Raw genomic sequence first — 57,259 nt, 5'->3', positions numbered from 1 at the left:
TCTGGATTTGACAAGCACCTTGAGTGAATCCAGATTCACTTCTGATACTCTCTGGTACTGGCAATTATTTGGTACAGATCACCAGAAATAGTTTAACAGTTTTAACATTTAATAGTTTTAACATTTCTGTTAGCAGGTAGCTGCATATCAGACTATTACAATAATAATAATAATAATAATAATAATAAGCAGTACAAAATTAGTCCCTGCACTGTTACAATTGTTCTTGTTTGTGTCAGCCAGCGGAGGACCTGCCATTCAGGCAGGGAATTTTCTCTAAAAAGGCTAAGTGTGATGCTCTTGGGCTGGCTGAGCTGTTTCTTGGAGATAAGGCTCTGAAAGAGTAGCTACAGCCTTCAGCATAACACAGAATATGGTGACACTTTGATGCTCAAAACATTTTGTTTTGCTCCAGGGCCACTTCTTAATGAAGCTCCAATTTCTGGTCCAAAGTTGTCCCAAAGTCTCTGCTCAAAGAAACTGCTGTCCTAAAAGCCCTGCCACATTAAATTGCTCCAAAACATGCATTTATCCCACGCTGAAAGCAGAAGCAGCTGACCTAAACCCTACTTTTTAATTATCCAGTCATAGCTCATTAAGAGTCTTGATAAGGGGTTTGGAACCATGGAGATGCCACTGAAAATAAACAACTTGTACTCTTCCTCCCCAGCTGAAGTGCTTTGAAAAGTTTCTGCTTCTGGTATGGAAAAATACAAGTAAGGTCATAATCTTCTCATACAGCTCCAGATAAACAAACTCCCACTACAACCAAATTTGACTTCTGATTTTTAAACTGCAAACCATAATGTCCTGAAAAATCCAAGTCACCATATGCAGCCTTTGGACATCTTACACAACAAGACAGGACTTCATACACATTAAACAAAAGTGTCAGGCATTACTCAGATCGTGAATGGGAAAAAAAATATGAATAGAAATCACACTTTCATAAGAAAAAGGAAGTGAAACCATCATTTGATGGAAAATAGGATGTGTTTAGCCTAGCATCAGAGTTAGCTCTAGATCCATGAAGGGTACCAGTCATGACCACTGAGTCAGCTGCAATTGCTCGGGGCAGGACTGAGGTTCAAGGCAGTCAATCCAATGCACAATTCTGTTTACAGCAAGTGCAATACATAATATGCACTAAATGAAGACACATTTTTGTCTGCAAGAGCAGTGGAAAGCTCCTCCTGGTGCTGTGGAAAGAGACAAGGAATAAATCCATATTGATTTCAGTGTAGCTTATTTTAAACCACTGAGAAATGATGCTGCTTGTTTTACTTGCTGTAATAGCACTTCAAGGAACATAAGTCACACTAAAACTGTCTTGCTCAGGATTAGTTTTCTTTCATGGAAGAAATACCCTGTGCAGTGCCAGACAGCCCTGATGGTGTTATGCCAGTGCTGCTGGAAGAATTAGCCCCATTACAATTGTCAGCTGTCTTCTGGAGAGCAGATATTTATAAACAGGTCTGTGCTGAGTGGTGACAGCTCCTTCCCCTGGCCAGGTGTGCTCCAAAGCTCAGGCTTCCAAATCCCTTCCTGACTGGGTTGAAAGATGCTGAGGGTGATGGTACCCTCCCTGTGTTTAATAACTGAATGTCTGAGGTTTTGAGGATATGATGAGCAATAAAAGAGATGGAAATGATGAGTTTCATCACCTTTTAAATGAAAGATAATCTTTTGCAGCAGTAGTTCAAACCACAAACTGATCAGAGGGAGTGCAGCACAGGGCAGAGGTGAGCAGAAACACCAGGGATAAACTCCCAAGCACCCAAAGAACCAAGGGCTTTTTAGCTCTTTTTCAGCCAAGGCTGCATTGTTGGGTGGTTTTGTGTACAAACACATTTGTACCCCATGAGTTCTAGGAATTCTTGTATAGGTTTCAGGGAGCTAAGGTCTAGCCCTGCATTTTTGTCTCAGTGGATGTTTGTTTATCACCCCAAGTCTTTTGTGGCTCATAAAGCTTTTTGCAGTGATCAGAAGGGAATTATTAATACTTCAGAGAAACCAGAGGCAAAGAGGGTTTAAGCAATATCTCACACAAACTGAGCAGAAGAACCCAGTGCAGAACACAGATGATGTCATTCTCCTAATTTCTCCACTCTTTAAAGATAAATAACTTCAATGATTCCTCTTAAAGGTGCTCAATTGATTTATTTCTCAATTTTTGCCCTTTTCTTCCCAGCAGATTTTGATTCCCCATCTCAAAAGGGAATTAATTTTTCCTATTTCAGGAACATTTTTGAAGTTACAGATTTAAAATATAGAAGAACAAGAAAACCCTACTTCATTCTCTAAATCTAGAATCCTATCATAAAGAATTTCAATGCCTGCAACCAAATTATGGTACTTAGCAATTCTTTAAATCACTTGGTTTTTTCCAGTTTCATCTGTGGGGAGAGCTGCTGGTTTTATTTCTCCGTCTCTGTAGATGGAGGGGAAAAATACTGATAATTTGCCTTAGGGAAAAAAAAAACCTATTTAGAATTCCAAATAAGTTTTGACATGGAACATCTTCACTTGAAAGAAGCAACTTAGTGCTTTACATTTCAGGAGAGCAGGCTATAAAAAAGCCAATCAGTCTGAAAATCCAAGCATAAACCAGCACCAAATGCATGAAAGATTCTCCATACAGAAGGAAGGCCAGCTGTGTACAAAAATACATATCTCTTACATTTCCTCAGCTCTCAGTCTTCCTCCTGTACTGCAACATTTTTTTTTTCACTTTTAATTTCAATGAACATCTAAGAAGCACAACAGATAGGTGCCTTTCAAAACCAGCCCCTAACTTCTCTCACAAACTTTCACCCTTTTGGGAGGTTCACAACCACACAGCAGCAATGATGAGACAGCAACAAAATCTGGCTCCTGTTTTATTTAGGAGCATCTTATGGCATACCATACACTGGACTTCTAGAATTCTATCTTCAACATCACTTTTGAGAAAAGTGCTTTCATTCATTATTAACCAGCACTTAGTTAACCACTGAGTCTGGGAGCAGATACAAAAATTTCCCTCTCTCCTTCTTGGCTATTTACAGCCCTGCCTATTTCCACTTGAAGTTGTATTGGCTGCAGCTGAGAGGCTCCATTCTAACCCAAAGGATGTGGGACACAGAGCAAATGCCAAGAACCAAAAAATTATAGGGAAGAACGTTCCATTATAATGGCTCAATCTTCAGTCTCTCCACTTTTAGTTGTTTCCTTTCTGTTTTTATCCTTCAGACAGCTGTCCTCAGAAAGAAAAAAAACCAACTTCTGTACTTCTGAAATATCTGGAGCAGGCACTTGCAGCTGTTACAGACAGGTGACAAGCAGAATCCTTCAAGAAGTCTTGTCTAGATGTGACAGACAAGGAATTTATGAGACCACTTTCAGATAAGACATGTGACCCTGGCCATCATTTGGAATTAAATGTGTGCATTCCCTTATATTGTTGCAGTTTTGAGACAATAAAGGGTGTCTTTTCTTTGTAGTCAATAGACTTGGGATAAAGCTCCCTTCTCCCCAAATCTTCTGCTTCTCACCTCACTTTTGCTAAAAGCCAGGTGAAAACTCTGTGGTCTGCTGCTTCTGGGATGAAGAAGCAGCAGATTTGAAGCCTTCTCTTCTTGAAGAGAAGGCTTCCAAAAGCAAAAGGCTTCCAAAACACTCATAACCAGATTATCTGTAGAACAGACACAAGAAAGCTTCAGTTGTGCTGCCAGCATGTGTGGGCAAGCAGAGCTGGGAACTGGACCTCTGTAAAAAGACAGAAAGAACATGGCCTACTGCTACACTGGAGCACTTGGAAACTTAGCCAGCACAAAGATCTGCTTTTGGCTCAGGATATGGGAAAAGCCCAGAGGAAAACAAAGCACAAACGTGTGCACCTCATGCAAATGAGAAATTGCAATGATTTGGGTGTTGAGGATGTGTTGTAAGAGGGCTGGAGGTGAGCCAGATGGGCCTGGCACACAGAATCCTGGCACAGAGCTCTATGTATCCAAGCAAGCCAAGGCTTCTGAGCCTCAGCAAACCACGGAGCATTTTCCTCACTCTGGAAGAAATTCATCTGCCCTGAAGCTTTTGCAGAAGTGTACCCTGTGGTACAGTATCAAATGAGCTCCATCCTTCAAAGTGTCAGAGGCTGCCCTGTCAGCTGTGTCACAGAGAATCCCATCACAGCCCAAGCTCTGGGGCTTCCACCTGTGGAGGGAGAGTGTCTGTTTGTCCGGCATTCCTCCTGTGCAGGGAGAGTGTCTGTCCAGGATTCCATCCTGTGGAGGGAGAGTGTCAGTTTGTCCAGGATTCCATCCTGTGGAGGGAGAGTGTCAGCCTGTCCAGGATTCCATCCTATGGAGGGAGAGTGTCAGCCTGTCCAGGATTCCTCCTGTGGACGGAGTGTCAGCCTGTCCAGGATTCCTCCTGTGGAGGGAGAGTGTCAGCCTGTCCAGGATTCCATCCTGTGCAGGGAGAGTGTCAGCCTGTCCAGGATTCCATCCTGTGCAGGGAGAGTGTCAGCCTGTCCAGGATTCCATCCTGTGCAGGGAGAGTGCCAGCCTGTCCAGGATTCCTCCTGTGGAGGGAGTGTCAGCTTGCCCGGGATTCCTGCCCCGGGAGCGTTGCTGGAATGTCGGGAAGGACTCAGCCTCAGCCTCAGCCTCAGCGTGGGGGAGGCGCTGCTCCAACTGAGCAATGCGAGGCGAGCAGCAGGAGCTGGATCCCAACAAATATGGGAGCTTCTGGGAGCCACAGTCAGCAACTCCAGCTGGGCCATTTGCTTAGGCTGCCTGCCAAAAGGTTTATAAAAAGAACAGTAAAGAATGTGCCATGGCTTTAAATACGAATTTCAAATACAGTGCAGCCAATATCCACATTTGTTGAGGCTTCCATCCCTCAGCTTTTCTCTAAGGCTCAGTCAGGAATGCAAGGAGTTTCTCCTGCTGATCTAATTTTATTCCCTTGCAGATATCCACCAGCAAGAAGGAATGAAACAGAGCCAGGGCAGTTTCCTTATTACTTCCAGCTCTCAGAGAGGGACCCAAAAGATAATAGTGAAGCAAGCACAGCACAGCAAAGATGCTAAACCAGCCTATAATTTGTGTGTTGCTGTACACAGCTCTTGTGATAATTTACTAATAGGTGACCCCAGCTTTTTCTCCAACTGGTGCCTGTCCTAATACCATAGACAGTTCTATGAGTTTAACTGCAACAGAACACAGTGGCAAACAGGAATGGCAGCTACACAATAAGTGAAATATGCAGGTGATTTCCCTATCAGAAAATACTACTGCAGTTTTCAAATATTTTCCAAATACTACTGCAGTTTTCACTATGAAAAATGCTGTGTTGTAAAACCTGTAGAAGAAGCTAGGAATCTCTTAGGAACCACTTTTTCCCTGTTCTGTCAGTGACAGACAGAAGAGAAGGGAAGGAGTACCCAGAAAAACTAAGCAGCTGAGAAACTGAAGTCCTAGAGTAGGGGCTGGTTTCTTTCCTTCTCTTCTTCTCAGGCTCTGTAGTCCTTCAACTAGGCACAAACCTCTGATCAACACATCCTCTGCATGGACAGGTTTTTGCAGTGCTTGGGGCTTTGTCTTTTGCATCTCTTTGGAATACTATAAAGTGGGGCTCCAGGTATGGATCTGTCTCAGGAGGAGCACTGTTTTACCACTGTGATAACAAGATAGAACCCTTGACACATGAAATGGTTCCTCAAATGCCACCAACGACTTTTTAGCAAGATGCAACTTTCCATTACCTCAGGGGTTTTCCATATTCTCTATCTGAAGCACCTTAGCATGGCTGGAGGTGGGTTTACTCAAGCTCACAGGAGAGATGGCCCTGCCTGTGCTCAACTTGTGCCAGCCACAAGGAGTGTCACCACCAAGGTTCAGCAACCTCCCAGGCACAAAAAGGAAACCAAATCATTAAAAGAGTTTTTGTCCTCAATATGACACATAGAACCTCACAGTGAGTATCAAAAGTCATCTGTTGAAAAAAGTGAGTTATGTCACAGAGCATAAAACCAGCACAGCACCAGCACAGTAAACAGGTCAAGTGTGGCAGCTGAATGATTTATTTGATTCTTCAATGAGCACACACATAAGCACCCACTGCTGCTGCAGCCACCTGGGTGAGATGGGGTAGTGCAGCTAGAAACAAGTCAGAACAATCACAGGCTTCTGATCTAATTAGCACAACAAGCTGCCTCCTCCCTGTGACCTCACATCTGTATGAGACACTGACAGATGAGTAAAAAATTGGAGTCTGTTGGTTTTTTTTCCTTCTTGATTTGAACACCAACCTGGAATTGCAGTGTGTGCACGAGGTACACACCACCTCATAATGCCATGATTGCTAAAAATCAAAATGCACACACACACACGCACAAACCCCTGACTAAACTGCACCACCGAAGTGAGAGTATAAAACAGTCTGACAAATGCATGCCCCCCTCAGTAGCCAAGGCTCCTCACCTGCTTTTTAAGAACCAGGAGGTGCATTTTCAGCTAACAGGATGGGTTTGTAATCAGAGGGCTCAGAGCTCCACAGGATCCTTCTTGCAGCAGGCAGGTCTCATGCTCAGCACTTGTCTGAGGGCTGTACTTGGGAAGCTGGAGGCAGTCCTGCAAGACACTGAACATCTGCACACATTTATGGCACAAAGTCTCCTTCAATCTCAAGATGTTGCTGCTTTACAGAAATGCTAGAAAAGGTCAAAGTCAGGAAATAACAGTTTAACAACAAGCAAGGAAACAGAGGGCCAAAAGCTTCTCCTACCCATAGGTCACAAAGATTCATCCCCTAGAGAAATCCAAAAAGTATTCAAATTCCTCATGGGACATTCTGTCATCCTAAGGCTTGTGACAGTGCTCCTAAGAAGAGTTCATGACCATGCTGTGAGGCAGCCAGCAAAAGGACTGTTTCAACACACAGAGAAAAGAATAAATAAATCAAGACAGCCTGAATTTTTTCTAAACTCAGTGTTTTATTGCTCTGTGATTATTAGTTATACTTTGACACATTGCACTTCAGAATAGATTAGCACCTACTACATAATTTAAAAACTTAGTATCTTACAACTCATATAATTGGCACGATAGAGAAAACCCAGAGATCTGTCATTTTAACCCAAGACTAAAAGAGATAAAATGTTTACATCCTTTACTGTTGGCAGGTGAGCTTTCATTGTGGAAGGCCCTTAAAAATAGTGAACAGAAACGAAGAACCTAAATGCCCTCCAAAAATATATAAAAACAGTATCAGATAAATCACTCCCTTCTTTACATCAGTCTTTTTGCTTTGGTACTTTTAGTACCCAAGTGCACAGTTATTCCCTCATCTCTTTCAAGGAAAAAAAAAGGCAACATGATCAAAACTATGCTGACTACTTTGGGTGAAAAGAGGAGAGACTCCCACACACCATTCTCAGCACCCACACAAACAGCATTTTCATCAAAAGTGGCATTGTCTCGGGATTTAACACATCCCAAGAGGCTTATAAATAATAAATTTGGGGGTTTTTAAAAAGGGAAGAATTATTTGAATAAATAAATGACAGCTCTAATAGCTGCATTGGCTTTGGTGACCAGTTATCTATATGCAGCATAAGTTATCTTCATAAGGCAAGTGGTGAGCTAACAGAAGTGAAGTCCCTGAGGATCAGCATCTCCACGTTCAACTTATTTGTTTCACAACGTGTGTAGACAGCCTGGAAAACAATCAGTCCCAAGGCATCTGCTTTTTAATCTCCCAGCACAGCTGCAGACTACACAATGAATTATTTCTGTACCTTTTCTGCAGGCAGGAATACATAAATAACGCCGAATACTTAGGAGGAGGAGGAGGAGGCAGGGAATTAGTTCTGCTAAACCTGGGCCAAGTGCTCCACCTTGTGTTCGTGCTCACAACACAGCTCAGAGCGAAGCTCCCGATGCCTGCTCCACCCCTGCAGGTCCTGCGGTGTAGTTTCTGATTCCCTCTGCCCGGGAAGAGGTGTTGTCCATGGTGCCGTAGGACTGCTGCTCCGTGGGGGCCAGCACCGTCCTTTCGGTGGGGTGGGGACGCAGAACCTGGGGCACGTACATCTGAAATCACAAGTGAGGGCTTTTAGTGGTCTCTCAAAGCACAGGGCTTTGAGATGGGACAACTGGAGGCAGTCCTGCAAGACACTGAACATCTGCACACATTTATGGCACAAAATCTCCCCCAATCTCAAGGTGTTGCTGCTTTACAGACGTGCTAGAAAAGGTCAAAGTCAGGAAATAACAGTTTAACAACAAGCAAGGAAACAGAGGACCAAAATCTTCTCCTGCCCAGAAGAATTTCCCCCTTGTCACTCTTCTCTTCATCCTTTTCCCATTCTTCACCTCAACACCTCAGGCCTTTTGCACCCTGCTGGAGGCTTCCTGGTGCAATACTCCCCTGCACCTCTTGACTGTGGCACCAGGGCCTTTCCTCCTACCTCAGTCCTATGTCCTTCTCAGTGACATGGCAAGCAAGACCTGCTACATGTCACAACATTCAGAATCACAGCAGTGGCAACTGACTGCATTTGGCAGCTGTCCAGATGTGAGGCTCTGTCTGGAGCAGGGCACAGAACACAGCACACAGAGCTGCTGGAAGCACTGTGTCTCAGCTGCTCCTAAAACCAAAGGTACTTCTGGAACACCACCTGGGAGCACCATCTCTGGTCTCACATGCATGTGGCAAATCCCACAATCCATGTAGATAACGTGCTACACAAGCTCTTTGGTAAGCAGGGTGAGAAATTAGGTTTTTCTAGGAAAAGTAAGGGAATATTAATAACTCTTAGGTTCTTACTGAAGATGTTGGGACTGTTGGTACATCTGTGTCTTTTCCTCTTTCACCTTGTGTGTCTTCAATCTGTAACCATCAATAGGTGGGGAAAGAGAGAGAGACAACATCAAACTGGTGAGTGAAAACAATACACACAGATCATGAGCACCCAAAACCTGCACAGACAGATCTCAGTGCAGTTCTGGCACTCTCTCCACCCATCCTTCTACACAGACTCATAGAAAGGTTTGACTTAGAAGGGACCTTAAAGATCATCGAGCTCCAAGCCCCTGCCATGGGCAGGGACACCTTCCACTAGACCAGGTTGCTCCAAGTTCCATCCACCCTGGCCTTGAACACTTTCAGGGATGGGCACCCACAATATCCCTGAGCAACCTGTGCTAGTGCTTCAGCAACATCACAGCAAAGAAATTCTTACTATACCTAATCTAAACCTACTGTCAGTTTAAAGCCATTCCCCCTTGTCCTCTCACTACATGTTCTTGTAAAAAGTTTCCCTCCACCTTTTTTTGTAGGCTGCCTGGAAGGGAAGCCTTTTTTTGGAAGGTTGCAATTAGGTCAGCTCAGGCTGAACACCCCCAGTTCTCCCAGCCTGGCCTCATAGCAGAGGTGCTCCATCCCTCTGATCATCTTGGTTGTATTCTCTGGATTTGCTCCAAGAGGTCCCTGTCCTTCCTTGTGCTGGAACCCCAGAGCTGGATGCAGCCCTGCAGAGGGGCAGAATCCCCCCCCTCAACCTGCTGGCCACACTGCTGGGGATGCAGCCCAGGATACTTTTTCCATACTGCTCTTTTCTCTCAAATTCAGTTCCTGCAGACACAGAGACTTTCCACTCTGCCAAGCAGCCCACCTGTACTACAGGCTCTCAGCAGGAAGGAAGGGAAAACCCACCAGGAACAGCTGGTGCTCCATCAAGCACACAGGTAGGTGCTGAAAGGACAGGTATCCATCACTTACCCTATAATTCAGTGGACTCAGGTACTTGAAACAGCCAAAACAAGTGTAAGCCAAGCAAATAACAATGGTGATGTTGACAACCAGCAAGGTAAACATTGTTGTAGGTGCTTTAAAACCTAGAAAAATATCCAAAGAATACAATAAAGAAAACACATAGCAGAAAAATCCAACAAAACCAAAAGAAGCCTTTATTTATCCTCCTCATTTTCAGAAGCTTCATGGATTTTTTTTCTTAGAGGAATGGGCAGCCCACTGCCAGCTACAAACAAGAGAATGTCATTATACACTAAGTTCTCCCACTTTTCCTAGGGGCCAAGAAATGTTGCTGTAATACCTAAATGATAGACAAGACTCAGAGTAATTCTTCTCCTCCCTCCTTCATCCATTCTGGACCCACTTCTTAAGTATTTTCATTAATGATCTGTGAAATAGAATATTAATTGCATAGATTAATTATGATGATGGCACCAAATTGGATGTTTTGCCATCAGCTCAAAGGGATGGAGGTGGGGCAAGAGAAGAATCAAAATGGTCTTGGTACATAAAACCATCCCACTTGCTTTAAAGGATCAAAACAAAGAAAAACAGCAGCAAGATAAAACTGTATGTAGAAAACAGGAAATAAGTACAATTTGGAAGGAAAAATAAATGTAGATATGAGGGATAACAATAGCACGGCAGCATACAACTGCTGGAAAGCAGTCAATAGTGGGATGGTATCAAAGAACATGGGAAGAGAGGAAAATGAAAAAAACCACAAGTGGCACCTATACCAAATAATTCAGTGGTGGATAGCCTTGTCTACGATAAAATATGAGCAGAACTGGAAGAATCCAAGGAAAAAGATCAAGAGAAAGAACAGTAAATATGAACTAGGCTGATAGGTAACTTTTAATTCAGACAAAGTGCAATAAACTATAGGAAAGGACATGGGTGCCTAGCATGGAGAAAGTATTAAAGATTACAGTGACTTCTTATTTTCCAGATCCACTAGGGAAATATTCTAAAGAAATTAATCTCATTTTGCAGTAAAGATGACTTGAATAGAATATTAATAAAAAGTAAACATCACTGCAAGCCCTAACTGTTTCCAAGCTTCTTCAGACAAAAGAGGCAACACTAACTCTCAGACATTTTTGTGGTAACCCCAGCATATGCAGTGGCATAGAACAGACAAGTTTTCCACTTTAGCAGGTTATAGAAGCCCTGCACAGGTCTGTTCACAAGGGGAAAACCACCACACACATGCAAAAAACAGAACCAAAAAAGCCCTACAAACACATCATTGTTCAAACCAAAAAAAGGAAGTGAAAAAACCTCCCTAGGGGTATTGTGGAATGTCCTTCAGGGGAGGTTGTTTTTATAAGCACAGGTTACAGTGTTTATCAGGTGGTGAGGGTGTGTCTACACCAAAGGCAATGTATGGTGCAAACCACAAGGCAAACAGCAGAGATTAAGGAAAGAAAAGTCTCCCACATCAGTTTTCCCTGCACTGTGTCCTCAGAACTCCTGCCTGCCAACAGCTCTGGAGAACATGGGATTCAAGTGACTGTGCCAGGAGATGGGGCTTGAACTGCAGAGATGACCTCACCTCCTCTGTGGTGAGAGGCCCAGTGGTGTAGGATGGGTGGATGAGGATGGATGGATGGATGGATGGATGGATGGATGGATGGATGGATGGATGGATGGATGGTATAAAAGCTGAGAAAGAATAGAGGCACTGAGAAGGAAAAACTGAGTACAGCCTCTCACCTTCTGTGTGCAGTCAGGTGGTTTTTGATCCTGGCTGAGAGCTGGGGGAGAGGTTTTTCCAGCATTACATTAATATATGAGGAGTGAGAAACCAGAGTATTGTCACTGGACTCTGCAACCAGACAAACACCCATACCAAGCCAACCACACAAGTCAATGACCAAGCAAACAAGCTTTACACCATAAACTGATCTATTTTGCAGATAAGGAAGCAGAGCTCTCTTATCCTTCCTTCTTTTTGGCACAAGAAGCAGCAGTGAAATCAATGGCAATGAAATCAAAGTATCTAATTTCTACCTCTCAGACTGCCCTGTGCACTGACAAACCACTGAACAACATCCTGTAAACAGGATCCTCCACATTGACCAAGCCAAACATGGTAATCCAGCCTGTGTTTTCCATTATTAAGGTCCCTGACAAATGATGGTTTTACCATGCAGAACTAGAAAACATTATAATAAAGATTTAATTTTTACTTCACCAGGATTTCCTTCCTAACAATTAAAGAGGTGCATCAGATGCTGAGTGCTTGGAGTTGATTTTTCTAAAGCATGCTCTAGAAATTCTCCTGGTAATTTAGAAGACCAGATTTATTGGTCTTCCTGGTTGCAAAAGCAGCTCTCAAAACAAGGGGAAAAACAAGCTCTCAAACATACAAGTAATGCAGGAACATCTATCAAATCCAAGGACAGCCTGAAGCAATAGTTCCAAGTGCCTCTTGCATGCACAGGGAGCTTTACCTCTCCCTAAAGTTGGATGACAGCCTGCCAACAACACCTTTCTGACTGCTGGTCAGAAACTGCTGCTCAGAAATGCTAAAAAACACAATGCAGATGTAAGCATCTGTCATGAGTCAGCTATCAGGAGCTTCCTTCTAAAGAAGGGGAACCCAAGCCTTCCAGCATCACTGACATTCCCATTCCATGCCAAATGCTTTCTCCTGTGTCATGGATAAAAACCCATAAGATGTTGCCCACCTTTTTCTGACATCAAAGCTGCTGGTACAGCACAGCCAATACAATCAATACCCAGTGTTTCCAAACCCAGAATGTCTGTATTTTAAAGATAAATTACATACAAAACATGTGGTTTTAAACCCTCATGTGGGGAAGAGAGTCACCATCTCACTGCAGTCTTCCATGTAAAATTTGATGGATGATGTAGAACACACAAGGACTAGCATTAGCCAACATTTTAGCATTTTTTCCTAAGAGATGGCTGTACAAGCAAGGCAGCAGCCAATTCAGCCAGGCAAATTAAACTTATGCCCAGGCTGCACAAATGCAGGTAGTGAAGCCAGTGATCATCTCACTATAAAGAGCTAATTCTGAGTAGATTTTTGTTCTATGTAATGATTTTTACTCTGTCACATCACAGCCCAACTGGGCAATTCCAGGTGTACTGATTTAAGGACTACATGAGCTCTTGTGAAATGAAGGAACACAGAGTCTCATGCTAACAGTTTAATATATCAGCCATCTCCATCAAAGGCTCTTGTGCAAATCTTGTGTAGTTCACAGAAAACCATCATGACTCCCCCTTTAGGGAAGGAAATAGAAAAGTCCACAAAGCTTATGAAAGCTTTATGAGAGCTCACATCTAATTCAGGGATGCTGGCAAGATAGCTGGGAGCAGCTTCCAGATGGAAACAGGTCATACTCACCTGTCATAGACATATTTTCAGAAAAAGGATCTTTTCTTCTGAGAAGCTGGGAAGCTTCAGCTTCTCCATGTTTTGCTGCTTTGGAATGTGATTTGGAGAATTGTTTACCCAGCATGTGAATTGTTTTTACTTGATGACCAATGACAGCCAGCTGTGAGCAGTCACAAGATTTTATTATTCATTCCTTTCTTTTCTAGCCTTCTGATGTCTCCTTTCTCTTTCTTTAGTATAGTTTTAGTATATCATTTTCTTTTAATATAATATATATCATAAAATAATAAATCAGCCTTCTGAAACACAGAGTCAAGATTCTCATCTCTTCCCTCATCCTGGGGACCCTCCAACACCACCACACTTACCCAGCCTCACAAATGAGTAAAAATAGAGCCAGAAAAGGCAGAGGATGGGAGCTGCCAGGGCCTGATTGACAGCTGCAAAGTGCATCTTCTTCTCCAGCTTGGCAGGGAGATAGGCATAGTAGAGGTTGTGACGGTCCACCATGTGCTTCAGGAGGATGTAGATCAAACCTGGCAGGGGAAACAGCAGAGCCAAGCAGAGGCTGTTGGAGGTTTGATAAAAAGCAGCAGCTCTGTGAAGGGATCTGCACTAACCAAGGGAGTGGATGCAGCCCAGACACGAGAGGGGTACAACTGTAAGACAGCACCTGCTCCTAAAGCTTAGCAGCTGAGCTTGTTGCATCTCCATCCCTCCCCTCTCCACACACTTCTCTGTCTCTGTGGTGCCTCTTGTGCTCCCAGGGAGAGCCCAGAGCTCCTTCCAGGTGCTGGCACATGAGGCCAAGCCAGTAGGGAAGACTTCCCAGCTCCCCTTGCACTGTTGCTGGTAAGGAAGGCATGACAGTGGCTTAACACCTCCCTCTCAGCCTTCACCACATTGATGACTGGATTTCAAGTCAGCTACTCCTTATCCAAACAAACAGCCAGCAACTGCTGTGGCAGCTATGAATTGCAACAGCTCTGGGATGCAGTGGCACATTCAGATATTTACAACTGCAGACAAAACAGAATGTAAGTAAATATCAATTACATTGTTACAGAAAAATTGGCCACATTCTCCCAATAATAAGGTTGTTGATTAAACCAGTTCTGAACAATATCTAATTTAGATAATTATCTTGTATCTAGCTCTGTAAAGTTTCAGATTAGGAAATGAAAATACCAACTAGATAAAATTATTTAGTACTACTTATGTCTGATCTAAACTCCTAACTACCAAAGCCAGTACACTCAAAATTGAGAAATAAAATAAACATCTAATAGATATCAAATGTACTTTCAACCTCTAAAGGCAGTACAAGAGCTAAGTAATTCATCATCTTTTTCACTGTTCTTCCACAAGAAAGGAAGGAAACTCAGATCCAAGTCCTAAGGATTATCAGCATTTGAATGGGAATAAGAATGCAGAGCTGAGCCTTCCCACATGCCCTATCTCACTCCCACAGTGCCCACTTGAAAACTTACCAAAAGGGACAATGATGGGACATGTGATGCTGTAGGCCATGATGACAGTGAACACACACAGCATCCAGGCATACATTGCTCCAAATTCATATTCAAATGCCTGTTGCTAGGAACAAAAACAAAACACCCAAAACTCTCGAGTCATCCATCAATGTGTCAGGAGTTAAGAATAGATTCCCTAAAGCAACAATTCACCTTATCTTATTCGTTCTGAGAGATCAGTTATTTCCCTAAGAGGCAGAAATGATATAATTAGAGGAAGTATTTTGTGGTTTTATTACCTGGACATACAGAAAAGATGCTGTTTCTTTCTTAACCTTAAAGTAATTTCTCAGAGAATCTGTATCTACAAGAAGCAGCTCCTTAAAATCACAAGGCAGAAAATAATTGTGCCAGACTCAGAACCTTCACCTCACTGTGGTAGCTACATTCAGGCTTAAGTTCCCATTGTAACACCTGGAATTTTAAGCCAAAAGATGACACTTCACCTGGAAGTGAAAGTCCACCTCTTAAAATGGAATATTGGCAAAAAGATATATTTTGCTAGGTGAATGTTCAGTTTAAAGCAAGTTGTACACACCTGATGGCTGACAGAAGAAACTAACTCTAGACAGTTTTAAACAAAAAAAAAACCCTGAAGTTCAGACTATAAGATAAAATCAGAACTATTCTATAAAATCTAAATCATAAAACTGACTTAGAGCTATGAAGAGATTGATACCTGAAACTCAGAGCTTGGATTTTGATTTTTGACCATCTCTGACTGGAATAAATCCCTCCCTGCTATCTGTGCTGTGAATGAAGGGAATATGAACCTGCCGTGGACAAGCGAAACAAAGGCTAAAAACAAAAAAAAAGTCAGGAGATGATAGTTAATGGTATGAAGGATGGGTGCTGCCACTGTTTCTGACAAGGATCAGCCATTGAAATGCCTCCTGCTCAGGTGGGCTCCAGTACCTGTTTGATGTTTTTCCTCTCTGCTGTGGACTTGGCCATGATCATGCGTATGGTGTAGAGGATGAGCCCCGGCAGGCGCAGCAGCTCCATCCCATTGCCCACGAAGGCTGAGGCAATCACATAGTTCACAAAGAAGGCTCCCTGGTCAGGCAGGAAAACACATCTGCCAGGAAAGACACCAGACACTGGCTGGGAGGAAGGCAAGCAAACCCTGGAGGTGTACAGTCTATTCCTATTGCCTTTGGAAATCTCTTCTGGTAAGAATAAGCACTATGTAGGTTAGGAAGTGGCCAGCAGAACTTCTGATAACCTTGCTGTAAAAGAGCACTGCACAATGCACACTACAAACACACTACAAATGCAGCCAGGGTAGTATGCAAGAGCCTGGCTGAGGTGCAGTCCAGATGAGGAATAAACTGCTCACAAAAAGATGCAGCAGCCTGATGGGTGGCTGAGAGCAGACAAGAGCATCCTCTGATGTCTGCAACAGCAACCTGACACAAGATGAGATAAGACTGCAATAGAATAATCATCTCTCCTAACTTAGTAACTCCTAATTGTCTTCCTGTTACCAATTTTGAAATTGCATTTGGAAATCTATGCCCTAATAATTGCATTCTATTCTTTCCCTCCAGTCACAGGAACTTAAAATAACCAATATCTGCAAATTTGCAATGTAATGTGTGTAAAAACACTTATTTTTCAGAAAGAGAACTGGAACTGCTGCAGCTCTTTGGTCTCACTGTAATCCTTGAGAAGATCCCCTGTCAATGATATGCAACAATCCTCATCCAATTCCAATATCTTATCATCCTTTCTGTGAAGAAATTCTTTCTAATGTCCAATCTTATTGTCTCCTCCCCTTATTCAGAAGCTCAACATCATCCCAAAGTAGCAACCCTGAGCAAATTTTAATAAACACTGACCAAGGACATTAAACAGCAAAAAAAAAACAAAACAACAAAACTTAAGTCCTAAGTATTTCTTTACAAAGGAATAGCAAAGAGAAAATATTATTTAGCTGATACTTACTCCAGCCTTACTGCAGAATCAGAGGATTCTCTGTCAAACAGCCAGCGGAAAAAAAAATCCAGACTGAAAGAAAGATGGTGAATGTAATTCAGTCTCCCACACCTTAGTACTGTTTAAAAATGCTTCCCTTTTTAAGCAGCTTGAGTCAAGATAGTATAGAAAGAATTTAGTATAGCACAGAAAGAATTTAAGCAAGTAATCTAAACACTACTTCAGCTTTATCACAGTTAATGATAGCTAGAAATAAGAAAAAAAGGTACAAAATTAAACAGAACAAAAATATCTGCCTCATATTAAAGTTTTATTATTAATTTTTAGCAATTATTATGCAGATAGAATAAATACATGTCATCCAGGGAAACAGTCAAAAACTGTTAAGGTGGGAAAAAAAGGACAACTGAAGTATAAGACACAGTCAGAAAACTTGATTCTCAGCTATAATGGTGAGTATGGGAAACTTTTAATTAGCCATTGATCTTACAAGGTCTTAAATCTCTTTGTTAAAAGAAAACCCAGGCTTTGGAAACTTTTAAGGACTCTGAGGATCCCAGATGTAAGATGAATATTGAAACCTAATGTGCAATGATAACATAACCACACACACTGAAGGGAGTGGGGGTACATTGACTATACCACACAACTAGAAAACACAAGCAAGATGTCTCATTCTAAAAGTACTCAGCCATTATCTCATTAAACTATGATTCTTTACCTGGTCAGACCAAGGGAAGGCAGAATCAATACCATGAAGATCAAAAAAATGTAGACTTTATGCATCATTATTCTGTTCTCTGCAGATCTATCAACATAAAAAGGCACTGAGTGAGAAACTCATACAAAAAGCTGCCACGTATGAATGATCCTTCCTGGACAATGCCAGCACTTGTCAGACTTCCAGCTTCCCCTACCATATCACATTGCTACCAGATAAACATCTCTGAGATATTCACCAATATGGACCAAGCAGAATTTCAGTACCTTCTTGGGCAACAAAAATCTTGCTGAACGTTAATCCAGCAAGATTTTTTTTTGTATAAAGAAGTGTTGCAAGAGGTTTTTTTTTACTTTGTATAAAAACAAACAATGGCTACAATGTATGACAAGCACAGCTCATCTCTCACCCAAAGACACCCAATCTTTCAAGAGCTTGGAAACAAACAACTCTTCAAGTGCCATGCCAGCAGGAATTAAGCAGTCCAGAAAAAGGCACCACTGCCAAGAAACCAGACACTCAGACAAGCTCCCTGTCAGGTGTCAAGTCTTGGGGAACAGCATGACACTACAAATGCTAAACCCCCAGTACAGCAGCAGAACATGGATCCAGTGACAGCCTGTTGCCAGAAAAGGGGAGCTCTGTGAACACTTCAGACTCCTAGAGGTGGTATCTGATAGGGCTTTAAAACCACAGGGGTTTTATTATAGGAACACTTGGGCACTGTGAGACCTGTCAGTGTAACTGCACTGAGGCTTGAAATCAGACCTGTGATCTCTATGATCTCTAGTGACTTCAGAAAATTATTTTAACTGATGGAGAAGGGCTCAAAGTTCATGTGTGCAGCACAGCTACCAAAACAAAGATGATGAAAAGCATACAGCTGTGACAAATAAACAATAGACTCTAGAAATGGTGTCTTAGAAAAGCATTGCATAAAAAATTAAAAGCAAAACCATCAGATTTACCTTAGAACATAAAAACAAACAATGACTGCAAGCTTTATGGGTAAAGACTGAGTGAAGTTGAGATTGAAGTGCCATGCTTTTATCTGTGTGTAGGTAAACAGGCCATCAATTCTGGTACTCCAAACCAAGTTGTGCTGAGTTCTCCAAGTCAGCAGCTCATTAGTGGGCTTGACATCTCTGGGGTGCCCCAGCTCAGTGTGAAAACCTTGCATCAACACATCTGCTGGGCCTTTGGCCCTATAAATCTTCTCAGATCATCACTGATATCCAACAGATCTGAGCTGTGAACCAGGAGTTACATCCAGACCATTTTGTCATGCCAAACAACAAAAAGATGCATGCCCTTTTTATAAGTTGTCAGCCTGGAGGGGATCCAGACCACATGGCCAATCTTCCCAGAGAGCAAGTTAATTATGGGATTAGAGGCCCTTCCCATGCTCCTGTTGAAGCTACACCTCCTGAGCCTGCTCTTACATTTTTTTATTTCTGATTAAACACAAAGAGGAGTGAGGTGGGGAGCAGGGGAAAGCATAAGCAAATCATGTGGTCATATTAGATTTGCTGTGTGGGTTACAAATTACTCAAATGCTGAAGTATGGTTATAACACTAGAAAGAGACAGGAACAGGAAAGGTCTTGCTAGGAGAGCTCTGCAGATTTGAGGGCTCTGGGAAAGATCAGCACTTCATTTATCTCAGTGGTTCAGCTGATGAGGTAAAAACAGAGGAAAAAATTGCTTACTTTGTCCAGTGGGACTCCAGCAAAGTTGAGTAATAGACAATTGTTGGTAACAAAGCTGAGAAGGACCAGAGCAAGAGAGTTGGGAAAAACTGACTGATGACAGGATTCTAGAGGGGGAGGAAATAAGATTTAGTATTAAAAACACTTTAATGCAGTCATGGTAGAACAGAGATGCTAATATTTTGCTTTTTGTAAATTATAACAGGATGAAGTGAAAAAATTATATTCAGATAATCTTAAATTGAGTAATGAGTGCTTAGCACTGGCATGCAAGACAAAAACCCAAGATTGAGTGAGATTTGGAATTAAATTCCATGAGAGTGCAGTCTCACAAGTAGTTTTTGTGTAGTTTACACTAGCTTGGGGAAATATTTAAAAAGAACAAATTGCTTTAGCTGCAGTCAAAGTAGGATCAGATATATATGTCATCTTGCTTTGAATCCTATATGCAAAATTTTTAAAAAAATTACTTCAGAGTTAAAAATCTGAATTTCCTCCTCTTATCATAAAAATCAAAATACAAGTTGGATTTGAAATTCCATTTTTTGATTACAACATTTAGAATTATTTAAGTTTGGACTGCAAATTTTTACCACAAATACATAAACATGTTATAATAATATAAAACCTCAGATAAAACTTACTTCAGACTATTTTCCAGGAACAAAAGAAGGCTAAAGACCTGATTCTGGACTTATGGTTTTAATCAGCAGCTACATAAAACAGTCCTGAGAATTTCAACTGAAGCTATAAGGTAGGAATTTCAATTGAAGGCAAACCAATGAAACCCTATCAATTTACCAACATTTTGGTCTGATCCACAGCTATATCCAAACATGTGGTAATACTCACATTAAGGTAGTGAATAGGTTTAGTGACATTGAACTTGTCCATGGTTGAGATGATTATGGAAGGAGTAGTAAGAAAAAACAGCACAATAAAAAGTAGCAGATTAATGCAAGCCCATCTAAACCACCATTTCAATCCACGCACTGAAAGATTTTTCCTGGAGAAAGAAGTAAAAATAAAAAAGGCATTAAAACAAGCAGCAAGCATTTGCTGTTAAAAAAAGATATCTGTCTATCTGTCAAATAACAGGTGGCACTGCTTTTTCTAAACTGAGCCTTCAAAGTTATATAACAAAGCACTACACAAGTTCCAGTTGCTAATAGAAATAAAGAGAACTGTGCAACCTCTCTTGAATGATACTATAAATTATGCTTGCAGAAGATCATGTCTAATCTTTCATTACACAAACACAATATCTCATCTAGTTAAGGTTTGGGATGAAACACTTCCATTGTTCAATAATACAGAAGTACTAAAAAGAAATGGAACAAGAAGAGACAGAGAACACAGAGAATTTCTTCAAGAATACCTATCAGAGGCAGAATCTACCAAAAAATTGTGATTTGAAAGAAAATTTCAAATAATACATATCAGAGGCAGAATCTACCAAAAAAACTGTGATTTGAAATAAAATTCAAATTTGCAAACACTGCATCCCTTCCTGCCATTTTAAAACAGCAGCTGTAGATTTTAAACAAGTGCACAATTTCTTAATTCTAAATTTCTTAAATGTTATTTGAGACAGTTGCCAAAAGGACTGGAATGATTTGAGCACCAGGCAAAGCCAAATATTCAGAACAAAAAAACAGGGATACAGAAGTTCAGTAACATCCCTGATTATGACAAGTCTTCTTGGCACATCCCTGGGTCCCTCTTCTTCAAGGTGAGGGGAAGAAAAGGAAAAGAACAGGAAGAAGACAGACCAGAGTTTACAGAGTGGACCAAGTTACACTCATCACATAGCAACTCAAAAATATACACATATTCTGAGGATACTCAGCACTAAAACCAAGTTGCTTCACTCAGATCTTAACTGTTGACATGCACTAGCCTCAAAAAAAGGAAATACTGAGGGACAGATATAAACAGGATTGGACTTTTTTAAAATTTTGGGGTGGAAAAACTCTAGCCCATTACCCCAGTAATGCCCACAGACCCCAAGGTCAATGAAGAACATGAGTAACTAAAATAAAGAGGCAGATCAGCCACATTCCAACACCACATAAAGTTTTAGTTTAGGGTTAAAAAAACCCACACTCATCCCTGTTTGTCCTGTGCCCATTCTAATTCCACATTATCACCAACAAATGGGTGTAAGAGAGGAATCTTACCAACAAATATTCTCAGGATAAGGAGCATATGTAACCTCCCAGTTGGATACACACAGTTCCCTGCTGTAGGGTGATGGCTGGGGTTCTCCTTTACACTTAATGCTCTGACATTTACAGGCATTGAAGTCCTTAAGGATGCTGTAAGGAAGAGGAAGATTTTTCCATTTTTTTCCACCTGAAAATGCTAAATATGTAATGAGAAAGTCTGGGAATAGTGATAAAGGATTTTGGGTTTTTTGTTTATTTTAATAACCTGTGATCAAGATAGAGCTTAAACAACACTGTAATATATTATTCATTAATGACCATTATTTAAACAGTTGATACCACAGGCCTGAGATCTGTTTTGTTAGAAATAAAAAGCAGTCTTGGTTTAAAATGTTTACTGCTTCTACCAACATGAACAACAGCAAGGAGTCATTAAAAAAAAAAATATCAAAGTCTGAGAGCATTGGAACAAAATAAAAGACAAACAGTTTCCTAAACACATCTTTACATAATACAGATGTCTTCAAGTCAAAGTAGACTAATGAAATGAGACTGCAGACGAATCTTTTACACTAGTATCAAAACTAGCCCCAATTTTGCCTTGAGTACCAATTCTCAGAAGAATTTTTAGCATGCCAGTATCCTCACAATTCAAAATATTAGCCTCTTTCACCCACTTCTAAAATAATCACAGTGCTTAATTCTATCTTCCAATATTATGAGTTGACTGACACTCAAAATTTCAAGAAAAAATTTAAACATGCCCAGAATAAATGCTATCAAAGATCTTTCAAAGGACAGCAGTAGAAGGGTGAGGAACACATTCAGAAACTATTTTTTACAGTAGCATAGAAACAACATATAATATATTTAGATGGGGTGATTCCAAAATCTGTGAACATGCTTTTTTCTCAGTTGTGGTCTTAACATAAAGAAGACAGAGAACCACACACAAGAACACCAAACTAACAAACACAACCCTCACCCCCCCAGACCTTTTCCTTACCAGAATTCAAGCAGTGATGTCAGATTGCCAGCATCTTGCAGCCACACGTATTTAAGACAGTTGATTATTCTTTGATAGGTTATTTTTAAAAATACATATAGAGCAAGTTTTAGCCATCATTAAAAAGCTTCTGCAACCACCTGAGCCCCCAGAACCTCACTTCTGGTGTCCTGTTTCTCTCATCCTATTTCAGGGCTCTGCAGAGCAGAGCATCCTAAGGGCACCAAGTAACTTTCTAATTTGATGGGAGCCTCAGCTTCACACATAATTCAATCTAATTTCCTAGGGAATGGAGTCCACCACATTAATCCCAAGCTAAACAAACTAAAATGTTTCCAGGTCTTGATGACTGAACTCAGAGAAGCCTGCAGTGCAACTCAGAACACTTGTTCAAAGAGGGACTAGCCCATCAAAATTGTACACAACACATCAGTAGCTAGAGAAGGAACTTCAGTGCTTATTTCTTCTTTCATTTTCACACCTCCAAATGTTATTTCATTACAAATTCAATAGAGGAGGCAGATTTCATCACACAATCACTACTCAATGAAAGAGTAGCAAGCAAAACTTTCTCCAAAATAGCAAATTCTTGCAAGAAATTCTACTTCCTGGACTTCCTTGAAAAATGGCCTCAAAAACTGTTTCTCTAACATGACTTGAAGGCCAAAAGAATGCAGACAATTGAAACTACAGAGGCTAAGAACAGAAAAAGGCATGATGTGTTATGCTGCAATACAAATCTTATTCTGCTTCCTTTTACCCATTTTGTCTTAGCAAAAGATGTTTAAAAAATGCCAACAGAACATGAGAGGCTACACACATTTTTCTCTGCAAATAACTGAATAAAAGCACAAAACAACTTCTGCTATTAGGTCTAAACATATATCTATAACAACAGGTAAGAGATATAGAGAATATGTGTATCTCTCACCTGTGGCCAGGTCCCTCACTGAGCCTACCCTGCTGAGATGACTTAACTGGCTGTGTAATTTGTACCCACTCTGATAGTTTGGTAATTGGACCATTTGCACAGTAAGAAATGGAGTTGTCAGTAACTCATATTCAAGAACCAATTAGTCTGGTCTCCTAAAAACCAACCCAGATGGACTGGATCCCACACAAGAGAAAGGCTCTTTATCCCATTAAATGTCCCAAGCCTTTTAGTCCCTTAGGTAATTTCTTCATTCAAAGCATAGAGGCTAAAACACATTTATGGAAAAACTTACCAGAAAGCAAAGCAGAGCAAATCCAGAATGGTGAAAAAGAAGAAAGGAAGAACCAACATAAGCAAACAAGGGACATAAACAAGAGATCAGTTGTACTATTTTAGTAAAAAGAGAGCAAACAAGACAATGGACAAAACTTACTAGGTTGCCATGGATTTCTCTTGAAATGTTACAAAGGCCATTCCCAGTGGGTTATTATGAACAGCTTGTTCCTCTTTTGAATATTCTTCCTCAAGTTCATTCCTAACTTTGGTATAATAATCTACAGCATCCTCCTGTGGGGAAATTGATGGCTGTTAGGTGCAATGTACCAGATGGCCAATATCCTCATTAACACACAGCTTACATAAACCATGGACACCCTTCCTCATGCCACTCCCACAAATTACAAATCATGCCACAAGGAGGGACAACAGGAAGATTTTCTTCTACTTCAGTTTGTGCACTAAGATTATATTTCAAAAGTTTCAGGGAATTCCTTTTCTGTGCTGTACAAGAACATGGCAGATAAGCTATGAATGAATAAAGAATTTTCTGAAGGTCAATGAAACATGACACAAACCCTATTTTCTACTCCTCTAATAACCCACTTAGCTATAACTAGAGAAGAACAGAATCTCTTACCCTTTCACATCCTCTCATTTCACAGCAGCAGAACTGACCACATGGCTTAGGGTTGATTTGGACCCTCTTGCCATACTTCTGATGCAGGTGTTCATAGTAAATCAGGCTTTTTTCTGCCTGTTTTCTGCACAAAAAAATACATCCAGAACATTTTGCAAGAAAACAGTATCAACATCAACCTTAAAAAGATTATAATCCCTGAGAGGAAAAAATTATGCCAGGGACTGATAGCAAATTAATCAGTCACCAAAGATATTTACATGCAGTTTATTTTGGTTATTTATATAATTTATTTGCAAGTCTGTATAATCATTATACAGCCTACATGTAGTGAAGTTCTAGGACTACTCACTACTTGTAGTGAGGGTCCAGGAAAAAAAACAACCCAATTTTATTCCTGAGAGCCCAGAAGACAACACTTGTCTCTCCTGTGATCAGCACCTCTGGCCAAAGAAGCAGGGTTAACAATTATTAATTCAATAGTTCAGTTCTTCACTTTGCACTGCCTGTCTGTAAATAATTAAGTACAAACATACATAAATAATCAGCAAGTTAAAACTTAATTTAGGCAACACACAACATATCACACCAACAAGAGATGGGCTGAGCCCCATAAACCCCTTCAAAACACAGCTGAATCTAACTGAAGGCCAGAACTTGAAGAGCAGAATCCACCTTTAGGATACACCAGGTTAGTACTGCTGGTGCATGTTGATCAAGGACTAGCAAAACATTCAAAGAATTATGCTAAATTTGTGTAGGTTACAAAAACAAGTACCTTTTTTTGAAAAGGTTAATAAGCCTGGCTACATCATAACACAGCTGGACCTCCAGCACAGTGCAGGTTGGGTAGGCATCCCTGAAAGGAAGCAGCACATGAGAACAGTAAGAACAGAAAGTACAGTGAAGAAACTGTTTCAAGAGCAGCACTGGTATCTAACTGACATCTCATCACTCATTTAATTTCTGAATGAGGTGTCAGAGAGCAGAGACTTCCACAGACAGCCGTTGGAAGTTACTCAATATGAGATGCACAGCTTTATTCCAAGTAAAAGTTGTGTGGGGGCATGACTGGAAAGTGTGGATACACAGACACTTGCTTAAATTCTGATTTAAAGATCAGTTAACTAACTTGATTGAAATATAATATTTTCTGAATTTTAAACAGTGCAAAATTAAAAAAAAAAAATCTGCTTGGGCAGGGAAAACTAGCAGGGCAATTCTACATCTCCTATTCCTAAACAAAGATAGAAAGAAACTTTTTACAAGGGCATGTAGTGACAGCATAAGGGAGAAGGACTTCAAACAAAAAGAAAATAGGTTTAGATCAGATATTAGGAGGAACTTCTTCACTGTGAGGGCAGTAAGGCCCTGGAACAGGTTGCTCAGAGAAGTTGTGGATGCCTCATACCTGGAAGTGTTCAGGGTCATGTTGGATGGGGCTCTGAGCAACCTGGTCTAGTGGAAGGTGTCCCTGCCCATGGCAAGGAATTGGAACTTGATGATTTTTAAGGTCCCTTCCAAGCCAAACCATTCCATGACTCCAATGTTACCACTTACGTGAAATGGTTTTGCACAACCTCTTCACTCGCATTTTTTGGAAGACCAGTTATGAACAACGTGCACTTAACCTGGGAGAGAAAATGTAATTACATTTTTACATACAATCAAAATGACATTTTGATAAAATACATTGCAAAAGAGAAAACAAGAATATAAAGAAGGCCAAGACACAGCACAATTAGCTGTGTACTAGAGCAGGAAAAAAGGTAGGTAATTCTGATTTTGGTGGGAGCTCATCTATCTAAGACAGCACCTTCTGCACTGGTAATAGGTTACAGCAAAATTTCACAAATCCCACCCCAACCCCCTTCTCTCCATTTGTTTTCACAATTCACTCAGTAGAGCATTGCTTTCAGTCAATTCCTCCACTTTTATGTCACATTCTAGCATGCAGGAGGCACCTTAGCAATTTGCTTTTTTAGCATTATCCATTGGCAAATACACGTTTTTCACTCCAATACAGACACTTACTATGTTTTCTTCTTTATATGTGACATACTTCATGTGATGTCTCATGAAGACAACAGTCAGAATCAGGTATACAACAGCAAAAACTGTGTGCAGCCAAAGAAGATTATTGCTGTCAGACAAAACAGAAATATGAGAAACAGGAAGAACCAATGATCCAGCTTATAGAAGCAGCCATCAGAATGACAATCAGATCAAAACCTCTCACTGAACACAAAACAAGGCAAAAAGGCAGCTACTGCTGGTCAGTCACACCTATGCAGGTGCCTTGGACAGTCTACAGGATTATTTGCTTCTCATAAAATTCTATGGGTCATGGAGCAACAAAGAAAACAGATGCTCTATGGCATGGACATATTTAGGCAGTGTTTGGCTTTTACTTTCTCATTCAGATGACATATATGACATATGATGCTATTTGCCAAAATGTTTGTTATCTACTTTATTATTTACTGTGCTGAGTGCATAATTAAACTCTCCTTGAACACAATCCTTACTCAAATTGAAAACAGCCTCATATAGGGAGTAAATTCTGCTCTTCTGATAGCTCCTTCTTCAAAGCTTACAGAAGTTCTGTTTTGTGAACAGCTCTTCAGTTTTGTGAAGAGCATTAATAATTGCAATTAAACCAAAATACAGGAACTTATTTTACAGATTTAAAAAAATCCAACAAAGTAAAAAAATCCCCATTAGTTACTTGGTTTCATAACATGGTTAAACAAAACAGAAATTCTACTGGACATAGTGCCAGGGATGGATGTGGATTGATCAAGAATAAATCAGAAGATTTGTGCAGTTTTGTACTGCAACTATTTTACAGACTTTTAAAAACACATTGAAGTAATTTTAATTGTAATCTCAGATGGGAGAGATATGCACACACATAAATCTAATGTAAGGGAATTTAAATCATCCCAGCTGCAGATTCCAGTAAAGCTATCAGCTTTACATTCCTTCTGAAGCATGGTTTCCTTTAATGGGGAAATTTCTGAAAAGAATATCACTGGGTGTGCAGTCATTAGCCAAGAGAAACATGTGGTGTAAAAATGAGAGATGAGAGACCAGAAGCCCCCCACTCTCAGGATTTCTTATCAGCACTGCAAGTGCACAGCCTGAAGCAGAGCATATCCCAGTTTCAGCTGACAGATAGGGATTAAGTTATTCCAACCCTATAAGACATGCTGCAAGTATCAATTCTTGTGTTTAGACACCATGGAGGAAACAGACATCAGCACAGAGGGACTCTGCAAGACTCACCTGGTTTGTAAATTTACTATAGTTGTTCTTCCAAAACTATAGGGATCTTTATCTAAGAAGAACAAGAACAAGTAGGAAAATTAACTGGTGCAACACTTATTGTCAGAAAGTCATCTTTTATTCTATTTTTTAAAGAAGCTGATATATTTCTTTTTACTGCTGAGCAAGTTTGTTGATAAAAGTATTTAGAATCATAATCAATGCTGGTTTACTCTGCCTGTGTTTTAAAGTTGGAAAAGACACCCCTAGATTATACCACATTCAAGTCATCAAGAAAAACAGTAGAGTGTTTTGAAAATCTATACACTGGATCTTTGAAGCAGTTCTCTTTCTCCCTCCAATCTCCCTTCATGTCCATTTACAATATTGCTTAGGGATTGAACATATTTCCTTCACGTTTTTCTTTCATCTTAACTGATTTCTTATCTCAGGCTTTTAAGCTGCATTAATTCAGTGCTGACAAAACAGTGCTGACAACCTTGGTAAGGTCAAAAATGGGTTTACATGACATTATTTCAATAGACTGCCAAGTATTAAAAAAATTATAATGCAAGTGAGAGAAAATTGAGCAAATGATCACAAAGTAAAAGGAGTTTAGTGTATCTAGAAAGCTAAACAATCCTTCCAGCCCAGACTGTTAAACCACATTGCAAGTTAAGTCATCACAACTGAAAATGCACAAATCAGCTTACAGTGGAAGAGGAGGAAGAAGGGGAGAGATATTAAAGTTTGGTTTCTGCTGTATTTCCTAGACTCACAAAGGTTAATGCAGAAAAACAGAAGCTATATTGTCCTGCTTTAATAAAGCTCATTTTAATATAACAAAAGAATAGCCAAGAAAGAGCTCATAAAAGGGAGGTCAGAGATGGAAGTGCCAAAGGTAAACAATACAAAAAGGAAAAGGTACAATGTAACCTATTACAGACAACAGCTATGTCACAAGGCTCTTAAAAGCCATGAACAACACTTTAAACATGATCTTGAGGAGACTGATGCAAAGCCAGGTATGAAATGGGATTCTAAGGGCTCATAATCAAAAATAGAAGAATGTATAAACTGGGTTTAACAGAGATCTCACTCAAAGAACTCAGGTTTCCCATCAGCAAACTGAATGGCAGACTAGAGGACATTGGAGGTGCCACACTGGAAGACATAATGAGGACTAGACTGCAAGAAATATGAAATGAAATTTATCTAGTCAACACTGACGAAGTCTCTGCAAGATTTGTCCAATTTTGAGACAAAAACCAAGACATAAAGGAACAATGGCAGACAGTGTAGCTGGATTAAAACAAAAATTCAAGGCATGGCTGACGATTTTATGATCAGCCAAATGGAAAACATTTCTCATTAGAGACCAAATTAACTGGTTTGTTTAAGAGAAAGAGGAAAAAGCAGATAAAAAAATGTTTATCATCCTCAAGCAGCTACAAGGATTTTGCAAAGAGGAAAAGAATAATCTGTTACCTCCAGTGACAGATAAAAAAATTGATTTTAAATTAATTGAAGGAAAAGAGCTTCAGACTGGATACTAGAAAAAGATTTCTCAGCTGTGAAGATGTATTCCTTTGACAATCACCACCAATAAAAACCATAATGATCAAGCCCAATTAAGAGGGCATGGGTAAAGTTAATCCCGACTTGAACCTTTTTAAGTCTTGTCATGTAAGTCTTATCTGCAGTCTTGTTTCTGACAAGTGTTTAAAAAGAGTCCCCTACAATCACACAAATTTCACATCAGACTGAGGGGGTGTGTTGTGCTTGTGTGGCCAGGTTTAGGTAACAGGGGAGCAACAGGGGCGGATTCTGTGAGAAGCTGCCAGAAGCTTCCCCCATGTCCAAAAGAGTCAATTCCAGCCAGCTCCAGGACAGACCCACTGCTGGCTGAGGCCAAGCCAATTAGGAATGATAGTAACACCTCCATGATAACATGAAAAATGTTCCTGTGCAGATCTAACTGCAGGCAGAGAGCAGAGTGAGAATATGTGAGAGGAACAACTCTGCAGACACCGAGGTCAGTGCAGAAGGAAGGGCAGGAGGTGCTCCAGGCACCAGAGCTGAGATTTCTCTGCAGCCCATGGTGCAGAACCATGGGGATGCAGAGATCCACCTGCAGCCCATGGAGAAGACCCACACTGGAGAAGGTGGATGCCTGAGGGGAGGCTGCAATCCTGTGGGAGGCCTGTGCTGGAGGAGGGTCTTGACAGACACCTGTGGACCCATGGAGAGAGGAGCCCATGCTGGAGCAGCTTTCCTGGTGGGACTTGTGACCCTGTGGGGTACTCATGTTGTGCATGAAGGACTGCACCCTGTAGAAGAGAGACTTATGGGGCAGCAGTTTGTGAAGATGGCATCCAGCCAGAGTCCACCCACTAGAATGGTTAAAAAACAACCTTATAAACTTAACCAAAATCAAAAATCCTAAAGAGTTTTTGCTATTATATAAAGAACTGTTCTAAGAACACAAAAGAATAAATTCTTACCAAGCAGATCACCTGAGAGATTGACAGGCAGTATCACACACACAGACAAAATGCTGATAGCAATCAGCAGGCAGATGATGTGACGCTGGAAGGCGAGGTAGTGGATGGCATCTTCCCCACACCTCTCGTGAATCTCATCATCACTGCATCAGCCAGAAAAGCACATGGTCAGATTAAGGAATCTTCTTGGGAGGGTTTATGAACACACATTAGATCCTCAGGCTACTCAGTGACATCCCCATTCCCATCAATCCCTACTGGCTTTCAAAATGGCTGTGTCCTTTCATGTGTAAATTCAGGTTCCAAAAGTGCGCTTTTCTTGTGCAATGCCACCATACAAAACTTAACACTAGGGAATTTATGGTTGAAACAATAATTTGAAAAGCAAATATGAATCCAAATTCTTTTGGACTAGAAGAGGACAAAGTCTTTTGCTGTGACCTCCTGCTTTATGCCAGTCACAAGCCTAGCTCTCCAAATTTAAGATTAGTGGCAGTATCCAGTCATCCCCATAAAGGCCCCCTGGGAGGCAAATTACAACAGAACCACCTCACTCTTACAACACTCAGCTAACAGGAGATAGAAAAGGTTTTGGAATGAACTCTCATCATCTCTCCACTGTCAGCAGATAAGATCACTAGAATAGGAGAACTTAAAAAAGGAATGAACTGAACTAGCAAAAATGGAGAAGGACAGGCTTAACCCCCACCCTTTCATATTTCAATGTATCCAAACTAGAAATTGATTTTTGAAGTCATGATCTACTAAGCCCCAAGAGACATAAAGAACACACATCACATGTCTAACATTCAGTTTCTGGGAAGCACTGGGATGGACTTTCCCTGGTTAGTCAATTCCAGCCCCAACCAAACCACCAGTTCTCCACAGAAACCCCTGCAGGGAAATCCCACTGCCTGCCTGGGGCCCTGCTGGCTTCAAACAGGGGAACACCCACGAGGTATTCTTTGGAGAGTAAAATCCTAGAGTGTAATTATTAGCTCTGAATCCATATAAATGCTATAGATTCACTCAGATTCACACACTGTCCCAAGATTGGGAAGTCCCTGGGCTTCTAGCAGGACAATTGTATCCTGAAAAAGTATTCCCATAAGTTGACCTTGTTTTCACATCCTTTTTTCAACCAACCAGAGGCACCTGTATCAGTGCTTGTATTAAAACTCTATCTACTCAAATGGGAAAATAACCCCCAAAACTTTGGAATGAAAACCACCTTTCTAAATTAAAAAAGATCAAAGCAAACCACAGCTCACTATTTCTGTTTCATATACTTACTGCATCCGAAAAGCAGCTGTAATCCAAGAACAAAACCCCTATAAATAAAATAAAATTTTAAAAAAGAAGTTTTTAGAAGCTGACATACAAAAAATAGAGTCTAATCTATCCAATTAAGATAAGTCTTTCTATTAAGACAATATCTTAGCTAAAAAGCTGGTAGCTTGTTGCTCTGAAATACGAGGGACTAACACAAGTTAATCAGTTAAATGCTTGTTAAAAACACTGCTGTGATTACATTCCAGGGAAGGCTTCTTATATAGGTTTACAAATCCCCCAATGAAACTGGATAGCAGAATTCACATCTCACTGAGCATCCCACAATGGTTCAAAAAAACCCCTTCTCTCTCAAAAGGGCTCCTCTTTCAAGTGAACATTATCCAACTAAATAGACACATGCTACTCCACAGCTAAAGTTGCTTGATGGTTTGAAAAAGATGGAATAAAGTACACAAATAGCAGAGCAATCCTGATCAACCACGAGTATGCTTTTGATGCTCATACAAATAATTAATTGCAATTAAGTTGATGCATGTATATATAAAATGTTGAAAACTTTGGATGCCACCACTGGACAACTGTTGCATGGCTCATTCTGAAGTTGCAACACAAAATTATAAGGGTGTACCAATTCAACAACTTCAGAAAGACCATGGAGGGAGCCAGTTATTGGCCAAAATATTACCCTCCACTTCAAACCATTTTGATTATTGAGAGTGCATAACATTATTATTAGCCTCACACTTGCATCCAGTTTCCTCAACACTGTGAGGAAAACAATGTACTGTGAAGAACAATTAGGTATTATTTGCAATGTGAACTCAATGTAAGTTTTTGAACTGTCGTCCCAGTACAAATTATCTACCAGTCTTTTTTTTTACTCTCCCCTCCCCCTTTGAAACACTAACATATAGTCCCTCTCTAAATTAAAAAAAACCAAAACAACAAATCAGACTTAGAAACAATGACACAAGATACTGGTTTTATGATATGGCAATAGTTGGTCAGGAAACAGAGATTATGCATGGTTCTATAAAAGCACAATGTTAACTATAAAAGTTAACAATGCATTATTAATTTTTGCATGGAGATGAACTTCCAGTTTAATGATGGTTCATTGAACTAGATGGAATGGCAGATTCCAGCAGATTCCATTCAGAAAGCATTATCAGAACTCTAGAATATTTACCTTATCATATTCAAGATCTTCAGGCACTGATGATGATGTTGACAACCGGTTATATCTTGATTCACTAAAACACATGAAATGATGCATTTAAGTATCTTTAACAACAGATGGTGGAGTTTTACAGAATTATTTCAACTTTAACAATTCTGACTAAGGGGTGTAGTACAAACACACTGTTTCACTTATGAAAGCTGTGGTTTTCACCCTGTAGCACGTGCCTAATTATAGTAACTTGTGTATGTCCCCTGTTGAACAGAGAGGACACACGAGCTCCTGACATGACAGCACAGCTGAGCTTGAAAGAAAATAACATTTTATTAGGATATTAAAGCCACAGTGATGTAACAGAATGCAACACAGGTTTGGGAGCCTAGCCAGGATTAGATTTGCAAACTAGCTTCCTGTTTGGATATTCCTCACTAGAAGACATGACTTCTTTCCCCTCCATTTTTCTTCCTTTGTGGTACAGCCACTGCTCACAACTTCTATTGGCAACTAAATCCCTGCAAAGGCACCTCCTCGCACAAACAGTCCTGTAGCAAGGCTAGAAACATTTAGAAACTCTGTAGCCCTCAAAAGCAGCAGAGTGCCTGTTTTCAGTTGGTTGCTAAAAAGAAATGTTGCAATGGTAATTACAGGAGGACACCTGTTAGATTCCTGGGTGTTCCTGGGTGTCTCTGTCATTTTGGCCAGCAGGCTCAGCTCACAGCCCAGCAGGACAAAAACAGAGGCTCCTGGGTGTCTGACTGCTCCAGCCTGCTGGTCCCATGTTTCCACAGCACCTTCATGACTGCTGCCTCAGCCAGCTGGATTAAAGCCTTCTCAGTTATTGCCCATTCTATTTTGCATCATCTATCTTTCACAACTGCCCATAGATTACACCTAAAACCAGGGTTTGAGCTCTTTCCAGTTGCTCAGTTGTGAATTTACCACCATTTGATTGCACCAGGAAGAGGCTTGCTGTTAAAGTTTTCCCACTTCACACACAGACAGTTTGGATTTTAAACATCCCAACATATCATGCTACATTAAAAAAAAAATCAAATGCTCATTTGAAATATTACCACAAATCAGTGAAGAATTTCAGAAACCTGCAAAAGTCAGTGTTTCTTTTTGAACTCTTGGGAGATTTTGTGGCAGGGGCTGTGCAGGGAGCTCTGGGAATACACTGGGCCTGAGCCAAGATAAACAGAATGGTTAATATCCCTCTGTAAAGAGGCACACTGCAAACAGCAGTGTGCAGCATGTCAGCAGACAAGCAGCCTCTTTCCTTCCCTCCACTTCCTTAACTCACAGCTGTAGGATGAAACCCATGGCAATGGAAACACAGAACTTATGGCTGAAACCACGGACAGTAACTCTCTGAGGGGGATGTATTCACACAAAGCAGTGTGAGGGCATTTTTAACAAACATGTGCAAGTGATTACAAGCATATTTAATTGATATAAATGCACCTAATATAAGCCACACTCACTGTACTTTCCTCCCTAAATGATTCAACAAGTCAGTCTGATTACATATCTTTTTTACCTTTCAACTTCTGACACCAGAGCAACACGACCATAGTCCCAGAACCTCTTTCTTATAATGGAAAACAGTAATATTAAAATCTAGAAAATAAAAAAGGAGATATTTAAAATATTTTTCCCATTTCAAAATAATCATTCTTAGGTGTGTAAGAACTGACCAAAAATGCTGTCCTAGCTCCTAAATCAATTATCATATGCCAGCCAACTCAGTGGTGGCCATGCTACAGACTAACCTGTCTGGGACCAAAGCTACCTATCTCTGATCTCTGCAATGTATTTTTTCTGCCCCCTGTATTTTCCTTTTTTGAAAGAGACAGAGAAAACAAGAAAAAAAGCTCCATCACTGAGTATTTCATAGCTTCATTTCTTTTTTTTTTTCTTCTAAACAAGTTCCTCTACAAAAAGCAATGAAGTGACAGGGCCTGTTTTCTATGCATATGCAACATACTCCCTCAATTTCTGGTTCCTCCTCCATCCCATGGAATTCCTTATTCTGAACAACCTGTTTGGCTGGAAAGTGGTGTGAGTGATATAATTTACTGGGATCAAATACTGACTGGCCAGCCAGGATACACAGCCAGTCCAGATTATCTCTGTGTCAAGATTACACAGCTCATTTCCACATTTCACAATTAATGCAACCTTCTCATGAGAGCCTTCCTCCTAACAGGGAGGATTCATTTAGATCTTCCTGCTTCACCTGGTCATTAAACTTGGTGCAGGCAGGAAAGTTCTCTAGATTCTTCATAACTCTGGTTGAAATTGGCTGTAGTATCCTATAGTTATTAGGCAGGACTGCCAGATAAAAATGGGAAGAGAATGAAAAATATAAACCTCACTTCCTTTGGAAACCAACCTAGAAATAACAGATCAGAAACCCATCAACAGGCAGTTACTAAAAGGATATGCAGTAAAAATGTCATGAAAATAAGAATACAGGAGCTGATAGATAATTTTCAGTACTTGATACTTGAAGAAAAGAGGAGTTTTCTGCACTGCATCCAACTCTCTACCTAACCCTGCTTGAGTGCAGAGTTCAACAGCAAGGAACTCAAAAGCAGACTCGGTGTCTTAAAATTGATCCACAGCTTTAAAAAAAGGCAAACACTTCAAGTGAATCTTATTAAATGCTGTGCCATTGGTGACACTGAGCTGTAAATGTTGTACATCCTCAGAAAATGGATTTATGGTAGCATACACCGAATCAACAGCAAAGAATGGCACTAAATAACTCTGAGGAATATCCTCTACATTCCTACAGAAGGGGCAGCTCAGAGCACAGCTACTTTAAGTTTCTTTACAGCAGATTTCTAGAACTCAGAAACTGTTATCCTTTTTGTCTATTTTACTACCATGGACCCTTTCCTCAGGCCAGTTTGCAGGTCTGCAGCCCTTTTTCTGGTGGCTGAAGGCCACCTAGACCAAGCTTACAAAAATAACCACAAGTTTTATTGCAGTTTCAGGCCTGTCCTGGAGCAACTAATCATATTCCATCTTTTCTCAGGAAATCTAATTTTAAAAAGCTGTTTTTTCAAAAGGCAATACAGTGTGGAAAAATTTCCCAACTGAGTTAGTAATGGTGTCCCCTTCCTGAAAATGTACCCAGTACTTAAACACAAATGTTCTTGCAGTTAAGGTAAAACATGAAAAATTGAGCTGCAAGCACAAAATTCACTGTCCCCACAAACAGATCCTGTAAAACTGCACTCTCCCTACATCTACACATCCAACATGCAGTGGCACCACCATCCCATCTGTATGCAAACATTTACCAACACTTGAAAAGCACTTTGATGTTCCCAGGATGGCCTCAACTCATTTCTTATTCTGAACATTCTCAGAAACCAAATTCCAACCCGATAAATAAGAGGAATCAGAGAACAATCTCACTTTTGAGAAGGTCAGAAGTACTTTCAATAAAAGAAATAGAAAACTGGGCTTACAAAAAAGAAGGTGACATCAAGCAGCAGGACAGTTGGGATTCCACCAAAGGTCACTCCTTGGAGCACTGTGCTGCCCTGGGCAGTGCTGTAGCAGTAAGTCTCATTTGTTCTGTTGAAAGGATCACTCCTATTCCCAAAGATGCCTAGATGAGAATGTCCAAAACCCAGAAAATAGAAAGGGTTCATTTTTTCTATCCCTTTAAAAGATAAAAAGGGAAAAAAAAGAAAAGAAAAAGTGAAACAAACTTGTGAAAAGCCTGGTTGGTACTTGTGAGATATACTAATATCATAAGTATAAAAAGTGGAGGAAGATGCAACCAGAAAACTACTTTGGGAAAGAGGGTGCCTTTGGCAATCTCTTCCTTTCATATGTGAAATGTCTTGCAATAACTGGCAGGTTCAGCTACCAGCAGTGCCTAGACAAGAATTCCAGACATCTAGTGAACCACATTCTCTTACAGAGATCTGAGGAAAACTGCAGAAGATGCCTCACAAAAAAACCCCTTCCCTGTCAATTAATCCATAACATCTAACTACATATTCCAGCCTGGACTGTGATTCTAGGGATCACACAGGGTATTACATATTCCAATAACAGCAGTTTGAAAATTTTGTTCCTAGTTGATGAGCACGTGTGAATGCAGCAGCTTGTGAACTTTGTATTTAAATGTCAAAGCCTTGAGATCATTAACAAATTCACCTAATTCCACAGAAAAGAACCACTACACAAATACACATGTTCCTTTCTGTTCTTGGAATATTGGGCGATTTTCCTTTTGCAAAATAATTCTACTGAAAGGCCAGCACAGCTGGCCAGTTATTGTATGTCACAAACAAGGAAGAACAAAGAGTATTTCTCAGAGAACACACATCTGCCTCATTTTAGTCAACTGACCTGATCAGATAACGTAGTACCATACAAGAATGCACGAGATTTGGCTATTGATACAAAGTTCTTTTTATCAGTGCAGGCAATTGCTCGTTTATTTTGGGGCTTTCCACTTCAAACATTTCCTTTCTTGGATCTTATTTACTTGCTGATTCCCAAGTACTGCTTCATGCAGAACACACTTCTGACTGATAAATTCACAGAGAAACCACTCCTCAAAAAAAAACCTCAATCCTTCAAAAGCAAATATTCTAGGTCCTCATCACACAGGTCCAGGGACATTACTTTCGGGATGTTTTGCCTCTAACAGGAATGCACGTGTCTCTGACGAGATGCTGAAAACGAAACAACAAAAAATACTAATAACTAAATATTCTCCTTTTAAACAGCGGGAAAACAGCATGGAGAGCACTCCTCCCAAAACAGCATTTGCTAAGTGTTGGGCAGCGCCACATGGTGAGGAAGAAACTTTGTCTCAGCTGATGTGTTTCATCATGGGGAGAAAAAAAAAAAAAAAAAAAAAAAAAGAGAGAAAGAAAAAAACCCCAACAACGCCCATAAAAGTTGTGCCGTGACTCTATCCTTGCTTCCTACGGACTGAAACTTAGCGCTGCCGGAAAAGAGAAGCGTTTTTGAGGAGCCTTGGGGAATCTTCAGCACAAACCCGCACGCTAAACTCCAAGCAACACACTGGAGTTTATCAGACGCTGCTTCCAACCCTCGAAAGCTGCTCTTTTTAAACAAGCCGGCTGCCAGGCAGATAAAGAGCAGGGGAAGAGCTCCCACGGGTGGGGCTGCGCCGCAGGAGCCCGGGGAGCCCCGGGCGGGCTCCGGCAACGGGAACCGGGTCCCGTGTGGCCCCGGGAGCCCCCGGCGCTCCCGGCTCCGGCAGGGACGTGGAGCCGCGGCGGGCGGCACCGGCTTCCTCAGGAGCACATTGGGAAGCGCCAGGCTCGCCCCGGGAGGAGGGAGCGAATCCCTCCGATCCAGAGTAGGGTACTCTGAGCCAGAGGAGGCGCAGCTGCCCGCGGGGAGGGGGCTCAGAGCCCCGCGGGGAGGGTTCGCCGCTCCCGGCGCTGCCCGCCCCGACCCCGCTGAGGGGGGATCCCGCTGAGGAGGGGCCGCACTCACCTCGCCCACTCCCCTCCCCGCACGGCGCCGCTCTCTCCCTCCCTCCCTTACCTGCGCCGGGGCGGCCTCTCCTACCCCCGCCCTTCCCTTCTCTGCCTTTCCCTTCCCTGCCCTCCCGCCCCGTCACCTCACGGGCGGTCCCGAAATCCCCGACGCGGCCCTGGAGTTACGAGCGCCGGCAACAAGTCCCGGCGTCTGCGCGTGCGCGCGCGGTCCGCCGTCCGCTCTCCCCCCAGAGGCCGCTCCGGCCGGGACTGTACCACCCCTGCCGGGACAGGGCCGCTCCGGCCGGGACAGTGCCACCCCTGCCGGGATAGTGCCACCCCTGACGGGACAGTGCCACTCCAGCCGGGACAGTGCCACCCTTGCCCGGACAGTGCCGCTCCGGCCGGGACAGTGCCACCCCTGCCGGGACAGTGCGGTCCCTGCGCCTCCCTGAGGGAGCGGACCCTCAGATAAGCGAGGGAAAGCTGCTGCTATTGTCCAGCCTGCAGTGAAGGCTCCGGGGAGGCCTTCTAGCGCCTACCGGTGTCTAAAAGCAGAAGCGAACAGAGCGTTTTAGAGCACGGGAAATAAAACAGTCCCCAAGAAATGTGAGATAGGATTTCCAGAGAGACTCCACGATTTCAGGTCTGGTAAAGTGGGCAAGCATGCAGGTGGAAGTGGAGCAGGCCATACACTGAGATCATAGAATCATGGAATGGAGTGGTTTGGGAGGGACCTGAAATATCATCGATTTTCAATCATTATCATCCATTTCCAACCCCCCACCGTGGGCAGGGACACCTTCCACCAGACCAGGTTGCTCAGAGCTCCATCCAACCTGATCTTGAACACTTCCAGGAATGGGATATCCACAGCTCCTCTGGGCAACCTCTTCACCCTCAGAGTAAAGAATTTTTTCCTGTTACCTAATCTAAACCTACCCTCTTTCATTTGAACCCATTCCCCCTTGTCCTATCACTACATGCCCTTGTAACAGTTCCTCTATGCCCATGTAGAAATGGGCATAGAGCTCTCCTGGAGCCCCCTTCAGGTACTGGAAGGTGCTCTAAGGTCTCCCAGGAGCTTTTCTCCAGGCTGAACAATCCCAGCTCTCTCATCCTGTCTTTGTAGGAGAGGTGCTCCAGCCCTTTGAGCAGCTTCATGGTCCCCTCTGGACTCACTCTGACAGGCCCACATCTTTTTTATGCTGGGGGCCCCAGAACGAGACTCAGCATTCAGGGTGGGGTCTCACAAGGGCAGAGTAGGGAGGGGAGAATCACCCTCACTTACCTGCTGGCCAAACCTCTTTTGACAGGTAGCTCTGAAATAAATGAATAAATAATGGTAGTAGCATGAACGTTCCATGAAATATGCATAGCCCCTTGTGTCCACACACAACTCATATGCTGTGAATTGGAAAAAACCCCGAGACCTTGGGAGTTTAGGTTGATGAGTCTGTGACAGAGCTGGGATAAGACCAAATCCCAGATATCTACAAGGACATCCTATCCTTTAAGGGGTTCATTGCTTCCAGACAACAGGCCAGAAACACTGTACAGCATCTCCCTGCCTTCCACCTCTTCTCTACACTTTATTGTAGTGTTCCCTCCTCAGCCATTTGATACCCAGCATTGCCAACCATCCTCATCCTCCTGTGCCTTCATCCTTTGCTCCTGACTGGCAGGACTGACCTCAGTGAGCAGCAGGCATATGAGGAAGAAGAAGATTATGGTAATGATGAAAATGTGACTGTTCAGAGGGAACCAGGGACCACTTGCCTTCAAAGGTTTGCAGTCTCATGGATGAAGCAGCAGTGATGTCTTAGAACAGCAACCCACTCTAAAACCAAGCAAAAATAATCAGGGCATTGCAAAGTTTAGTCTGATGTTACATTGATCAAAACCTTGGTTATCTGCTGACTTTTATGTTTAAAAAGAATTAATGTCCCAGCTGCCAAGAAGCCACTATCTACTCCATCTGACAGTCCTGATCCTGCCTCTCCATCTTTAACTCCTTGTATTCCCATATGTTCAGACGCCATGGATGACTTAGGGCCCTGCATGCATGGCTGCTGTCCTGCTCCCTGCCACTTTATTCACCCACAGTTGTTTTACTCTGCCAAATCCCCGCTTCCCTTTTCAGGAGTGCCTGCTCAGTGGACAGCAGCATCTGGCTGTACGTGTGCTATCTGCCTTCTCCCACTTCATCCCACAAAAAGGACAAAGTCCTGGTCATCTGCAGTCACTGAGAGACATTTCAAGACACAATTTCATCACTTACCTAGCAGATGCATTGTAGATAATCTGTGATTTTTAAATTGGCTGTAATAATTATGCTAGTTAGAAAATAGCATTAAAGTTCTCAGCTCAGAGTGGTTCAGATTCACTGCTGGAATAAAGAAATCCCACTATTGTTGAACAATGTTAGTTTTACCTTTAAGCACTCTCTCTCCTCTCTAGGGCTGTGTTGGTGGGAAAGTTGTTTGGCATGAGTGTTGTAGAGTTATGTCCATCCTGTCTTTTCTGGAACAACTCTTCCTGTGGACAACTTATTTCAAAACAGGATTTCACAGTGGAATAATTGTAATTACTTTCTTTTAAATTAAGTAGATCTACCATGTAGGTGAAGCCTCAGTGTATGCTTGCAGCTTTTCCACTTCTAGGACCAAAATCTGCTTGGGTGGTTTTCTCACTGATTTCCTAAGCTGTTCATACTCTTGATTCTTGCCAGGTTTTTCAAAATTAGGAAGGCCTTACTCTGGTTAGATTATCTTACTCTGTAGTGTAAAATAGGTAATTTTCAGTGATCTCAACATTGTAGTCTTGACATTCTTCAGTGTGATGACTTTTGCCTAGCTGCAAAATAATTTTTCCCTCTCTCTCTCTCACAAGAATAACATTAAGCTTTTGTCATTTGTTTTTGTTCTTCCTCTGTCTAGACAGGCTCTTTAGCTAAGTGGTGTGATTTTGTTTATCTCTAATTTCAACAGCAGAGTCACATTTCCCTCCTCCCTACCTCTTGTAAATAGGGTTTTGTTTACCACTGTCTGTTCTTTTGGTGACAAAAGCCACATACTGTCATTAGTTCACAAACGTTTAATTATGTTGCTAGAGCAGATGGAAAACCACCCTCAGGACCTAGGGAGCAGGTCAAGAGACTCTGAAATCCTTCCATCTTTCTTTTATTTTGCATCCTCCATATCCACTTCAACAGCTCTTTAGCACCAGGTTGAACAAGTGTGCAGGGTATTTACACTTCCACGTGTGACTCTTCCCTTACTTTATTAAATGACCTTATGGCTGGAGAGCTCCCTTGTCACTTTAGTTTGATTTATCACAGCAGGATGTCCCTTGATGGGTGAATTCCCAAGAGGACTTCAAGGGTCTCTGGAGGTGAGTAGCAGGTGGCCTGAGCTTTGCCATGCATGGCAACTCTCGCCGTGGTTTCTTCTCTCTGAAGAAGCTCATCAGCCCAGCTTGCTGGTCCCTACTTATCTGCCTATTCAAATATACCTTAATGGATTTAATTCAGGCTTCCAGCCTGGCAGCCCTTTGCTAGCTTTTAATCTTTGCCTTCATCTGGCAACCTGTTTATGAGCCTCAGTGCATCACAGGACACGGTGTGGGCATTGTGGGATTTTCCTTTGAAAGGTCTGAGCATTAAAATGTTTATAATATAGACAAACAAGTAGAAAAATCTAGACAAATACACGGATTTAAATGTCCTAATACAAATCAGCAAGCAGCAAGTCATGATTTAAATTGACAATTTACCCTTCTTTTCTCTTTATTCTTTTTAATTGTTTTTGGCATGTTGCTTCCCATTCATAGGTAATATGTTGACTTTCAAGGTAGAAATTGTCTTGCATTCAAGTTGGAATGTATTTTTATTAATCAATACAACAGATTATTATACAACATATTTAACCAAATATATCTAGTGATATATGATAGAAATTTGCTTTTCTTTTCTTTTACATTTTATGTCAGATAGGAAATGGTGAATGTAGCCTTGGTATTGATGCTTGAGCATGATTCATTTTTCTTGTCATCTTCATCAAGTTATACTTGGGTGAAAACTGGAATTTTCTTAAAACACACAGGAAACTGCAGTCTGAAATAGCAATGCTGAAAAGTACAGGAGGAAAAAGTAGGCTTATTGCCACACACTTTGCATAAACTTGATTTATGAAGTGGTGAATCCATGAGCTTCCTCATCATACCTCTGGGCAGGGTGAGGTTTTAAACCTTGGTTTCTTTGGAGTAGTTGCAGGTGTGGAGAAATCCTTGCTGATATTGTTAGGTCTATTGTTAGCCTGTCACAACGCAACCACTGTTGGTGTGACACACCTTGGTACAAAACTAGGGCAGGGTGGCCTGCAACATGGGTGACTTCATTGTTTCCTGAATTTACACATTATCTTAATGCTTATCCATGCATTAACTCCATGTGGATGGAACCTGAAGGGACTTAATTCATAGGTGGCACAGCACTAACTATAATTAGGGCAGCTGCCTGAGAGGGAGAGGGAGATGGAGAAACCATCTGGCACAATCTGGTCTGTCCCACTGAAAAGGAGATCACCTGGCCATGTGAACCATTGGATTCATCAGGCACCAGGTGTGCTTGTTACCAGTATGAAATATCAAACCACTCTGAGCTTGTAAATTTTTCCCATTCCCAGGTACAGCACACATTAGTTTTCCTGAACAACTCCAGTGTCCTCAAGAGCCTCTGTACTCCACAAGTGTCCTCACTGCACACAGTGACTCCCATTGCAACAGTACTGAGACGAGCTCTGGACAGATTTTAGCATCCTTGCCTCTGGTTCTGCTTTTCCTGGAGCACAGAGATGAGTAGTTGTCTGTGCAGGAGCCACAAAATGCTCTAGGAGTTCTTGCAGTCTAAACCATTGGTGAGTCAATTCAGCTGGGTTTGCAGCAGCCTTGGATTGAGAGTAAACTTTTGTGAAACAAGCTCTGAAACCCGGGTATTAATCCAAATAGGTCAGAAGAGGAACACTAGTTTTTCTCTTTTTATTCTTTCTTTCCAAACACCACACAGTTTGACAGCTTTGAAGAAACTACTCATGGTTGATCTGCTGTATCCACACTCTCTATCTGTAGAGAGTCCAGTGAGATTCCCAGCTTTTAAACATAAGAACCATGTTCCAGGGCCTTGGCACAACACTTCCTGGTTTACTGGCTTGATTTCCCTTAAAATGTCAGCATCAAACATGCTGCTTGATAAATTTATAAATTAAAATAATCTTTATAAATTTATAGATTAAATAGTTTTTAAAGGACTTCTATAATGAGCAGTCTTTTTTTTTTTTTCTGTTAGGCAAGAATTCCCCCTTCCCACTTCTGGATTTACAGATGAAAAGAATTCAGTGTCCAAACTGTGAGGATTTCAAAGAGCTGGCAAGGTCTGAGTTACAATTTCCACAGCAGCAGCAGCAACTTGGCTCCTTTGCAGACAGGGGGCCACTAATGACAGCAGGATGATCCTGGTGAGCCCAAGCAGGGGGTCAGGTGCCAGGGATGCAAGGGGCAAGTGGCTGGGGTGACTTGGTGTCAGGATGCAAAGTGGCTTAAGCAGGAAGATGTGAAGAGCTCTGGCCATGGCAAACAGCCACAACCAAGGGCAGCGAGGCTTTTCCAGCAAGGAAGCTCCTGAATCCAGGGGAGCATGGCTTTGGTAGAGTGTGACTGGAAGTAGTGGGGAGCAGCAGCATCCAGCCAGTTCCAAGTGCATGACTGCTGCCTGAGGATCCTCACTGTGTGCTTTCTGCACCTCCACTTTAGAGAAGCAGAGTTGCCTAAATCTGTCCATTCCTTAGTGTGTGATTTCCTGTTGGACATATTATCACCATACTTTCTGATTTTTCCATTCTTTTCCCTTCCTGTCCACTCTTTCCTACCTCTTTATGTAGTATTTTATTTCTTCCCCCTATTCATCCTTTCTCATATTTCCTTTCCTGTGATTCTTTTACTCTCTCTAAATCACTTTCTTTTCTTTCTGCTTCATCTTTCTCCTTTCAAATGTATGCAAGGGATATAAAGGTATTTCCTCACATCTCTTCCAGCTGGACTTGGCATGTTTGACATTGCCTCATGAGTGGGAGTGTGGCCTAAGATGTATGAAAAGGGAAAGTAATGCAGTCCCTGCAAGCTGAGCAGCTTAGAAACACAGGTGATCTATGGATCAATGGAGAACTTTCTTCCCTGTAACAGATGGCTTGTTTTACTAAGATACTTTAAGTACAGTAATTATTAGAGTCTATAGCTGATGAGAGTTTTGTTGGTAGAAGCTGTGGTGCCTTTGAAAATCAGCTTATTTATTTTGGTGTCTAAATATGGACTTGAAAATTTTGGCCAAGGCAATTTTCTCAAGGTCTTAATCCTGACTCAGGGACAGAACTGGGAAAAGAACCCAGATGTTTTCAGCTCTCCTTTCCTACTGTTTCAGTAAAACACTTGTTTATATTTAGATTTACTGGAGTAGATATTTATATATTCAGGTTATGTATCAGTTAATGATAGAGTGAGTGGTCAGAATTAATCTGGGAGAAGTTAAGAGCAGGTTCTGTAAAGTGGCATGGTTTCTGGAATGAGATGACCTCCAGGATGGAAGAAAGGATCAGTGTTACAAGGGATCACCCAGGCAAACTATTCCTGCCTTCACAACATGGTGCACTTTCCTTTCACTCCCTGTCTGGGTCAGTTCCTGGGGCTGTACAGCACAGCTCAGAGAGCAGGTGCTGCATGCAGACCCCTGGCATGAACAGAACTGAGGTTTAGGGCCCCAAATTGCCAACTGCCCTGGGCAACAGTGAGCCAGGGTGATTGGGATTCATTTGGAACCATAGTTCCTGTGAAGATGAAAAGAGTTTCATACATCAATGTAAGAACTTGAACTTATTATTCAAATGATCATAGTGAGAGCATTGCTCAGTGGACATGAAAATGTGTTAAGGGACCAGTTCCCATCCACTCAGGAAACAAGACAACTGTGTTCTGTTACTGCTGTTGTTTGTAGATCAGTTTCAAGGCAACCCAAGCAACAGTATATTTTCATGTCCTATTATGAATCACAGCACTTTCTCATTTAGGACAGCAAGTGTTCAACAGTTTACCAGCCTGGGAACACGGTGGAGTCCAGAGGTATGCTTTCTTACCACAAGGGACTGAAAACAAATCAAACAATGAAGCTTTCAAAGAGTTTTAAGAGCCAATTTTCCAAGTCTGCTTCACATAATGATTTTCAGATTCCTCCCATTGGATTTGCAGAAATTGAACTTCCTTGAGAACATTGTTTTCCTGTAGTCTGCCTTAGAAGTTTTCCAACAGATCTGATCAAAATGATCAAGCATTTCAAATTAATTCTCAGGTCATCTATATCTCTGCTTAAATTGCAGTAATTATTTCTAGTTTTGCTGTCACAAGGTAAAATATTCCTTGCTCTGTTTTATAATCAAAGCAGAGAAAAGGGACTAAGCACCCAAGTTTTGCTCAATGAGAAATAGACTCTAAATTCCTTCTTGTACCTTTGAAAAATCTTCTCCACATGTATGATTTGTCAAAAGATGCTGAATTCTGCACTGGCAACTGCTAAAGCTAAGAGCCATGCTGCATAGATAAAATAAATTTTAGTCACCATATCTTTAGTTATTCAGCCTAGAAAGCTGACAGATGCCAGCTTCAAATGCATGGCATTTCCTCCAGAATCACATGTCAAAGCCAAAATTAAGGTTCAGAATTGCATTGGTTGCCCTGTGGAAATGTTGGCCATTCCTGGATAAATGGTTTTGAATAAGCAAATGGTAAGGTAAGAAAAGGAAAAAAAAAGAAAAAACTCAAACAACTGAAGCTTGTGTTTCACGCTTTAAGTGACCTGACCAAGTGTGGCTAAATTCCCTTTTAAAATCAAATGAACATGATGCATCTCCCATGGTGCTGCAGTATGAATGCTAAAAGGATTAAAACTGGCCAGGTCACAGAGCTTTATTTTTTACTCTTTTAAGGGCCATGTTATATCCGAGGCCTTATATGCCTTCTTTACATAGATATGAGTGCATGGCAGGAAATTACATAATTTCCTGTGCCATGAAGTAAAATACCTTTAACTGTTCTGTTTTGGAGTCAAATACACAAAAACCCAGTCATTTTTTTCAGTTCTTTTCTTGTGAATTCTTTTAAATTAAATAGTAATAATATTCAAAAATATTAGAAATCAATACCATGACAATATAAATATTTAAGTGAAAACAGCTGTGTAGTAACTTCTTGACTAGGAGCAGTCTATCCACACACCCTTCTTTTTGAACATTGTAGCATTATTTGAAAACAAAAAAAATTAGGGGGCTATTTTGGTATTTGTTACTGTGCAATTCTCAAAGGTGTAACAAACTACTCAATCTAGACAGAAGGGGAATGGAATGAAGAGGATGAATAATAAATCACCACTAACAGTAACCAGCTCAATAGATTTTTAAAAATGAGTTAATGATTTGAAATTTTATTAACAGATCTAAAATCTTTTAAAATGCATTTCAAATAATCTACAAGCCTTTAAGACCATTCTCTGAACATTCTCTGCATCAGCACTATGAAGACTCTGAATAAAGGTTCCTGCAAAAATTCAATGCCATGCTTACAGCCTCTTTCTGTTTCAAAAGAATGAACATCAAGCATCAGGATGAGGGAGTATAGTCTGATCCAGATCATCATTTTCAAGATGGTTTTGTACCTCTCGAAACTTCCTGCTTCCAGCCATGTTCTCCCTGTATGAGCCCAGCTCACCCAAAACCCAGACAAGTAGGCCTGGAGCTGTTGCTGGGCCCATTCAGAATTCTACCTCACCATCCTTTTGATCACAGCCCCAGTGTGCTCTTAACATCAGGGACAAAAGCCATGTGCAGGTAATTATTTTTGAAACTGAATACATCAATCAGTACAATCTAGGTCCCATGGGGTAAAACCCACCGACATGCAATAGCCCCAGAGTCACTTCTGCAGCAGATGTTACAGATGGAAAACAACCAGGTGAGTAGTAGTTCAGCTCATTTTCCTGTTGTTGCAGGTATCTTTTTGCCAATCAGCAGATTTGTTTAGGCACTGCCCAAGCTAATTTTGAATAGCTCAGTGAGGACTAGCAGAAGCCTTTGGGCAGCTGCTCCTCCCTCTGTCTGATGTACCAGATCAGAGAAGTCTAAACTGTCAATTCTGTCTTGTCATCTGTGTGTGTGTGTTATCACTTAATTTTGCCTTCTACAACATTTCATTGGGTTTTGTAATTTTCTGTGCAAGTAACAGGCATTTTTAGAGTTTTTTGTGCTCCACTAACAAATTACTGTTTTGCACAACAGCTCAGAAGTTGCTTTTTAGGTCTCACTCATCTAGTCCTTTCATCTTTAGTTTTGGCCTGCAGAAAAAAAAAAATATTTTCCAGCAAAGTCAGTAATGCAAATTATTCAACTTGCATTAACACATACTTCATAATCTTTCTGTCTTTACAACTTCTCCTGGCAATAGAAATAAATTACAGCTGCTAGAATATATTGTTATTCTTTCTCTATCTGAGTTGGGGAAAAGTGATTCATTTTCTCTCTTTCTTAGCAAAAGAGGACACTCTGTTCAGTGAAGCAAAACTTATTAGAGCTAAAATTAACTGGAGGAAATACAATCCATGATTAAGCCAGGTTACTTAGTGCCACAGATGCAGTATGAAGAGTATTCCAACAGTATTAGCATGACAGGAAAATGGGGACATCACAGGTTTTGGAATGCCAATTGCCACACAAACTTGGCACAGAATCAGTAAAGGCTATGGGACACTGAATCTGCACAATAAGGCAGAAGAAACTTTAAAAAAAAAGCTGATAAACTTCTACACCATAAATACAGTGGCAAGGGAAAAGCAGCATTTTAACTAGGCTGATAAATGGGCTCTGATTAGAAATTAAGTGATGCTCCTACAAAATTCAGCCATTTCTCAGTAATTAGGGCATTCCTTAATGAAGTGGACTGTGGTGTAAAGCAAGCAATTCAGGGCTGTATGCTTATTTATCTGATTCAACTGCATTAACTAAATGTCAGTGTTTTTGCCAGCAGCCTATGCTGCAGCCATCAGAGCCGTGACGAGTCCTGCTTCCCCAGCTAACAAACAAGGAACAGACTGGGGCAGTGGGGAGGAAACTGCTGAAGGCATAGAAAATGCTGTATTTAAACAGTTGTGTTTGCTTTTCTGTTAAAAAAAAAATCTTGAAGATCTCCTTTCTGCCAGAACACAGGCACTTTGCAAACACTGCCGGCACAAACCCCTGCGAGCCAGCCAGCTGACATCAGCTGACCGAGGACATGGGGGGACTTTGGACATTTTATCCATTCCTCCTCCTCAGACAGACTGCCTTTTGTCCTGGCCATCTGACCAAAACAAGCTCATGAGTAAAAGCAGAAGCTGCCTATGGAAGATGTGCTTATGTCAGTGCAATCAGGGATACACAGCACCAGGAGGGAAGGACCCAACAGGATGTGATGTCTCAGATATTTCCTTTGGAGATGGCCAGTTCAGTCTGGCCTGTACTGCTGATGAGGAAAAACAGTCTCATGTCCTTGCCTAGATTAAAGGATAATTTCTCTATAGCTCAAGCAGGTGATAGTTTGGAGCACAAAAGTTGCTACTGCAACTGGCTCCTTGGCAGGAGAGTAAACACTAAGGACTGAGGCTGAGGTTGCAGCATCTTTGGAATGAGATCTGTGCACTCAGAGCAACCACAATTCATCTCAGACATGGGACAGGAAGTTCTATTTCCCAGAGTCAGGTTAGCCAGAGCTCACAACACTGATCCAAAGTCCCTTTTATGACTTTGCACCCACTGGAAGGAGAAGGGAATGCATGAGAGGCAGGTAAGTCAGGTAATACCTGATTGAGCACAAAGCCTTTTGGCACAAAAATAACAAGGCAACAAATCCCAGCCATCAGAAAGATCGACACAGCTGCATTGAGTGGCTCTGCTGTTTTCAGTCTAGCCCTGGGAGACACCCAGATGTCTTGTGTTATCAGGCCTTACCTTCTGGAAAATTTTCCATGCCAGATACTTGCAGAGCAAGCTTAGGCCATAGGGAGCAAACTCCAGGGAGCTGTACTGGCCCACAGAAGTTGCCTTTCACATCACTCAAGCAAGGGCTGTTTTAATATGGGCCCAGCTGTAATACAAAAGGGTTATGTCCATGGCAATTGAAATCTGCAAAAGTTTAATATTCGGACCCTCAATACTTCAAATACATTTCAAACATTCTTGTTTCCCAGGATAATAGCTACATAATTAGGGCAGGCCTTTCACACTTTCTCTTTGATCCCACTGGATTTATTTACCAAAAGTCATTGCACGGATGTGCCCAGCAAATGTCTTACAGAAGTGCTTGCAACAAAATTAAAAGCTTAAATATAGAGATTCTCTCTCCACTAAGTACTGGCTTTTATTAGAACTGGGAGTTGCTCATACTTCACCCCTTGCAGCCTCTTTGAATCCTCTGTTTGACATTTCAAAAGTGCCATGCAGGCTCTAATACACATTACACAGAAAGAGCTATTATAAAATTCCTGACTTTTTCTTGTTTGCACGACAAAGGGGGAATGGCAAATCCTCCAATTGGACCAGATAATCACTCTCCTGTGAAAAGCCTCCAATATACATCCTCTGTTTTCTTCTTAGCTGAGCTTCAAGTGTGTTTGGTCAATAATTTTATTTTGGGTGTGAAGCCCATAAATCACCTTCCAATACACATTGGACAGTGGAGAGCCCTGGTGGATTTGGCATCAGCCGCAGGGGAAATCACATCCTGATACAGGAAAGTTGGGTGCTGCTGGAGCAATCAGACATTTTCGTTTCATGTTGTCATGGTCTTTTGAAGAACACTCACTGCAGAGTAGGACCACTCTCCGGGGCAAAGACTAATTGGATGGATAAATAATTATGGGATTGTGTCTTCTGACACAAGAGAGAGACCATTACAAATCCTTGGACTGCAGTTTTATCCAGGTGACCGTATAAACCTAACAAATTCCCTGCTGGAACTGAGCTGGCCAACATTTAGAGAGCCCATGTGCAGAAAGCTTTGTCAGCCATCTGAACATTGCCCAGGTGGTTTCCAGGCCTCTGACACAGCCCATTGTGTGACCAGCTCTCTTGCCCCAGCCTCTAGGAATCACTAATGTGCCATTTGGCTGGAGAGACAGTCCTGAGGGAGGAGCTGGGTATATGGAGCTTTCCTAGAGGGATGAGGGAAATCACAAAGCTTTCAGGAAAAACCTTCCCTTTTATTCACAGGAGTGTTTGACATGAGCTGAACTTGAAGCAGACAAATGAAGTGGATATTTTTCACTGCTGTTTGTGTCTTGGGAATGGATGTATTTTGAAGTAATATACAAATGCATGTCTAAAATTCATCTCTGGAGAAAGATGCTACACAAAGTGCAGGATTAAAGAATGCACTGCCTTGGGCCATGCACAGGCTGTTACTTTGTAGTCTGTTCCATTTTCCTCTTAAAACTCAATTTAGCTAAATAAGGTGCCCTTTTAACATCTAACAGAGGCTTTATCATGCTTAAGAAGACAAGTTTCTTAAAAGGTTGTAAAGACAAAGTGAGCAGTAACAGAAGTGTTGAGTGGGGCTCTTTCAGACGGCTTTATTGCCTTCCCCCGAGTACAAAACAGGCTGCCTCCCTCAGCTGACACTTGTTTTAATGAGGGATGAGCCACAAAGGGGTGATTTTGTACAAGTTCATTACATCCATCCTCCAGCCAGACTGTCCTCAGGGCACACCATTCAGCCTGGGCACTGGGTGAAACTGGACCAATTTAGAATCATTTACAGAGGCATATAAAATCCAAAGGGCCTTTGATGCTGAAGACATTTGTCTGTAGGCTCAGGTATGTGGCTGCTGGAGAGGATGAGAGTCTGCCCCAGGTGCCATGCTCCTTCATGCTTTTATCAATCACATTTTATTTCTCCAATTCTATTCTCATCGGATTGGTGCCAAAAATAGATTTCCACACCTTATGCCAGCAAAGGCTGGGGAAGAAAAGAGTTTCCAGTTTAAATGTTACAAGGTAAACATCCAACCTCCTCACCCCAGCCTTCAGATCAGCTTCACTCTCCAGAGCCAGTGCTCTATTGTGGCTGTTAACAGCATTCAAAATACTGATATTCTTCATCCATGCTGGGGAACAGTGCAGTGGTTTCTCATGTTCACTGAGAAGTGATTTGCCTTTACATAAAGCCCTCTTCTTCTAGGCATGAGTATTATGAAACCCCCAGGAACCCATAAAGAGTGATGGGGAGTTTTTCTAACATGTCACACCGGTATATCTTCCACCTTCTGTGATTCAGAAGCAGCATAAAACCCATAAATCATTCAACTGCTGTGACTCACTGCCCTGATTCATACACTTGATACAAATATTCAGAGATCAAAGTGGAACCTAACCCCCCACCCCAAAGATTAAAATGATTTTTCAATGCTTGCCATAAAAATGGACTTCCAGCTGAAGCTAAAGCTTCTCCTGGTTGTTATTGGCAAGTTCTCTGCAGTAAAGATTGATGCTGCCTCTAGGAATCATATGGTGTAGCACATAAAGCAATGCATTCTGCAGTTGTGCTTTCTCCCCAGCAGGGCTGAGCAGGGGACACCCATTGCTCAGGGGGCTTCTGGGCAAATATTTACAGGGAATTAAAAAAGAAAAAAGGAAATTTCTTCCCCGTGATGGAATCTAGGAGCCCCCTAAACCCTCTTGTATTAACTTTGCAGTGGATGAAGGTGTTAAACTGGCATGTGTCTACCAACAGGGGAGTGATCCTTTTAAGTCCTTCGCTTCGTCCCCACTTGTGAAATTTGTTGTGCCAGTGGGACGAGGCTGGCTATAAAACCCCAGCACCGGGGACCTCCACCCAGCTCGGGCAGGCTGCCAGCACATCTCTGCCGAGAGTAGCCCCGGGGAGATCCCCCCCTTCATCTCTGCCGGGCAGGGAGCTGCTTCTCTGGGGGAGGAGGATGGACCTGAGGTGTGCCTGGATGCTCTGCGTGCTCTGCCTCGTCCTCACCGCCCGAGCCTTTACCCAGCAACGCTTCAAGGAGGCGGTGCTGAAGCAGCTGGGGCTGTCCGAGGTCCCTAAACTTCATTCGAGAGACTTGGCGGATGTGGTTATCCCAGAGCACGTCAAGAACAAGTACATGTCCATGCTGAAGCGGCAGAGGGTGAAGCGCCGAGCCCTGCCGAGCCTGGCTGGCATCCTCAGGGGCATCCCGGGACACACAGGTAAGGTTTCTGCTGCTGGCAGCATCCCAAGCATCCCAAGCATCCTGCTGCTGCCAGGGGAATCTGCCAGGGCTGGCAGCAGCATGGGCAGAGGCAAACCCCCGAGGGGAAAGGGGAATGAGGGTCGGGTTTGGCTCCAGAGCTCAGCTGGGCAGAGGAGGAGCGTGCGACAGCATCGAAAAGATTAACAAAGCACCCTTTGCACCTGGAGAGGGAGTCCCGCAGTCCTTCCAAAGGACAGGATGCTGCTGGAGCTTGATAGAAGCCTTGGTACCCTGGGAACAGTCTGGGCAGGCAGGGGGGAGTAAAAAAGTGCAAGCCAAGGGTTTGGGTGAAATCTACAGCAAGTCCTCTAATAGGAATCACACCTCTTGGAGAATGTTTCACTCCTGCTCATCTCTTTTTTGTTTAGTTTTTTTTTTTTTTCAGAAAAAATTACCAAGGAGGAAAAATAGCCATACAGATACAATAATGGCTGTACAAGGGCACTTAGAGCTTATTGTGCTTTCAAAAGACATACACAGCACCCTGGGCAGCAAATGAAAATACTTTTTCATTCCAAGTGGTAGAGTTTCCTGATTTCATGCCCAGCACTGGCACAGAGGTGCACACTTTTTGAGGTCTGCTCAATTTGGCGTCATGTTATGCCAGAGATTTAGTTCTTCCAAGCTGCCGAGGCTCAGACATAGGAGAATAATTAGGGCATTTGCAAGACATTGATTCAAGTATGCATTAGAAAAGGTGTGTTTAGTGGCTGTCTCTGCGACTGGGAGCATGGAAGGAGTGTTTGCGATGATAATCGTGCATGAAATGTGGCAGTTTTCCCAGCAGGGTGACAGTGACAGGCCATCCTTCTTGTCCCCAACTGCACAGGTATGACAGGGGAAGTCCTCCACTCCGACACAACCACGCGCCAGAAGCTGATGTTCGACATGGAGGGTAGAATACCCAAAAACAGCGAAGTCACGATGGCTGAGCTGAAACTCTTCAAAAAGCCTGTGGACAGAGCCAGCCTGCCTGCCAGGCAGTCCCACAGGCCCGTCTCCAACGCCAGAGTCAGCGTGTACTGGGTGCAGCAGCAGCACGATGGCACCAACAGCACCTCCCTGATAGATTCCAGGTGAGAAAGGGGCCTCTGCTGGAGTTACAGAGTTTGGGTCCTCTGGGGTGCATTTGGGCATCGTGTGGTTGTGCCTCAGCTCAGTCTGATGGGGTCTACATCTGTACAACCGTGTTACATGGCCTCTAAACCCACAATGAGCTTTTAAGAGCAGATATCATGCTGAGATGGCAATATATGATGATTCTTTGAAATAATCTATTAAATGATGTCATTTGCTGCTACATCTTTCTCTCTAAAATGCCCCACCTAGTTCAATTCTGTGCCACTAATTCAAGTGGGTTACTGGCTGCTGGTCTTCTTTCCACTGGCCATTTTATTAGCTGGCTTAAACAAGTAAATGATGCAAAAATCATCTGACTCTGTAGTGGTGAGCTCTGTGGAAGTTTTGCAACCCTTGAAGGCAGAACTAGACTGGACTGGAAACTTATGGCCCTAGTGCAGCTCAGACAGGAGCAGGTGGGAGCCTGGTGTTTACCAAGTGTTGTCACCAATACTGAGGCTGCACATGACCCTGCACCACCTAAATTTTTGTATGAGCATTTAGAGAGGGTTTGTTTTTTTTCCTGACCCTTCAGTGTCTGTTAGATCTGCATTTGTCTTTTTGAGGTGACAATTAACTGCTGTGGGTGCTTGCCCAGAGCAAAAATGATCGTGTACTTAAGGCATGTGACAACCTACAGGAAGTGAATTATCCTGCTGCAATAACAGCGCTGCGAGCCCGGGATTTATCTCATGGGCTTTTCTAATGCCAAGCCCTTGTCATGCAGGCTGGTTCCTATTCGTGAGTCGGGCTGGAAGAGCTTTGATGTGACCCAGGCCGTGCATTACTGGCTGCGAAGCAAGGGGCGGGAGCCGATGCTCCTGGAGGTGCGGATCGAAGGGGAGAGGCTGGGCAGCCACGCCTCGGAAATGGCCAAAGCCGTGCGCTTCACCTCGCAGGACCCCAGGGACAAAGCCCTGGGCAAGCCCGAGCTGGTGCTCTACACCCTCAACTTGGATGACTACGGGTATGTAGGAAACCTAAAGCTGTACTGCCTGTGAAAAACGCCAATCACTTGGTTTTAAAATTTTAAAAGTTTAATAGCAATAAAAGGGTTATAAAAAATAGTAATACAATTAGAGTAATAATAATTTGGACAAATTGAATTAGGACAATATGAGACTAAATACAAAGAATTACGGACATCTGGGTACCTCTTTCTGGGCAGCAGGAGCCTGAAAAAGGACCCACGTTAACAGAGGATTAACCCTTAAAAGCAGCAGCCTGTTGCATATTCATACACTTCATCCATGATGCATAAATTCCGTTCAAACACAGGATTCTGTCTGGTCAGTGTCAACTTCTTCCTCTGAATCCTGACAGCGCCTTCGAGGCAGGAAGAAGTTGGTTTCTTCTGATAAGAGGGCAATCAATTCTTCTTCTCTGAAAGATTGAGGTGTCCTGTGGTTGCTATCTTGCTGCAAGTCCTTTCTTTAAAAAAAAAGTATCTTACATAGCATAGTTTCTATTTTAACATTTTTATAACGTAAAAGTATATTTAACAAACTACTTAAGAGAATTAATACAGCATTACTTTCTAACACAACACATACAATATTCATTTTAATATTTTCGAAAAGCAAATCCTAAAATACGCATTTTTTCACACTGCCTCTGGTGTAATTTTGTCCTTGAATTACTGGGGGGTGGGGGAGAGGGCAAACCCCAAATTACTGGGGCGGGGAGGAGGGTAGGCAGCTCTTACCCTTACCAGTGTCCACCAGCTGTGAATGGAGTAGTTAGAAAGCTGCTGCTGAATCTCACCTCTCCTCTTCCCATATCTGCTGTCTGAATACTCAAACCAACCCTGAGCAGGTTCCATGTCTCAGAGCCCACCTATGCTGTCAGCAGCAAGGATGATTTCTCCCACTCCCCAGTTTCCAGTTGCAGCACCCATTCCTGTTTCTTCTTTGGTATCCAGGAGCTCCGGGGACTGCAGGGAGGAGGCGGTGCTGGGGAAATCCACCTGCTGCCGGCAGAAGCACTACATCAGCCTGCGGGATCTGCCCTGGGTGCTGGAGCCGGCGGGCTTCCAGGCGTTCCGCTGCTCCGGGAGCTGCCTGCAGCCGCCGCGCCGCCCCGGCTCCGGGCAGCGCTCCTGCGCCGTGGCCGCCAGCTCGGCGCTGCCCATCATCTACCTCGTCAAGAGGGGCAACCACACCGAGGTCGAGGCGGCCGAGTTCCCCAACATGATCGTGGAGAGGTGCAGCTGTGTCGCGGACGGTGTGGCGCTGGTGTGAGGAGTGACGGGGTGGCTTGGGGTGTCATCCGTTCCCTGCAGCCACGCCAAGAGCCACCCCGGCCCCAAGCCGCTGATGGAGGTCCTGGAGGGTTCCTGCCTGCACTGGGGCCCTGGTGCCGTGCAGAGAGAGTGCACTTGTCAGTGTAGATGGGCTCAGAGGAGTGTGCATTTCACATATGTGAGGGATGCCTGAGGAGCCTAGTGCTTCTCAGGACCTCCTTGGTGCCAGCTAAACTTCACTGAATTTATTTCAGCCCCCACCCTGGAGTACTGCAAACAGCTCCAGGCAAAAGAACAAAATTCCATTCCTTCACCATCACCAGGTGAAGAACAAATTCGTGGGCTCAGCTTTTCATTCTTAGGCTGCTGGGTTTGGTCCTTGTCTGCCCAAGCTGTGTTTTTGGTGAGCTGGGGAGCAGAAGCACTTACATGTATATAAACTGTACACACACATGCACACATGTACAGAGTGTATGAATAAATGTGTGTATTGTCTACATACTAGATAGCTACATATTGATTACTTACATATATCTATATGTACATAAAATATTGCCTAGAGCTCAAAGGAGCATATTTATGTGCATATGTATTGCATGTACATATACATACCTACATGTACATAAAATATTATCTGAAACTCAAAGGCTTATATTTTTGGTCCCTGTACCACGGGCTTCACACAGTTTTAGGCAGAATTTAGAGTCCTGGAATCAACAGGAACATTAGGACTTGCTTGTGTGAGTAACAGTTTGTTTTTCTGATTCTGTATTACAGTTATTTCAATTTAGGGATATTTTTCAAGTTGTGTGTGCTTTCAAAATCAAGGAAACAATAAAATACAAGTATTAAAGTCACCATGTGTGCGCTAATATTTATTCTTAGATCTAAAAAGGAGGGGAAAAGGTCGATCATGTTTCTGTGAGTATCCAGTGCCCAGCTCCTATAAACATGCACACAGGAACAGCTCTTCTCAGCTACCTGTGTGATTTTGTCTGCTCCCCCAGGGGCTGGGCTGAATCGGCAGGCAGAGCAGAGCAGAGCCTACACTGCCAGCGCTTCATCCTGAGCTGCTGCGCAGTTTAAGCCAACACTCCTAAAGAGAAAACCCTGAATCTTTTCTGCCAGCAGGAGGTGATGCTCTCCTCGGGAGCCGCAGCGGTGACAGAACCTGCAGGGCTCAGCTGGAGCTGCAGTGCAGGGAGGGATGAGCTGCGTCCCACCCCCTTCCTGCCCGTGAGAAGCATTTTAACCCTGACCCTTCCTCTTGGACATACCCTGGAGAAACGCTACGATCATTATGGTTTAATCCCTTTATGAACTGTTCTGAGCAGCTGGCCACGGTGTCACCCATGCTAATTATTTCCACCTTTGTGTCAGACTCCTCCTCGGTTCATAACCCACTGAGATGGCTCTGGGGATGAAGCATTTGCTGCTGACCATCTCTGTTGGATGTTGGGGTGTGGTCCCTGAGGCTCTGGTTGAACCTGCTGCTGGTGCAAGGACTCTGAAATGCGTTTGTCTGGCTAGACAGGGTGACCATGGATGAGGGGAAAAGAGGGACCTGTTTGACTCTGCAGTGGCTATGTGTAATCCATGAGGAAATGTGAGTGTTCCTGTTGCTCTGCAGGACTCCAGCTCTGAGGTCACCCAGGCATCTCTGCCATCACCTCATGGGCAGGCTGGCACCTCTCACTTGTGTA

At 42.3% G+C, this 57,259-nt stretch overlaps 2 protein-coding genes across 6 annotated transcripts; one reads left to right on the top strand and one right to left on the bottom strand.

The window, feature by feature from the left end:
• Positions 1 to 6,959: 6,959 nt before the first annotated feature.
• Positions 6,960 to 38,063, bottom strand: TMEM63A (transmembrane protein 63A). 5 transcript variants are annotated; one of them, XR_010783312.1, is made up of 25 exons: positions 37,971 to 38,063; positions 36,719 to 37,047; positions 35,824 to 36,020; positions 33,882 to 33,961; positions 32,351 to 32,414; positions 31,162 to 31,199; positions 29,869 to 30,011; positions 27,386 to 27,437; positions 26,132 to 26,240; positions 25,658 to 25,728; positions 24,876 to 24,956; positions 24,098 to 24,221; positions 23,615 to 23,748; positions 21,254 to 21,391; positions 19,926 to 20,079; positions 19,074 to 19,180; positions 17,366 to 17,452; positions 16,654 to 16,716; positions 15,622 to 15,784; positions 14,665 to 14,770; positions 13,543 to 13,710; positions 11,521 to 11,561; positions 9,769 to 9,884; positions 8,815 to 8,877; positions 8,027 to 8,078 (listed from the first exon to the last, which is right to left on the bottom strand). XR_010783312.1 is itself a non-coding variant. In XM_066546208.1 (24 exons), exons 3-24 carry the CDS (start codon positions 36,007 to 36,009, stop codon positions 7,908 to 7,910), a joined length of 2,418 nt encoding a protein of 805 aa, XP_066402305.1. In that variant the 5' UTR covers positions 36,010 to 36,020; positions 36,719 to 37,047; positions 37,971 to 38,063; the 3' UTR covers positions 6,960 to 7,907. The 5 variants fall into 5 exon arrangements, 4 of the variants coding, with proteins under 4 accessions (XP_066402305.1, XP_066402307.1, XP_066402308.1 ...); XM_066546208.1 differs by lacking the exon at positions 11,521 to 11,561 and having other exon boundaries at positions 6,960 to 8,078; XM_066546210.1 differs by lacking the exons at positions 11,521 to 11,561; positions 37,971 to 38,063 and adding an exon at positions 37,895 to 37,910 and having other exon boundaries at positions 6,960 to 8,078.
• A 13,844-nt stretch (positions 38,064 to 51,907) lies between these two features.
• LOC136555181 (left-right determination factor 2-like) lies at positions 51,908 to 55,554 on the top strand. Its single transcript, XM_066547775.1, has 4 exons — positions 51,908 to 52,151; positions 53,034 to 53,271; positions 54,042 to 54,281; positions 55,236 to 55,554. The coding sequence occupies exons 1-4, from the start codon at positions 51,908 to 51,910 to the stop codon at positions 55,552 to 55,554; spliced, it is 1,041 nt and encodes a 346-aa protein (XP_066403872.1).
• Positions 55,555 to 57,259: the final 1,705 nt, after the last annotated feature.

Source organism: Molothrus aeneus, chromosome 3, assembly GCF_037042795.1.
Source record: "Molothrus aeneus isolate 106 chromosome 3, BPBGC_Maene_1.0, whole genome shotgun sequence".
Classification (NCBI taxonomy): domain Eukaryota; kingdom Metazoa; phylum Chordata; class Aves; order Passeriformes; family Icteridae; genus Molothrus; species Molothrus aeneus.
This window is presented reverse-complemented; position numbering and strand designations above follow the sequence as displayed.

Coding starts and splice junctions, on each gene's coding strand:
- LOC136555181 (XM_066547775.1), top strand. CDS start 51,908: ATGCTCTGCGTGCTCTGCCTCGTCCTCACCGCCCGAGCCTTTACCCAG. Junction 52,152..53,033: donor GGGCATCCCGGGACACACAG/GTAAGGTTTCTG, acceptor CAGGTATGACAG/GGGAAGTCCTCCACTCCGAC. Junction 53,272..54,041: donor ACCTCCCTGATAGATTCCAG/GTGAGAAAGGGG, acceptor CTTGTCATGCAG/GCTGGTTCCTATTCGTGAGT.
- TMEM63A (XM_066546208.1), bottom strand. CDS start 36,009: ATGAACCCTTTCTATTTTCTGGGTTTTGGACATTCTCATCTAGGCATC. Junction 30,012..31,161: donor ACAGCTGCTTTTCGGATGCA/GTAAGTATATGA, acceptor TGGCTGATGCAG/TGATGATGAGATTCACGAGA. Junction 21,392..23,614: donor GAGAAATCCATGGCAACCTA/GTAAGTTTTGTC, acceptor TCTTCCTTACAG/CATCCTTAAGGACTTCAATG.